This window comes from Misgurnus anguillicaudatus, chromosome 4, assembly GCF_027580225.2.
Source record: "Misgurnus anguillicaudatus chromosome 4, ASM2758022v2, whole genome shotgun sequence".
Lineage (NCBI taxonomy): Eukaryota > Metazoa > Chordata > Actinopteri > Cypriniformes > Cobitidae > Misgurnus > Misgurnus anguillicaudatus.
Genome location: NC_073340.2, coordinates 4,873,877 through 4,945,965, shown reverse-complemented (window position 1 = coordinate 4,945,965; position 72,089 = coordinate 4,873,877). Strand labels below are relative to the sequence as shown.

Below are 72,089 nucleotides of genomic sequence, written 5' to 3'. Positions count from 1 at the left end.
TTGTTTCAATTACAATGATGACAGTGATGTGTGATTTGAACGTCTGAGCATGCGAAATGTCTCATTCGTGGCATTTGCTGCGCAAGAGCATCCCGTCAGCGTTCGCAAGTATAAGCGTGTTTCGGATCAGCCGAATGCGTATGAATATTAAACCCAAAATCCGTCATGAACCCAAAATTATTGGTAAAGCGGGAGCAATTACGGCTCAAGTTCAGAAACGCACCACACGTTGGCCTGGTCTTTGTAAAATGGAAAATAAGTCACCATCAAGGTTTTGGCAAGTCGTTTGTGGTCTGGGACTTACGGCACACAACTTTCGTTTGCGAGTGCGACGGACCACAAAGCTGTCAGGTACATTTTCGTTGTTTATTGTGCATACGTTGGACTGTCGCCATGGTAAATAAGACTTGTATATGTCAATCATGTGCATGCATCTCAAATTATAAAAGCAGAGAGATTGAATGGGTATGATCTAATATATCTGTTCTAATCAAGGCGAGCAGATGTCAGTAAAACTTGATATTTCTGTGGTAAGACTAACAAGACCTTTAAAGAATTAATAATGATTTCCAGCGCACCACGATGAAAACTGTGTGTGTTCAAACAAAATCCACCTCATTCAACAAGACTGCACGATGACCCGTTGAATGAACAAGAATTCGAGATAGCCTTAAATAACCTTAATTAGCAATGTATGGCAGACTGACTCTGGAGAAGACCTGTGTTGCTTGGCCTGCTAACAGGATGTTAAGCTCCTGTGAAAAATTATACGCTAATGATTTATTATGTGCATTCCAGTATATTGGGCAATTTGTAGCGCAGAACAAATGGCAGACAGTAACATTCAATCTACCATTTCAGTGTTGTGTTTCCTACCTCATCTTTTCGCTTCATTTTTCTTCTCCGCTTTCCCTCCTAAACTCGACGCTCTCCGCAGAGGGCCGCTGGCAGACGTGCGTCGTTCTTGCCCAAACAGTTTGGTTAATGTTAATGTTGGCATATTTGGATCCTCGCTTCCTGGGTCGGCCCCATCTTCCTGGAAACCTTTACCACAATCCATCACATCGTGTTTGTTTAGGACAAATCAGATCTTTAAAATTAAGTTAGTGCGAGTCAATGTGCTGTCAAAGCGAATGTGCAAATGTAAGTCTACGCAAGGTTTGGAATATAAGTCGCACTTAAAATATCTAAGTGCTATTGTGTTAGAGACAAAAAGGTTAAAACAAATGAGCATCTGTAAACAAATTAAGCTAAACATTTTCTAACGTCACCATTCTAGGATTTTTTATCAGTCACTTTTCAACTCAGTTGCCCTCAAGTTCTTTTACATTAACTTTGGATATGTTCCACATATGTCATTAACGTTTTTTAAGAAATATATGAAGAGTTTGGTTCCAAAACGCAATAAATCAATTTTGACAAATTTCGGTAAAAACTTGTTTTCTATATAAGTAAGAAAAGATGAAAACCACTATTTTCTGTTACAAACCATCACAGGTTTATCAATGCCATTAAAGTATTATTTTGTTTTTGTTTGTTTGTTTGTTTGTTGATCACGAAGTACAAAGTAGATGAGGAAAACTAGGATTCTATGTACTCAACGGGCCGCCATTGTTTACAATGCGTGGAATGATGCGCTGTGATTTGTGGAGAGGATTTATTGCATTTTATAGAAAAGGAAGAGTGCTATTTATTGCGTTTTGGGAAGAAGGGAGAAAAGATGACAGAATAACACGGTGGATATTGGATTTTGCGTAAAATTAAGAATTTACTTTTCAATACTGACCTGATATGATACCGATTTTGGCAGTAACTCATTTTTTTAAAATGCCGCTTATCGCGTTTTGGAACCAAACTCCTTATATAGCTTGAAAAGTGTGTCTGGGCTATATCTCTTTAAAATAAATGTCAAAATCAACATATCCTTTGGAAGAAAAGATACTGGGCAACAGGGCGAAGTGGTTTTCTCAAAGTCTATGTCAAACTAGACTTTGAGCATGCAAATATTTTTTGGACATTACTGCAAATATTAATGCAATTCAATTCAATTTTATTTATGTAGCGCTTTCACAATAGTTAATTGTTTCAAAGCAGCTTTACATTAATAGGAGCAGTGAAAAGCACAGAAAATCGACAGATAGCATAACATAATACACGATAGCATAAGCAGCTACATTTGCTGCGGCTATGAATCAACATTTTAAGCGAGCGTATTACTAATGTAACGTATAGAAGAGGGTGCTAAGTTAAGCCCAAGAAGGCTGCCTCCCCAGGTTGAAAACCCCCTAGGAGAAAAAAACCCCGGACTTTTTAGCCGGGGAAATAAAAAAAGTCCTACGAGGGAAAACCCTTGGGATATATATATCCAAGGGTTTTTCCCTCCTAGGACTTTTTTTATTTTTTTATATATACACATGTAAACGGATAAGGAGATTAAGCGAAGATTAAGCGGAGATTAAGCTGGTTCTGCCGGTGGTCGTTTGGTCTGCCGGTGGTCGTTGGTCAGGCATCAGCTGGGCATCACGTTGAAGGACGGCAAGTAGATAAGAGGTGTGCCAACTTTCACATTAACCAGATCTGGGTCTGTTTGTCTCATTGTCCTCGGGGTCGAGGACAAGACAGGGAGAGAGAAAAAAATCCTATTAGCGTAGGGGCCATTCACATGTAATGCAAGTGTCACACAGTGATGTGGTTTAAAACAGCTTGGTTCCAGACAGGCTAACTATTGTGGCTTAAGTATGTTACCTACATTATGTTAAATATTAGTGGGGAGCGCCCCATTTAGGATTACAGTATGATGCCATGAATACTAATACACATGCATTTGGTTATCTTGCAGACAATTTAAATGTACTGTACAGGAATTATATAACAATTCCACTGGCATACAGAATCAGGATTCCACAAAATTGTCATTTTTATTTTATATAGAAGTCACTTTAAATAAACCATGTGTTTACACAAATGCAATGTTGATTGTTTTCATGTGCACAACATATTAAACGCTTTTTGGTGTAACCTGCTGTGATTCTTCAAAGCAACGTTTCTTACTGTGAATCTAATCTGAACTCCCTTCTTGAACTTTTGCTGTGAAATCCCTCCTTTACATCATGGTTAAGTGTTTGCTTAATTTAAATGAAATGTACATAAATGGCTACAGATGTGGCCTTTAAAAACGCGCGTTTTCTCCCGCGGCATTCGCCAATTCGTCTCGCAGAGTCCTGCAGCATTCTGCAAGTGCTTTCGGGGGGGGCTACTTTTCCCTTTCCCTTAATGTGTTTCATTTCAAAGAATATCCACCAGGTGGCGCATAAAAACATTGTCATTGCCGTTGTTTCCAGAAGTTAATAAGGGCATTGCTGAATATTTTACATTGAATTGCTGTTTTTGAAGTGATATGTCAACCCCTTTTTGCCAGCATAACAGCGCATACAAATATTAAGATGACTGTACGTGCAATGCGCATTTATAGTAAGTGCAACAGATAATTTAGTGTGAGCCTAATAAACGCGACTCGTGATATAGGGTTGCTATTTACAATGAATATCTTAATTATTTGTGTTGTCGAATTTTGACACCGTTTCATTGTTTGTTCATAATATTTATAATTGTCAGTTTTTCAAAAAAGTATCAATATTTTAAAGAGATTAATGTGGTATAAAAAAGACATGTTTTAAAGTTTAAAACGTTGTAAAAATATAGTAGTATTCTTATATTTTAAGAATAACAATATGATACATTTATACTCCGCTAAAATGCTTTACATATGGAAAGAGGAATTCTTCTCATAACAGATATTTTTATGTTATTATTAAGACGTAGGCTACATCTAATAAAATAGCGAACAGAGAAACTGTGCCTTTTGCGGACGAAAAACACCTCAGAAATATTGAGTTTATGAATATTTACACTTACAATATGTACTTTGTCAAATGTGTGTGTAATAATTTTATAACATGTGGCTGTAGAGACAAACACCCTGCGTCGCCTTTCAGATATCTTACACGTTCGCATTCAACACTTTTCAAAACGTATTTATATTAAATCTAATGAATAATTATAAATTATGACATGAGAAAATTAGAAGTGTGCAAAAGAGCACAGTTCAGATATTGTTAATTAAAGCGGTTTTATACACCTTTCTGCCTTGTTTAAATTAACAAGAATTTTATTTGCCACTGTCAACACGTTTTGTGATTGATTTAATGATTTATTACAGAAACTTCTATGAAGCAAAGCTATTGTACTAAGCATCTATATATATATGTGTTATAAATGTTGTAAAAAAATATATTAGTATTCTTATATATTAAGAATAACAATATGATACATTTACATTGCGCTAAAATGCGTTACATATGGAAAGAGGAATTATTCTCAACCACCACCAATAAAGTTTAAACATTATTTTTTAGAAAAACGCCTCGGAAGGGTTGAGTTTATGAATATTTACACTTACAATATATACTTTGTGAAATGTGTGTTTAAAATAATAAATTTCATAACATGTGTATAAAGACAAACACGCCGCGTTGCATGATTTTATAAATACCGAGGTCCATATAAGTATTTTCTAGGGCATGCACCCCAGGAAAAAAACTTCTTATTTCCCTGCTCTACATATATGAATTTTAATAAATCAGAAAACCAAAGAATCAAATACCTATAGATTTCAAACCATATTAGTATGCAGAAAACTTTTGTTGGTCATTAGGAATACATTGTAATAATTATTTTACCATCCTGGGCACACTGCTGCACACTTTCTCTTCTTTTGTTATTTAATTAACTTTAATGACTTTAACAGGTAGGCCTTAGGACTAAATGCAATAAAATGTTCAAGCCAAAATATGAACATTTAAACTCCGTGCACGCGCACTACGGGTGGATGAAGCGTTGTACCGCGCACGTGATGCATCGTTTTCAAGTTCAAGCTTAGCAGCACAACACAGTGAATCTAATCATTATACAGTAAAAAAAACATATCTTCAAGAATTAAAGGGTGGCGTTGAATTTTGTTAATAAACACGCTGAATAACGGAAAGTGAATTACTGAAGGGAGTAAGAGCAGCGCATTAAATCTGGACACCCATATGTGCTCAACTGCAGTAATGTTTCTTGTCCTGTCACCTTGACAGTCACTGCGGTTTCACATTTCTCGTCATTAAACTGCTGTATATAATAGTCAGCGTTTGATTACTTAGGCTACATCTTTCTTGCACAACCACTAACTGCGCATCTGACCTGTGTTGCACCTCTGTCTGACTGGTTTGATTTTATTGGTCATCTCGGTTTCATTTTGACTTCATCTTAAAACTTAATAGACCATTTAACTGTTTGTAAACAATGATGACATGGCACCGTATGCGTGCGCATTTGGGCAACGGAGCTATGGCAAGAATCAGCAGCAACTGACCCATTTCACAAAAAATTCACACGGCCGCGCCGCTCCATTAGCATGCTACACTTGCTACTTTAGCGGGTTGAAATGCATATACATATTAGGCTATATATTTGGTGTGTTTGACTTTCTGCCGAACTGCGCGATCCAATCGGCATATGAAATTACTATAGCGGCGCGAAAGTGACTGGGGAGCAGACTGGTGTAGCGCTACAAAAACCCACAGCCGAGTGACAGCAAAGTACCGCGAGAGCGATTCCAGTTATCACGTGGAGAAATCCGCTTTGAATCGCTCTCGCGGTACTTTGACATCACCAAGAGGTCTGCTTAAAGCAAACTTGTGACTTGCATAACAATGACTTTGTCCCACCTCTGCTAAGACGTCACATGCCGATCGGTCTGCGCGGTGCAGGAAGAAGCCACACGAGCGCTGAGCGTTGAGTCAAATTATAAGACGAGCGTAAGAAAATGATCGAGGTCTGGTCAGGGAATTAACCCAACACAAAGTGAAAATGATAGCAATGACTCTAAGATCTATGGACATGCACATCAGTGTTTTATTTGTGTGGAGAAAAGGACAATTTGAAATAGTGTCCAACACAATACTCTACCATTATACTCAAATAGGGCCTACATGCACTGCTCCCAAACGTGATGTGTTTTGGTGTTGCTTGTAATCTGGAACTTGGTGTATTTCAAATGTGTTTGTTAAGTGTCTCCACATGAAAACGGAATGCCCTCCCCCCGCACAGTCCTGCAATGAGAACCAGAAAAACCGGTTTCTAACCATTTTATGTACATGTGAATAGTGAGAGAGCACCCCCTCAGGAGCTGTAGGACGGTTTTTTATAAGCGTAAACCAGGACTAAGCCTTAGTTTAAATAGAATATAAAATTAGTTTTAACAAACATGCCTTACTAAAAACATTATTTGTCTGCATTTTGAGGCAAAACAAAGGGCATGGCCGTCCGGACCTCGGTAATTTTCTGACGCTTGTCTTATTTGACTCAATGCTCAGCGCTCGTTTGACGATCTTGCGGCGCCACGCAGACCGATCGGACGGCATGTGACATCTTAGCACCGCGAGACAGTAGGCCTACAGCATGCTTTTGAATAGATCTCACGGTAGTGTGATGTCACAGACCAACGGGTTTGCGCTGCGCCCCATTAGGTAAAATAAAGTGAAAATTATTCCTAGATGACCAATAAAATCATACCAGGCAGACAGCAAAGGAGGACGGATACCTCAGTTAGTGGAAGTACCAGAAAGATAAATTGGGCCGGAGCACAGCTCCGCCTCCTCGGGTCCACAACACACCTTGCCGGAGCTCCGGTCCGTCTCCTTCAGCAACAGGGTTTGGTAAAATATAAAGTGTATAAAGTGTGCAGTATACAAAAAAATGCCAACAAATTATTTCTAAAAGTAGCAATATTTTAAAGAGATAAATGTGGTATAAAGAAAGACATGAGAAAAGTAGAGGTATGCAAAAGAGCACAGTTCAGATATTGTTAATTCAAGCGGTTTTATACACCTTTCAGCTTTGTTTGAATTGACAAGCATTTTATTAGGCACTGTCAAAACATTTTATGATTGATTTACTGATTTATTACAGAAACTTGTTGTCAGAAGCAAAGCTATTGTACTAAGCATCTTTATATGTATGTTTTAAATTTAAAAGTGTTGTAAAAATATATGAGTATTCTCTTATATTAAGAATAACAATATGATACATTTATATTGCGCTAAAATTATTTTGCCATATAAATTATTCTCAACCACCACCAATAAAGTTTTAACATTATTCTTTAGGAAAAAAACGGCTTTTAAACCCGTGGAGCGAACAAGAAAACATATGTTTATATGCTCATTCGGCATATGATATGATATTTTTTATTTAGTTTTACAGTTTTAAAAGTGGCAAAAAAAGTTCTTAAAATCTAACTGGTCTCTGTAAATATAACTGCAGATGACAGCAGATTAGATTCAGTTCACCTACTAAGAAATAGGAGAAGCGATGATTTGTGATTGATTGGGGCTAATAGAATGACACTCAAAATACACCAAACCAAATGAGCACTTTATATTACACTAAAGCAACACACAATGTGCAAGTCATGACCATGGCCGGGTTTCCCAAAAGCATCGTAAGGCTAAGTAGATCGTAAAAACGATCGTACGAATCATCTTAGAATTACGGGCTGTTTCCCAAAAGCTTCGTAACGTAAGTTGCACTTGAAAATCATCGTAGATCTACGAATGCTCTGGAGTAATCGTTCATTCATAAGTGCTTTTGGGAAACCGGGCCCAGGCCTTGACGCTTTGTGTGTTCGACTTTAAATGGTGGGGCGCTGACTGGTCGGCGTTTGACATCAGAGTACCGCGAGAGCAAAGGTAAAGTCGGACCATTTTGTAACATTTCGACTTGCTCTCGCGGTACTTTGATGTCTTCGGTGCCGAACTGTCTGCGCAGCGCCACAAAGAAACGCCCTTTGACTCTTTACAGCAGAGTACCAGCAACATGAGAAGTGGTGGCACGCAAAAGGAAGTGAAGGTACGCAGTACGCTAAAATATAAAGTGTCTGTACTGCGAGCACTGGTCTAGTTATTTACATCGTGTGTTGCTCTTTCACCATTGTGCACCCGCGCACTCGCTCTGTAGTTTGTAGTTTTTTTTACAAAACAATCCTATCCTATCAAAGTAAAATTTATACATACCAGGTGGTTATGTCAAAGTAGATTTATTCAGGTCTAAATATACCATAAATATTGGTGATAGGCGAATGATTTAGCTAAAGATTAGCCTGAATTACTAAGCTAGGCAGTTTTCCCAAAATGGTGGCTGTGGGGCAAAGTGAACCACCATAAGGCACTGTCTGAAACCACTGAATATGTTTCATTAAAAAAAATATCTGTGTAGTTTCGCACAACTGATTTGTTCATTTTTAAACATTTTAGAAAACATATCATGCCAAGACATTACAATATTACTACATTTTTATTTTATGCATTTGGCGTTTTGGTCCATACTGAAAAACAAACTTACCACTAAGAAACGTCCATTGACAATCTCCAAACAATAAGTTGTTCCTCAAAATCTGTATTTTCATCTATACAGACTCAAACATGAGTGGATGACATCAGAGTACCGCGAGAGCGATTGAAACCAACCTCCTCCGCCTTATTTCTCGCGGTACTCTGATGTCATCTGGTTGTCTGCTCTTGCGGCGCTGCGTAAAGTTGACCACACCTAAAAAACCGTACTGCTAAACTCGACAGGAATTCTCTGTGTATACCAGCACCTCCTTTATTAATTGTATAGCAGGAAAACTTATTTTTTACTTCTCAGCGTGAAAAATAGCTTGGTTTGGCGTGTGAACTGATTATGTCAAATTAAGTTACCCGATATCCACTTAATTTTAGTTATAGAAATTCATTTAAAATAACTTACAGCGTAGTAGGCCTAGATTTGCGTTTAAACAAAGCAACTGCAAGGTTTTCTTTTGATTCGCTCGCTGAGAGGAGATTAGAATTGGGGGTTGGCAAAGAATTGGCAGACCTGGGGGTGGGTGGTTTTTAATTTCTTGACTTTCTGTGTCAGTGGTAGCTGCTACTATACGCATTACATTTTGGAATGAAGTTCATTCATGTCGTTTTATGTATACACTGTAAAAAATATTTTATGAATTTGTAAGTAAAGTTAGCATTAAATATGTATTACAATTTTAAATGAATTTTTGCTTTTATTATAATTATAACTTAAATAACTGTAAAAATATTATGTGTAATTTTTAATGTGTAATATTAAAAATAATTATTACACATTTTTTTATCAAAAAGACAAATAACTTGATTCTCATTAATAATAGGCATGGAAAACAAACTTCTAATTTTCAAACCCTCATACAGCTTGTGCCTATCTGCGTTGAACTTGAGAGCGCTGTAAGCGTTTATTGTGTCTTTCAGCACATTACATATATGACCCATTCTGTCTAAATGAGTGGGATGTTTTCAAATACCTTATTAATTAAACATCTAATACGTTTTCTGAGAGTGAAATGATTAATACTAAGATGCATGTCATGTCTGACATCTTGGTTTCGGTTTAAAAACATGCAGGAATTTGAAAATAAAATCCGGAACTTGCTTGATGTTTAAAAAGTTATTAAGAGAGATAAAGTTCGGGACTGATTTATGTTAAAAAGTTATTAAGATCAACAAGACTCGCGCTGACTGACAGATCCGAAACGCAACGCACAGACACGCAAGTACCTGCAGACAGATAGTAAAAAAATCTGTTTTGGCAAGAATTTACGAAAGCATATTAAGCATTACAAAAAACTTGTTAAGCTCATTATTAAATATGTCCATAGCCTACAGCGTTTGCGCGAACAGAACGAATTGTTTAAAAAAAACTCTCTCATTAATCTTCATCTAAATTAATAAATAATCAGATATTCGTTTATAATTTTAAATAACAGTATTCTCTATTATTTAAAGTCAGTTTTAGTTCAAAACAAGCAAAATTATTTTAAACAAGGTAATTAGAAAGTTGTAATTCAAATGTTTCAGCTGTTATTTACTAACTTTTTTATGTTAATTGCAATTCATGTCATAATAATCTTCAGTATACATTTTGCTTTTAAAATGTTACATTTTCATATTTTTATCTATTTACTTGTTTATTTTATATTCACCTAGATTGACAATGAAGCTGGCTTTAACTTGAAGTAATTTAAAGATCATCTGTGACCGAAGTCACGGAGACACGGAGTTATTAACGAATATTTTATTATCAGAGTGCAGCATTTTATCAAGGTTTTCTGGTCTTGTGTAATTAAATAAAACAAAAAAACTAAAATGGTAATTTTTTACAGTTGGATTAAAAGAAGCTTGATATTAGGAGCGTTTTAAAACTAATTCCAAAACATCTCGAGTTTCTAAATAAGGGACGCGCAGAAAATGTCATTCATTCATGTAATTTTATAGATTACACTCATTCACTTAACACACATATTATGCGTGCTTTAAGGGCTTTATAATTTAGCTGTAAACACTTGATTATGTCTGGCCGAATATTTTTTCTGCTATTCGGATGAATTCGTTATTCGTTTTAAAGCCATTATCCGTGCCCTTGCGAATAACGTATTCGGCTTCGGGCACATCCCTAATATATATATTTATTTATTTATGTTTGACGAATGCTTATCATTACATACTTTTTGGTTTCTTCAACTTTAAAGATGAATATTCACCTTTAGAGATGGGCAATTTTTTGCAATCACGAAAAAACAAAGAACGGCACACTGCTACTATAGCTCTCAATATTTATTATTTAAAAGACAACGTTTCGACCAAAACGTTGTCTTTTAAATAATAAATATTGAGAGCTATAGTAGCAGTGTGCCGTTCTTTGTTTTTTCGTGATTTAGTGTTTTTGTGATCGAGCACCTGTCTCATAATATTTTTGGATGTGCACACTTCTTATTCAATTTTTTGCAATAGCACATTATATTCAAAATTTTGAGCTCATAAAAAAGATTTTTCGCTTATTTAAATGACATGTTCATGTTTTTATGCACGTTTAGATTTGGTGCAATTTCCCAAAGGCTTATAATTAGGAAATACACACAACACGCTTAACTTATATTTTCTTATATTTCTACTTATATTCCTACTGTTCAGTAATGCAGAAAAGCGCAACACAACCATGTTAAAGCTATTAAACGTTCAGATGCAAAAATGAACTAAATGTAAAATTAGATAAATTAGTTAATGATATTGCGTAAATGCGCTCGGTCTCTTCAAATGTCTTCGCGAGTTATTTTGTTATAAGACTCAGTTATCATACATCACGTCTCTTCTACTGTAAGTACACGGAAAAAAATAAGACAAATGATGCGCGTTTGAGTCGAAATTTTATGAAGAATATGTCACTGTTTATGTAACTGGCAAAGAAAACTTCGCCAACGAAAGGTTTGCCAAAAAAGCCTGCATTTGTATGGCATCAAAGAGTATCTCCTAAACACAGAAAATCCGTGTCATGTTACTTCAATATCATAGAGTATACGCTCAGCATGAAGTTAAGCACACAAATTGTCGTCAGTATGGCCTACATGAAACACGACTGCCATCTACAGGTTTTTGTATTTCCTGCATCCCCCACCGAACCCCCCTTCTGCGGGATCTCGCAGAATTTCGGAAGTCCTCGCGGCATTCTGCTCTCAGAGACGCGCATTTTTAAGGGCCACATCTGTACAACAAAAATATCAAATAGAGAGAAAAGCATTAAAAAGAGAGGTACAGGCATACCTGTACATTGTCAAAATAACATTACTATCTTTTTTCATCAGTGATACTATTTCACCTTGATAAAATCGCTTATATGATGTATGTATGATGTCACAATTTGCGGGCGGGGCCCCGTCTCACGGTTCACAGGGCGGGAGAGCAACATTTGTGTTACGCCACTGTACATTATGCATGTATGTGTATCTGTTTACATAATCAGTTGTATTTGGCATACTTCCAGACAACCTCTTCATGCTAAATCACAGATTATAGCATAATCAAACTCTCCTTAGAGTCATCAGATTGCTCAAAAGGATGCTGTCAAGAGCCAGGGTTTAAGGAAATGACTCAATCAGTAATCAGTGCACAAGGGGCTGTTTTCAAATCCAGACCTCCTTTGTTTGTGCAACAATTCGAATTTGTATTGTTTGTGTTTACTCGGTGCTATTAAACATCCGTTATTGCTACTTTATCATTCTGCAAATTGTTTACAAAAGCAAAATAATATGGTTTCTCGTGAGCGTAAAATGTTTTTAGATATTCACCAAAGTGATTGCCTCTCTATTGCACTGCAGAAGGCGTGGACGATGTAGTCACCGACCTGTAAATTACTGTTGTAAACGTTGGTAAAGACTGACTCACAGCACACAGGCCTCGTATGACTACTGACACAGCCATACTGTTGGATTAGAGTCAACTGAACATGTGCAAGATAAGAATCAAACAGGCAGCTGGCTTTCATGAAAATCCCCATTTGCACAAACAACTTTAGGTAAATTTGTAATTAATGTGCCTTGCAGTGCTCTCTTTACAAAAAAAAGGGAATGAAAAATTGCTGTGTTTTTCATATATTGTATAATATCAAGCAACATTTTTAAATCACAAAAAGTACACATGATTGAACTTCTAGTATGGTGACATCCCCCAATATAGCTATTTTTATCTGGCACAGAAATGGTGAAAAAGTCGCAATTTTAGGGCTGTCAAAAATAACGCGTCAATAACCCACTAATGTCAATTCATTTTAATGCCAATAGTTTTATGTGCAATTTCTGCCTAGGTCTAGTCTAGGTCTAGCAGGTCTTGTTAGTTAAATTGAGACGCAGTCTTAGATAGTAACTAGTCATCAAATCTCAAAAATGATCTTTATTTGTACATTTTCTGACAGGTGTACTGTGCTAAATGCTTAATCTAATACAAAGAAGTGTATCTATCCACTCGCGCGTCTGACATTTTGGTTTTGGTTTTAAAACATGCAGGATTTAGAAAAAAAGTGCAGGACTGAAAGTTCGAGACCTGATGTTTATTAAGAGCGTCAAAATTTGAAAACAATCTTCCTCGTGCTGACTGACACACATGGAGCATGCACACAGGCATGCGACCCCTATATATACACATATAAACAGAAATACAGTTTTTAAACAACATCTAGTCTTGTTATAGTCACGCAAAATTTGATCAAACTATTTGTGTCCATGGTGTGACACCGTCACACAAGAAACATGCTGTACCGCTCATTTATACATTATATTGTGGTTTTATGTATATTTGAGTTTTAAATAGGTTTTACATGTTTTCTTAGCCATTTTATTCCATTTTATTCCTTTTGCTATTTTATGCGTTTATGTCTTTTATTTTGTTTGGGTTGCCTGTCATGTGAGTAATCACATGACAGGAAACAATGCCAGTATAAAAGGAAGCAGCAGAAGCACATTGTTAGGATATGCTAAAGCGAAACCTCTGTTGGATTGTGGAGTTACCTTTCATTGTGGACTTACCCTTCCAAACACGTTTTGTGGATTACACTTTTATTGTATATACACTGGAGGACACTTTGAACACTTGGACTTTTAGCACACTTGGACTTTTAGATTGTTTTAGGTTTGGTTTTTTATATTCCTTTCTTTTAACAGTCTTGAGTTTTTAGTGTGTTGTTTTAAGTCTTGTGTTTGTTAATACACTTATTTAAGTTGATTACACTTGTTTGTCTCATCATTTTAACTCTTTTAATCTCACACAGTAAAATCTGACCCCTTATATATATTTTGTGACACAACCGATAGGGCTGATTGTTACAATGGCACGAAATGTTGCTTTTTTTCGTGCCTTGAGCACAAATGTCTTTTTCATGACCCACACACAAATTTCTATAAATAGTTTCTTGTGCCAGTGGCACGACTTTCTTTTTCGTGTCATTTTATGTATTGTTTCTCATTTGTTGTCCTATTTTTAAATCATTGTGGCTTTGGGTTGGGGTTAGATTTGGGGTGTGGGTTAAGATGTACTTTTATGTATTGGTTTCTACATGTTTTTTTGCGGGGGTTTGGGTTAAGATGTCTAAAAATGTAACAGAAAGTGATTCTAAACCCAACCTAAAACGACAATGGTAGGAAAATAGGAAAAAACAAAGAGAAAACAATACATCAAATAAAACGAAAAAGAAAGTTGTGCAACGCACACAAATAACTTTTTATAGAAATTAGTTCGAGTGTCACGAAAAAGACAATTGTGCTCAAGGCACGAAAAAAGCTCAATTTCATGCCATGGAGATTAATAAATTGAAAATTTTTGCGTGACTATAACAAATTTTGTGGTGAGATCAGTCTGTTTTAAAAATATCTGTTTTTACAAGAATTCATGCAGATAAAATCTGTTGGGGAAAATATCTGATATGTTACATAATATGAGATCCTTGCAATGCATTACAGTAGATTTTAAAGCTATCTGGCTCCATACTAATGAAATAATAAAGAAAACAGTTGAACATAAATAAATATTGTTTTTGACTTTGTGTGTGCAAAATCTATTTTAAGGTATAGATGCGGTAATTTTGTTTTTGAACCTTAAAAAATCTTTAACTGGATTTTTTTTTGTGCAATTTATCATGTGATTAATCAAAATTAAATATTTTAATCGATCAACAGTTCTAATTATTTTGCAATCAGCTAAAACAGATATAGCTACTTGCAGGTAAGGTTAATGTTATTCAAGGCAGGTTGCATGGAAAAAAATGTGCATTTTGTCTAGACTCCCTTTCACAATCAATTAAATGTTCATAAATAATACCTCTAGACTTCTTTATAGACTTCTTATATTGGTATTGATGAGTCACTACGCCCACTGGAAAATACTTTAAACCCAAATCAAACATATCCAGTAAGTTGGTATTTGCTTACGAGAATCTGACTTGCTCTCAAGTTAAGGCTGAACACAACAGAAAGTCATACGGCACACAATAAATATATGTGAAGTTACAGAAAAAGAAAAGATGCATTACGTGCAAGTTTGTGTTCATCGTGCACAGCACATTCAGTAAAACATATTAAACTACCTTGACACTGGTGGTATAGGCTATACACTGTAAATATAATTTATTTTGTGTGCCAGTGAATGCATTCATATGTGTTCACATCTAAAATGTAATATTGCACATTTGCTATGAATGTAGGCCTGAATATTGGCGGTAGACCTACACAAACAGACTGTTATGAAAGAGGTGTAAAACTGGACTATTAATTCCTATGAACGGTTAAGTTTCGCACACAGACATACACTTATTGGACGGTTGGCATAACATATCACAGCAGTGTTCTGCTAATCTTTTTAGGCATTGTGGATGCCGTCCTATGGCTTCATATAAATTAACAAGTATTTAAATAATAACAAACAAGTAAAATCCAGTTCTAGCATTTATAAAAGCACTCTCGTAAATCTTGTTTAAGAAGGACTGTCTTGTTTCTCTGGTTGCCATAAAAAACATCGCTCCTCTGGCAGGAGAAGTTAGGATGATGATACATGCGAAATAAAGCAAATTGTAATCCAGTTTTAAACAGCACACATGCATTTCTTTTACGACTTTGGCTTTTCAACAAAACCCATGAAACCTTTGCAGATGTGGACTGATAAATTCAGCGTCTTGAATAAACACCCACTAGTTTCACTGGTTTGATCCTGTAGAAGAACACAGACTAGTAAACGGCTCCTCATACATCTTCTAAATATCTATTGTCATCCATATACTTTCATGTGCGTTCCAAACTGCAGCACTTGGGAATAGCAAAAGAAATGCGTCTTCCTACAACTTTAGCATCCTTTTATGCTGATAAACTAATGCACTCTCACTTTTTTCTCCGTGTGAGCTGATTTAAGTCTCTGTCGTAGGCCTGTGTGTTTTGGGGTGGTTGTGCACCACAGCTGCCTCTTGCTTTCTGCCAAAGAGATACTAATTGGCTGTCTGTTGTCTCTGTGACCCCTCCTGTTCCCGCTCATAGGGGCTTTGGGAGATCTTGGCTGGACTGTTGCTTCTGTGGCACCGAGCCAGAAGGGTTAGCGGGTGAAGAGTCGTTTCTTCAGCTGTCATCCACAGACCGTGTGTACAGCACGACAGGTAAAAGGGAATTTTCCTTCTTTAAAGACACATTAAAAAAAGTTAGTCGAGGTGTACTGAATCCCCCCTACCTCTATGATGATGAGTGCTTTGGCAGATTTCTGCCCCAATCCAAGAAAAATAAGACACGGTCTGAACTTAGGAAATTTAGGAGTATTGGAACCCTCCCTGCAGCAGAACCCTGATCCAGTTCATCTTATAAACAACACAAAACCAATCCCAACATGTGATAATAAGAGTTCCCGTCTTCTTCTTGTATTGTTTTTGCCGTTTCCAAGCCTCTCTCGCTTTAAAATCTGTCTGTGAACACCTGTGTCGAAAATCCCACCTGTACATATGTAAGCCGTGTGCCAGCTGTGTGTAAGGAGGATCAGAGGGTGGTGATGACAGGGTATGCACGCCTGGTGAGCGCTAATTGAAAGGGCTTATCTGAAAGCACAGCGCTGATGTCACAAATTCAGCATTCACTGACATACAGCTGCACAGGTCAGCAAAACCAACCCTATCAGTCAAAGCTTTGAACTGTATTTACTGTCGGAGCAGAGAGCATTAGCAGGTCTGGCAGGTTGGAGGTCACAATGTTCACGAAATCCCCTACTGCATCTGCCGGTGACACCTGGAAGAGTCCGGGGTGGTGCGAGAGCTTTTAACCGTGTGGGAGATTACATGCTGTCAAGACAGTCATTACACTACTGTGAGGTTATGCCCTTTTTAAGGGGACTAAAACATAGTTTTTATGACAGCTGCCTGGATAGTGTACTTTGTTAACCCCTACTGTACAAAACCAAATAAAATGACATAGTGTGAGGGCAAGTAACTTAACTTAAAGTGTGAAAAGCATGTTAAGTGATAAATTAAAGCATTTGTTTTTTAAAGGCGGAATTAAGGGGTTAAAAAGTTTTTTTTGCAGAAATATATGGTACTACACTGCAAATAATGGATTTCTTAGTATTTTTATTGGCATATGTCCAAAAAAAGACACAAATATTAAGAAATGTTAATTACACGGCTCATTAGAATGCTTGATTCTGATTGGTCAGTCGCTACATTTGCAGGTTTGTTATTCCCAGATAACAATCGCTCAAAACTAATAACACAAGGTAACCCTGATGCTGCAGATAATTTCGACAGGTACTGTTTAATATACACAAAAAATAAATATAAACATTTAAAGGAATACACCACCGTTTTTCAATATTTTACTATGTTTTTACCTCAATTTAGACAAATTAATACATACCTATCTTTTTACAATGCGTGTACTTAATCTTTGTACAGCGCATTGTGAATGTGTTAGCATTTAGCCTAGCCCCATTCATTCCTATGGCTCCAAACAGGGATGAATTTAGAAGCCACCAAACACTTCCATGTTTTCCCTAACATGAGTAGTTACACAAGAAAGTATGAAGGCACAAAAATAAACCTGGTGATTTTTTAAGCCGATAAAACTTCCATCAATATAACTGCTCCCAAGGTCGAAGTCCCTTTTACATTCATCCCTGTTTGGATCCTAAGGAATCAATGGGGCTAGGCTAAATGCTAACACATTCATGACGCGCTGTACAAAAAAAGATATGTATGTATTAATTCGTCTAATTTAAGGTAACAACATAGTAAAATATTTAAAAACTTTTTCCTTTAATAACATATATGACATTATAATGATTAAACCAAATAGCATGTTTCTGACATTTGAAAGTCTTATCTTAAAACCAAAAATAAATGTGTTTTCCTCGAGGATGAACATTTGTAAAAAAGCCGTTCATGACACAATTCACTTTGTTAGTAGGAAAAAATAATACTATGGAAGTAAATGATGCTCACAAACAGTTTGGTTAAAAAATATTAAAGATGCAATTTGTATTATCTGCGCCGCTAGATGGCGCCAGATCAAATCAATAACAATGACGTAGATTAATGATGCTCTGAAGCAGCATGGACTGATGGGATTTGTTGTCTTTAACTTAAACGCTGATGCCCATCAATCAGACGGGAACGAGAAATCATGTTACACATGAGGTAAAGTAATCAAGTTTTATAAATGTTGACATCGTTTTTTTTTCATTATGTAAGGTTTCAGGTAATTTTCAAAACGCAATTGTTAGTCATAGATGTTACAGTATTAGTCCAATACGATGTTTTGTTAACACAGCACAGAATTAAGTGTTCAGATGAACAAACTTACCATAAACAAGCAAGTAACCCGACAGACGCTACGCTTTTGTCCACGACACTGTTGTCATGAGGTTTTTACGTCAATAAAGGCGGTAACAAAGGGTAACGAAGATATAAACATCATTTTCGGGTGACTACATTGCCCTGTGTCACTGTTTAGGGCAGCAATTTTCTCATAATTTACAAGTAGTTTAAAACATTTCAGATATTGTTAGTAACCAGCTGGACAAAATATATATATAAAATAAATAATATTTGGATATTTTACTGCAAATATCTTACAAATTGTACCTTTAAATATGGCATCAAACAAAAATGCAACAATAGGCTATGATCCTTTAAGGGGTCATTGGCCTAAAAATGTAAAATTAAAGCATCCCATATCAAATGGTCAGTCAATGGTCTGTGGAAATTAAGACAATAACCTAAACTGTTTATGTAATATATACAATAAGTTTGATATTCATGTATTATCACATTAAGACAGTATTGCCACATAAACTTGAATGCAATGCAGATTGAAACATTAAAGCTCAGGTAGCTTTTATTTTTAGAGCACAGATATTTATTTTTGCTTGGCTGCATGATTTATTCCAGCGAGGCTAGCAATATCTGCATCAGCATTACGCCAAATCTCAACAGCTTTTGTATTTGGTAACTGGCTGTTTAACACATTTTTTTTTTTTTGCATTTCTCCACACTTCCTCATGGGTCTGGTAAAGGATTATGGGATACGGTGAGTTTGAGCCATCTGGGGCTCCTCCAGCGAACGAGTCCACCCACACCGAGCCAGACTCGCAGCCTGAGAGATTGCACTCCTCCGCTTATTTTGCCTGACTTTCATAAACAAGTCCAGGGGTCAAATAATCTCTCTGTATATCTGTCTGCGACTCGAGCCGACTGCTTTTAATATTTAGACAGGCAGTAATGTTCCCTTTTCTGATCTGCCTACACCATTAGCCTTTAAAATCCCTTGTGGAACCGCCAAGTTAGCGTGTGGGCCAAAGTTTTGGCTACCCTCAAAACAGTTTAATCATGTTTGCCTACAGATTTGGGCTGTGTTGGATGACCTAAGTGTTTATTTTAAATCTTATATCAGGCGCTAACAACCCATTTGTTTATTTCATTGTCCCAGTGGGTGTGTGATGACATCATAATGCAGTGTCTCTGTGTTTTGATAACCTCTGCACTAACGTCAATATTAGAAAACCGTACCCGTAAGGATATGGCGTAAAATGAGAAAAGTTGTTCATTAACACCCGATGCGTGATATTAAAGTTTATAGCTGTATATTTTTGCAACATTCCCACAAATACAGTTTGTTCATGAGACGTCGGTGCCCAATAAATTTTAACTGACAAGGCTTGTTATTAATCCTTAATTATGAAATGCAGTTTACTTAGTCTCTATCAAAATGAAACTGTGTCCGAATAAAAAAAACATTTTTTCAGCATACCTATGCAACATCTGCAAACTGAACACCGCAAGTGAAGAACTGCTAAATATTTGGACAATAAATATACACTGGACCATCCATAGTACTGTACGCAGAAACAACAGATGTCATCAAATGCAAGGTCAGCTTTTAAGCTTAAAGGGCATGTGCATGAAGATACAGTACAATTTTATTATAAGCAAGTGTTTTCATAACTGATCTTATAGATCATACAGACACCTGCCCGCAGTGCAAGCTACACACTGTCTGACACTTACATTCTATAATGCTTGTGTGCCTGTGTTAAACGAGTGTGTGTGCGTGTGTGTACGTGTGTGTATGTGGTTATATAAATCAGTCTGGAGGCGGTCTGTCTGTAATTACAGGTTAAACGCCTTCACACTACCCAAATGTTAAGAGAGGCAGCGCACATATGGTGTCAATACGTTTTAATTACGCTTTCTAATTCACCCTTTCCTGCTCTGGACGTGCTAAGACACACTTCCCCTAAAAGACACATCACTCATTAGAGCTAAAGTTGGCTGTACTATGGAGCTACAGTGCCCTCTATAGGTTAGATCAAATGCGGCATGATATTGACCAGAAGACTGGAAAGAGGTGCTTGCACGTCCGTCCCCCAAAACAGTGGTTCTCAAACTCGCAATCCCTTTCAACCCCCAAAAGAAAATTTATGACAAAAACAATCTCAAACTTAGAATATGAATTAAACAAAACATATGAAATCACAAAATGCAGTGCTGATGATTAGTAGCCTTATTTTTCTGAGGTTTAATTACACAGAATTTACAACACAGTCTCACTGTAAGTCGTGTTATTGTAACGAAAATTTTGATTAATTGATTCATGTTTGATGACACAAATTTCCGCTGTTTTTCGTGTCACTGGAGACAAATGTCTTTTTCGTCATTCCCATCACGAATTTCTATCAATGGCTGTTCGTGTCTGTGGCACGACTTTCTTTATCGTGTCATTTTATATTTTGTTTTCTTGTTGTTCTTTCCTATTTTTAAATCATTGTCGCTTGAGGTTTGCGTTAGGATGTAATTTTATGCTTTGGTTTCTACATGTTTTTCGTCCGCTTTCAAAACTATTCTCGCCTGGAGTTGGGGTTAAAGTTGGGGTTTGGGTTAGGAAGTCCCAGAAAGTGATTCTAACCCAAAGCCCAATCGACAATGGTCAAAAAATAGAAAACAACGATGAGAAAACAAAATATAAAATGACACGATAAAGAAAGTCGCGCCACAGACACGATCAGCCATAGATAGAAATTCGTGCTGGGAAGGACGAAAAAGACATTAGTCTTCAGAGACACGAAAAAAGTGGAAATTCGTGTCATCAAACACAAATAAATTAATCAAAATTTTCGTTACTATAACACGACTTACCGTGAGACTGGGTTGGAATTTATGATACATTAATGTATTTTATAAAATGTCATAAAACTTGGGCTCCCCTGGCACCATCTCGCCCCCAATTTAAGTACCACTGCCTGAACATCACAGAGTTAGAAGTTAAAAAATTTGTGTTGAGCTTTGTTATTGAAACTTTTTTGCACAATGACAGAACACTTTTTATGGTTTAAAACAAGCATAATATTTGTTAGTCTAATGAAACTTTTTTTGTTTAAAGTGCAATGGGATTCAATCTTGACCTGTTGATTATTATTTATTTATTTATTATTATTATTATTATTTATAAAAAGAACCAAATTGCAAATAAACTGGACGGACAGTGATCACCAAAAACTGTTATCACCGTTAATATTTTGATCATTCTATTTAACCACAATGACATGAATATAAATTACAATATTTGCATAAGATGCAACATTATTAAATCAGCTAATTTTTAACAACAAAATGAATTATTTCGGCAGACACTACTTGAGTATTTTAAGTACATTTTCCAAGCAACTTTACCAAAAAATATTTTACTACCTTCTAAAGCATAGAATCATACTGTGTATTAATTTTATATTGCATATTAAAATTGATTTAATACCTAATTACATAAAAATTGTTTTTTTACTTTTCTTGAGTAAAAGTACGAAAGTGCTTTTTACTTAAGTAAAAGTAAAAAAAATACTAGATGTTTAATGTACTTAAATATTAAATATAAACCAAAAACACTGCAAATTATGAAATGCAGTGGAGTAAAAATTCTGATAATATGTATGAAATGTATGTTTTCCAAAGAAAAACACTGATAAAATACGAATACTTAAATATTTACTTTTATGTAGAAAGTAAAAATACTTAAGTAGTGTCTGCCTCTGCATTTCAAACAGACCTGTTCCCAAAATCCTGACTCCCATGACACTTTTATGTGTAAATACCTCAGATGATATTGTCTTTATTCCAGAAAACCACTACTAAGTGAATGAGACATCAGCTGACACGGGAGATTCACAAGAGCATGTGCAAGGCCATAATCACTGACCTGGCAAACCCATCATTTTCCGAACTTTTACAGACTCCCGAGTTTCCAGCTTTCTGACCCTTAAAGTCCATCATGTCACATCTGTGTGACTCTGAATCTATAACCGAGTATTATGTGTCTATTAAAGTCTGAGAAGGACGTTACTTCCATCAGTGTGTGATAATTAGCAATAGCGTGTTTTCCTCATTGTCCTTAGCTTGTGCTGTCGATCCTGAGAAACGTCACTGTTTAAGCAAGTTTATATGATCTGGTATCATTTATTTCTCCCTTAAACAGGCTAGGCGGCATCATCCGCAATCATGCTTGTCAGAGCTATGTAAAAAGAAAAGGAAAGACTGGTGATTAAAAAATAAAGTGGAATTCTGTACCTTCATTTTTGTAAAATCTAAATCACTTAAGGCTATGCTTCAGGGGTTTCACATCATTTATAATGTAGAGAGCTGGATGTCTCTGACAGCCAAGTTTTACAGCAGCCTCACAAAATGAAGTTATCTCATGTTTTCAGAGTAATCGAGATATGAAGGCAGACCCCACCAATAAGCCTGAAGCAAGCATGGAAGACACCCATCCATTACTTTAAATTTGGGATCATTATGGATGAAGTTAGAATGAAAATCTTATAACAAAAGACATCACATGAAGACCTAAGTGTGGAGTTTTTGTCATGGGGACTGATGTATCGTATCATGAACCCCGTTATGTTCGGTTTCAAGTAAAGTAAAAATGGAAAAATCACAACAGTCTAGGCATACAGTAATGTTACGTCTCATTAGAAGTGAATTTTTACAGGTTGCAGTCTGGGAACTTTTGTGGGCAGCTATAGTTGTTCATGCCAAAGTAATGAGTCCTGTGTTGGTTAATGTGATGGAGCACTGCTACAGAGGGACAACTAAAAGTCTACATGTACTTTATTAGTGTTGTCTTCCATGCTGAGGTGTCTTATTCTCAAAGGTATTTTCCTGAATTAATCCCTAGATTTTTGTGAATAACTGTGTGAGTAACATTTAAGGGGCACGTTTGTTTTCTAAGAGGCTCCTTGAAAGGTTTGAATGGAACTGACGAAACGATGTATTTACTCTGTTCTACTTTCATTATTTCAACTTGAGTCTGAGGCAATTTGGAACGTCTGAGATGTTATGCTAGGAAAGGATGAGACAAAATAAACAAAAAATGAATGAAACAAATAAATGTGTTACAACACCAACCGAAAGGAGAAAACAACATTAGGCGTATATCATGTCTCATTCGTTTCTTTTGCTAGGTCTTCTGTTTCTCAGATGTTTTGCCTGAATAACAGACCTTGTGTGCCTGTTTTGGGAGAAATATAAAACTGCGGTCACATTTGCCAAGATGCCAAGTCTGCAATCAAAAGTCACTTCAATATGAACTGAAATATTTCTCATCAAGTATAAGACCACATTGTCTGGGGTTTATATTATTCACAGCTATTTTATTGCTTTGTACTTTTACTCCAGAAACAGTTTGTGATGAAATCATTGATGGCTGGTGACTTCTCTTCTGATGGGTGCGAATTCAAAATATGTGTTTGGAGTGTCGTGTGTTGCTCCTCATGTCAAAATACGTGTTCATGTGAAGCATGTGCATCATGTGTCATGTCAAAATATGTGCCTGCTGCACACGCGTTGAAAGGATTTATGATAAAATCCTTCACAAAATACTCTTAATGCTGCGTTTACACCAGCTGCAGTAGAGGCGTGAAGCACGATTGGTTTCAATGTTAAGTAAATGTGAAGGTGCGTTGACGCGCATCTGCAGGTGTTGTGGCGCGGATAAGGCGTTTGGCGCGGCGCTGAAGATGCAATTCCGCCTCATTTGCGTGTCTAGTGCTTTTTGTGCATTTTTTGTTTGACGCGAATTTGCGGCTGACGCTCGAGTTACAATTTTTTTAACTTTGGCGGAATTTCGCACTGCGTTAACCAATCAGGAGCCTGTTTGCTGCTGTGGTAAGTCTCTCGATAAATGCACAATCAACATCAGCCATCTTGCAAACAGACAACGGCATAGCACTTGCCCCTCCCACAAGAAGCGGATTTTGTCTCTGACGCGTGCCAAATGCTTGTTTTTCCGCGCGTCTACTTCTCTCTAGACGCAAATGCATTCAAGTAGGCGCAATTTTGACGCCTGAAACGCGGTTTGTGTAAATGCAGCATAACACTTAACTCTGATTACACATGACATTTTGACATGATGTGCCACACACATGCTAAACACGTGCACCCTCGAAAAAGAAGTCACCGGCCACTGGACAACATTAATGCTTCACTGACCCAAATGAGAATGCACAACAGAGCTCTTCCATAGCTTTAGGAAACTCTACACAATGGGTTATCATTAATTCAATTTAGTAATTTATTCACAGTTAATTAATTCAAGGTTATTAGTGCACAAGTTTTCATAATCTTGAGTCTACATTTGAAGACACAACTAAGCCATATGTGCGCCTGGACCACAAAACCAGTCATAAGTGTCACAGGTGACGTTTCGTGAGGGCGGAATCAAAAGTGTGGAAGACGGGTTCAACCCGACGATGGTTTCGCACGGACATTTTACTCTGAACACCGGAATTTCCGGGGTTTTCCCGATTACGAAATCAAGCCTGATTTCGCCCAGGTGAGGGTAATCTACACAGCGGTTGCTGATAGGCTGATGAAGAGAAGAGGTAGAGGATATAAAGACCTTTGAAGACATCAAACGGGGTGCTTGTCATGTACTTTGTGTGCGCTGTGTTGCTGCTTTGCAGACGCTTTGTGCTGGCCTGATCGTTCCCTTGGGGAAGTAAAGAAAGGAAAGACAGCTAGCGAAGGAATATTGGAAGAGTTTCACTCGTGAGTGAGCAAGATACAGAGCCAACGGGATTACAGATACAGGAGGCTATTGACAACAAAGAGTGAGTAACAGCCATTGTGTTTACCGTGTAATACTTCGAAGAGGAGTTGCTTGGTGTGTGTCCTTCTTGTGTTTGAGGTCCCTGGCCCCACCGGAGAGGGAAGAGTGGGCGAGCCGTGGGTTGACCGGAAACACGGACGAGACATTCGGATAGGAAGCGCCGTCTACTAGTCGATCAGTGGCCCTGCGGGACAAGAAAGCGTGGGTGAGCCAGAGAAGTAGCAAACAACACATCGGGGCTGTGAGTAATATAAAGCCTATTCTCAACGGTGACCAAAACATCGCCCAACTATCCTCCCGAGGGAATCGAAGCCTGGTGGCTAAGTCCATATTTAATATCACGTGAAGTGTGTACCAGAGTGCTGTGGGTGAGTTTCACTTATTACTTGGTGTTGCGCTGTGCTTGCTGTGTGTATGCTGTGCTTGTAGCGACCAAACTGCCGGCCTCGGACGAATCGTGAGATGATTATCTCTGTTGTGGCCTGAGTCCTACGGAGAGAGTGAAACTAAGCCTTGGCCCCGGGTGTGTTGGAAAGAGCTTCACTCCTCGATAGAGCGGACAGTGGTGAAGCCCAGTGGTGGATAGGAGTGAGTATTTTGTGAAGTGCACTGTGCGGATTGAGGGTCATAGTTGTGTGTGTGTTCGACCTATCCAACAGAAACTCGTGGTGGCGGAGCCTCAACGAAAGTTCGCCCCAACTCGGGACCCCGGTCGTGGAAACAGGAGGGGGAGTTCGGGAAGCGTTCGGCTCCGTGCCACTGGACCCATCAGTCCCCACGACGCCCGAGAAGCGTGAGTGGACGGGGGAAGGAATACGGTGCACCAACGCTGTAGCGAAAGTCCACTGTCTGTGAGTGAGTGTAAAGACCCCCAGTGCTGTGAGTAACTTACCCTGTGCAGCGATATTTGATCGGTGCTTATAGCAATCACTTACCTGTGTCTCAATGAATGCTCTGTGTGAACGAAGATCCCCAGTGTTGTGAGTAACTTACTCTGTGCAGCGATATTTGATCTGTGCTTACAGCAACCACTTACCTGTGTCTCAACGAAGGCTCTGTGTGAACGAAGATCCCCAGTGTTGTGAGTAACTTACCTCTGTGTAGTGTTATTGACCTGTGCTTACAGCAACCACTTACCTGTGTCTCAACGAAGGCTCTGTGTGAAACGAAGATCCCCAGTGTTGTGAGTAACTTACCTCCTGTGCAGTGATATCGACCGGTGCTTATAGCAATCACTTACCGTGTCTAAACGGAAGCTCTGTGTGAACGAAGATCTCCAGTGTGGTGAGTACCTTACCTCCTGTGCAGTAATATTGACCTGTGCCTATAACAATCACCTACCTGTGTCTCAACGAATGCCCTGTGTGAACGAAGATCCCCAGTGTCGTGAGTAACTTACCTCTGTGTAGTGTTATTGATCTGTGCCTACAGCGACCACTTACCTGTGCCCCAGCGAAGGCTCTGTTGGGTGCAAGGATCTCCAGCGCTGGTACGCTCTGTGCGAACGAAGGCCACCAGTGCTGTGAGTAACCTACCCTTGTGTGGTGACACCTACCTGTGTGATAGCAACCATCTACCTGGTGCCAGCGAGTGCCCTGCGGTGTACAAGGAACTCCAGTGTCGTGAGTTGGTTCCCTGTATGGTCCACTAACGATCTCTGCTTCCAGTAGCGGCTGTAGAGCAACGAACCTAAGGCATAGGAGAGAGAGAGAAGGCGGAGAATCAGAGCAGCAGTAAAACCGCATCAAAGCACATTGTGATAACTCTTTTCTTGATTATGCCTCCAGGAAGAAGCGGAGCGCGCCACGGACTCTAGGACCAGAGCCCCAAAAGAGCCCCTGTCCCCAGTCCTTGTCCCAAGTGGCGATGGAGGCGAAAAGAAGACACATTAGTTTTAAATTGCCCTTTCCCCTTTCCCCCTTTCCTTTTAAATATTTAATAAAGTTTGTTTTAACTGTAGATTACTCGTCTGTCTGGTCATTGGGGTGGTCTTGGGAAACTCCTCGAGGTGGAAGAGTTGAGAGGGGCGTGACCTTTAGTATAGTCGGGTCCGCCCCCGTGGTGTGACATAAGGGTAAATTTTAATTAATTCATCATCTGAATGCAGAATAAATAAGCTTTTCATTGATGAATGAATGACGTATTTGTAAAGATATAACAATATTTGACTGAGATACACTTATTTGAAAATCTGGAACCTGAGGGTGCCTTTAAATTAAGTCCCTAGCAACACATATTACTATTGATAAATACATTCGTATATATTCACAGAAGAGAATTTACAAAATATTTTATACACCATGATCTTTGGTTAATATCCTCATGATTTTTGGCATAAAAATGTATAATTTTAACCCAATGTATGGCTAAACCCGTGCAACTTATGACGGGTTTTGTGGTAGGGTCACGTATGAGGACCTCTGCAAGACTCATGTACTTCAATGTACTAAAGACTACATACAGATTGGCAGTTGAGCAGGGGATAACCCAGCCGCTCTTGGATAAAATCAAGTCAACAATGTCATTCAAGTGAGGCGTTAAATCGTAGTCTCGCCTTCGCTATGAAAAACTGTGATTGCAAGTCAATTATTTTAACAGTTTGGCTTGCATAGAAATAACACTGGATAGGAGGGACATTTGTTTTACCAACAGCAGGAGAAAGGAGAGACTTCTTTTCAAAAGCACATTTTTAGATGTTTAGCCAGTTAGGTCCCAAAATGTCTGTAAGCTTGTTTTCTTGAATGTTAGCAAGCCAGGGGATGTGGGGATAATTTTACCCTGACATGTGAATATCAATAGAGAGCCATCTTGCATAACCAGTTGATTATGTTGGTTAAACCAAAAGATGTTTTAATACACTGTATTTTATTCAGACAGGAATCGGCACATTGTTATTAGCCCGTTGCTTGGGTAGAGTGTGTCTGTAATATCTTTATTTTCTCTCTGAAGAGCTGAACAAAGAAATAACAATAATGGAATGTCTAGCCAGACCTGATTGCCAAGGATAACTGTAGCAGATGTTGGAGGAGGAATCTCACTTATTCTGCCAGGCTCTTGGGAATTTCACCAAGTCGAGGAGCCATCGGATCTGAGAGTAAAAGCACAGCGGAGGAGCGGACCAGGTGGTGAAAGCTTTTGTCTGAAACTAGCTGGATTTTACAGGCCATGCTTTAGGATAGTTGTTGTCTCCAACAGTTGTAGGTAGCTTGAACGGCAGAGCAGCTGCTAGTTTGGAAGCTGCACGAGTAGCGATAGGTGCACATGGATCAAACTTGCAATGCCTGGTTATTGAGTCAGCATGAATACCAGACAAAATAGGATACATTTCTTCAGCAAACCTGCGACAGATCCAACAGTGAGAAACCAAAAATGTCCCTTTATAAATATTCTCATTGTTATTTCACTGCTTATATGGAACATTGCATGACAATCCGATCCTACCGGTTATATTAAGATTACTCGCATACCCCATCCCAAAATAATCTTACTTGCAGTGGCAGCCGGTGACTTCTCTTCAAAGGGGCGCAAATTCAAAATATCTGTTCATAGTGTCGTGTGTGTTCTTCGTCATGTCAAAATATGTGTTTGTTGCATCACGTAAACCATGTGCATCGTGTGTCTTGTCAAAATACGTGCCTGCTGCACACCTGCTACCTGATAAACTATTACTACTAAATTACAAAATACTCACAACACACTTGCTTAACAGTAGCTCTGATTCTTCTTCTTCTTCCTTTATTTCTTAACACCATTCCAGCATCTACGGCTATATTCATGGTGAGAACCAGGAAATCTGTCAAATGCAAGCATCACTTTTATCATAAACCCCTTTGAAGCGTCTGCAGCAGGCTGGTATTTTGACTAGGGTGACCACCCTACTGAAAAATCCAGCTAAAACCAGCATAAGCTGGTAGCTGGTTTTAGCCGGTTTTAGCTGGTTTAAGGTGGTTTATGCTGGTCCTCCCAGCCTGACAAAGCTGGTCATGCTGGTGGGCCAGCTGGTATTCCAGCATGACCAGCTAAGTCCAGCTAGACCAGCTTAAAATGCGACCAAAACACACCTAGACCAGCTTGCTACACCAGCAGAACCAGCTTCCTACACCAGCAAAACCAGCTAAAACCAAGCTGGGGACCAGCTAAAACCAGCTCACCAGCTTATGCTGGTCTTAGCTGGATTTTTCAGTAGGGCATACGTGCCATTCTTCCCGGACGCGTCCTGGCCAGGATTTCGGTGCGTCTTCCGGAAGTTGTATTTATGGACCGCATATGCCATTCAGTTAAAAACATAAGACATACAATCGTAGTTTCATTCTTACCTTAAAATGTAACGGTTGCTTTTCTGTAATAATAATAATAATCCTCTATGAGGTATGCAGTCGTCAAATATGACTTCTGGAAGACGAACCCGAAATCCTGGCCAGGACGCGTCCGGGAAGAATGGCGCATATGGTCACCCTAATTTTGACATGACGCGTGATGCACTTAAGTTTACATGACATGCCAAACACATATTTTGACATGACGATCCACACACATTGTGGCTAAATACATGTTGTGACGACCTTTGCATCGTGCGCCCTCGAAAAATAAGTCACCAGGCGTCACTGCTTACTTGCGCTGTTGTTTTGTAGGACAGCTAGTGAGAAGACTTCAGTGAGAAGACATTGGAGTTGGCCTGAGTTTGTTGTATTTCATATCTATCATAAAATGGTACTTTAGGTCTTTAAAAGCTCAATGAACCAAAGCTCTGAACAAACAAAATCTTTGTATACAATGAGGTAGCTAACGTTATGCCTTACTAATTTTTACAATCTGGTTTATAAGAGTACAATCTGGGGTAAAAGAGGCCAAAGGGTACATGCATGGTAAGGTATCAGAACATATATCTCACAAGTACGTCTCTCATAAGATTCGGATGGTGGCTGCTGAAGTAATGGCGCCATTTAACAGGCGTGAAATTTTACATTTGAGACAATTTCGGGAGACTGCGAGGCTTTCGGATGTGCTACAATAACATAATTCCCTTTACTCAACATCCTAAGGCTCATATAAGTCCCCTCTTGTGGCTCATTACCACCTGCGGCTGAAAAAGTATGTTTATAAGATGCGGCCCCTAAAGAGAACCTGTCATTTGCCGAGCTTTACAACCCGGAAAAACTTGGGCAGGAGACAAAGAATAAATAGAATATATCATGTCATGTATTTACTGTCCTTGTGCAGTCGGTTGCAAATATGATCTCCTTTGCTACTCCTCGGGGTGGTCTTGAGGACTTTGCATATCCGCGGGACTATCGCTTTCGTAGTGTCTCAGTACCCCTCCACCCCCATTACATAAGTCATTCATGTTGAGGCGATTTATCATTGTGAGTAATGCTCTGGATGAAGCGAAAGGCTACAGTGAATTTAAGAAAGGAGGGGTAAGAAAGTTGTGGGTGTGGGACACAGCAAAACTGCCTAGATTCGGGACCAGTTGGGTTTAAATCATATCCCATCAAGGGGCCATGATTTGGTTTGTGGGCGGGGGGTGATTTGGCATGGTTTCCAGGTGTGACATCTCTTGCAGTGAAAGCACAGAATTACAAAAACAGCTTGGCTGGACATGGAGTAGTTGAGTAAATGCTAGATTAAATCAGATTTATGCTTTTCAGCATACAAGCAGTACATCTGTCTTTCGCAAGCACACTAACCCTCCTTTCTTGATGCTTTCGGTAGGTAAGATTCTCTCATGTCCGTTGAGTGACAGTAATGGGCCAGAGAGGAGTGTGCTCACGGGACATTTCTCCTGCTTCTTTAACATCTTTTCATCTTGGTTCCTTTGTTTACTCAGCTCATTTCGTAGTAAATGAATTAAAAGAAAGCCAAGTTGTTAATGGGTTTTATGAAGCATCCTTGTGTGCCCTTAATGTGAAACTTGGTGACTTTCTTACCAAGGTTATGAACTGTTAATCGGCTATTCCACTTAGCATCCCATATGGCACAAAAATAAATTAATTAATTAATTTCTCTGGCCAAAAATATTTTAAAATACATTTAGTAGAAAGTAATGCTTAAATGAATATATTTTGAATATTGAATTTGGAAATATAATTAGTTTTCACTTTCATATATTAACATATACTGTTTTTTAATGTGTTGAAGGGCAAGCAAAAACATTTCTAATTTTACATCCCATATTAAAAAATGTATTCTTTGCCAAAATATGTTTGAAATATATGCTAAATAAGTAAATTTTATTTTATTTATTAAAGTTAAAAATTGTATTTTAACCTTTTAAAAACTTTTAAAAACATGTTCGTAAAATAAAAGTTTTTTTCTTCCATTGCAACGTGAATATATTTCCTTGGATTGAAATATATGGAGGGCTAAATACAGTATGTTTTTTAAAGCTTTAAAATGTAGGGTTTTTTAAATATATTTCAAAATATAAAAAAAAGAACTAACTATATATTTTTTGTATATTTTGAAATAATTTTAATATTTAAAAATATATTTAAAATATTTTATTTTGCCGCATGGGATACTGGCATTTCCACCTGCACTAAATTACAAAGATGAGCTCAGCCAATTGTTTTAGTGACTAGGGTTTATAAGGTACGATGTCAGACAAGGTCAGACACAAATTAAGGTGTTGAGAGTGCTATAACAGGGCCCACCTGTGGATTTTACCACTCTTAAAGAGAAAACACAGAATAAAAGAGTCAGCATGGACAAAGATCTCTGTGAACACTCTGGCGACTATTAAACAGAAACAAGTGCATGGCCGGTATTAAACTGACAGCTGCTATAGGACAAAAAAGTAATTTTGACATTAGTCTAACAGCATAATAAGTCTACAGTATATGCATTTAAAAATACTAAATTGATGAAAAACTAGACATCCTTTCAGAACAATTGGACGCAAATATACTAAATGAACTACATTAGTCATCTGGAGTGATTTGACTTTTTGGGAGTGTCACATATATCTTATACGGGAGTGATGGATGGCTTATTCTCTGCAGGCACTTCAGAAGAGTTTCTCTGATTACATAATTGGCTCACAACACCACAGGGAGAAGGTCCTGTTTGATATTTCACGTCTTTGGTGGGTCTTTTGGCCTGGAGCAATCCGCAAGTCTACGAGGGAAAGCGCCACTGTCCATTCTGAGGGTTTTATGTTTAGTTTGTTTTGGCCACAGGATGCATATCGTTCTGATGACATTCTGCAGACGCTTCCAGCTTTTTGTTTTAGCTCCATCCATCTCTCTGTCCGTCTCGTTCTTAACCCTCAAAGAAGAAAAGAAGAGAGAGTTATGTCTCCCCCTGTGTTCTCACTCACTCAAATTTGGCTCAAGAGTCTTGTGGGGTGGTAGTAGGGGGTTTGCATCTCCCAGCATTCCACTTTTTGGCAGTCTTTTGGACCTCCTGACCTCCCGTTCGCTCCCTGGCCCCATCTACTGATGAGTGATTGGTAATAAAAAGGCCCTCTCTTGCCCTGGAGTGTGTTAAACATCTCTCTGGCAACACAGAAGTGATCTCTCACTTTCTGATTATCTGCAATCGGTTTTGTCCAAGGCACCCTGCAGGCAAATTAAGTCAAAGTAGGGATGCAAGTTTTTTTTAAACTATAAGGGTGTGGTTGGATTTTACAATTCAGAAAGACCCAACAAATTTGATAATCAGGTAATCATGTTGAAAGAAGCATTTCATATTTCAGGATATATTTAATATATAACTCCAATCCAAGTGGAAGAAACAAAACTTTGTTACAGCTTAACATTCTGATGGGCAAATATTGTAACAAACACACAGTTCGCCCTTAACCAGCATACTATTGCACCCCCAAAATCTGTTTGTTAAGACCGATAGTCGTGTGTCCCAAGACGAGAATTTCTGTCCACGGATGAGTGCAAACAATCCAATGTGAAGGATACAATGAAAACACAGGACTGATAATTGAACAAATCATACTGTTCTCCAAAACCCAAATCACCACAATTTTTAACTAAGGCTTTACGGTAACAAGCTGTAATTGATGTTGAAGATGTTGGTACATCAATATCAATAGGTGTTGTAGACCAGAGCGTTTCTGCCTCCAGCTTCATGACATAGCCTTGCCCTCAATTACTAATGTATTTTGCTAACATGTGCACATGCGGGCTAGTATTGTGCTAGTTTTGGCTGATGAGGAAGCCAATAATTCAGTGCTTTTAAAGCATGTGCTTCCTTCCCTGAATGAAGTATTACAACTACTGTTTGTTATTGAGCCAAGAAATTACAGGTAACAGGGGCCATTCACAATCTGCCGGAGGGAGGGGCTATGCACTTCACGGAGAATTGACTTTATATTGAGTCTCATAAAACACTGCAACCTTCTCAAAGACGTTACTATGGAAGCAAATAAATAGATGTGTTTTTCTCTTTCTCTGGAGTCAGAACTAAGATGGTCACCATCCAGCCTGCATCTCTTTTGGCAAAGAGTTGCAGGTATGTTTGGAAAAATACTTCACAGAGGGTTTCTGGGTCATTAATAAACCCTAATTGCAGCCAACTTAGCTGTTATCGGCTTCTCCTTAAACAAGCAATTTGGTATGAAATTTGAGATTCTGCACTCATTTATGCTGTGTTGGTCAGTTCTGCATTTGTATAAACACTTTATAAATCCTTCATAAGACGTCGCGCGAGCCTGCGGCCGGCCTCCGTTGCCTGCAGCTCTTTCTTCGTGCTTATTTAAAAATGAGGCCATCTCAGATGTTTCATATAGTTTATTGAGGTACCACAATCCATCGACAAAAAAATCCTGGATCATGATTTCTTGATTTGGCCTTCAGAGTTATTGCCTTTGTCTGCTCTAAGCAAAATATACATGTTTCATTTCTTGGGGGAAAGTTGAACGAGAGTTGGAGACACTGCCAGCCGCAGAGAAAATTAAGGCTTCGTTTAGGAGGAAATTACAAATCCGCCTTTCAGACGACTGCATCCTACCTGTACATCAACCAGCCCTGCGCGAGGGCCCGAAGGGGAATCTGCCATAGCCCTTACCAGTGACCGTCAACTCGGCCCATTTATTTTCAGTCACAACATTTTTTATGTGCTAAATTGGTGCAAGATGTGCCCTTATTAAGAAGGTGGTGTAAGATGTCCATCCACTCAAATGGTGTGTAAAAAAGAGAATTTGCTTAATCTCTTAAAAACGCACCATCATTCACGGCTTACTTCCTCAATCCTTATTTAAGGGTGGGAGTTTGATGAGGATCCAAGAGAATACAACACATGGCATATAAACTACAGGCCAAGCAACTAGGGACCCATCAGAAAATCATCGCTACATCAGGGCCGTAACCGTGAGCGGAGATGAAAAATGAAGTTTTATAGCCTATGTCTTCCATATGAGGGCCGCAACCCCTCTGCCTTTGAGGCATGATAGACGCTTGCAGCTGTGGGACGCAGTGGGAGAGATGATTTGCATAGCCATTGGTCAACAGCTGCTGATGTCATTAGGCAGGGATTAGTGGGTGGGAGAGGTGCGTTTATCTGATTCCCTACTGCTAGAGCGTCGGTCATGACCTTTGTTGATTTGGCTATGCTCGAAGCTCAGTTTGCCTTTTGGCCTAAGGACGTGGTAGTAGCTTTCGTAACCATGTACTCTTTTATCTCTGGATCCACCACACACAAACACAGCCATCATCTTTTGTAAACCTCATAATTTTCCTTCTCCCACCGTACATGCTCCTGACTAACCCCATTTCCCTGTGGGAAAAATCATAATGTATTAAATATCTCGATTACGATAGGCAGGACTCCAGATCTCGGTTAGAAACCGGTCTTGCATCACTGAAACGAGACGAAGGGTAAACTTCTGACCAGATTGTGAAAGCACCATTTACCAACGGGAATGAGATTGAAGATTATTTGCAATTGGTGAACTTTCACTGTACCATTAACAGCCCTGCGAATGACATAAATGCACAAAGAATGCAAGGATAGTTGCACAAATAAGTCAACCTAACAAAAATGACCCCTATTATGAGAAGATTTAGTGTGGGCAAAGCTCATTAGACTCAAGAAACTAGTGGAGACACAATGAATAATGACTTGCCTCGCTATGTTTGTGCAGTCCTCTTTAATCTGTGTCACCGTGCTCACTGTGCTGTGGATGTTGGCACACTCCCCACTGGATAACTGACAGTGCCCACCACACACCCTTCAACTTTCAGAGTACCACCACTCACCCAGCCTGAACCCATTTCTGCCAAAAGTGCTCCACCTGACCTGGCACTGTGGTTAGTCCTCCCCCCGACATTGAGGAGCAACTGCCGCCACTGGTCCACCTCACTAATTATTTACAAATGAGAAACAGGAAAATGCAATAACTCAGACTGGTGATAATAAAATAAAACTGTGAAGAAAAAAATACCACTCTACTTTTCAGCGATTGGGAATATCATCCGAGCTGAAGTAATTTCCCAGATGAAGTAGTGTCTAGCCTCTGAAATGTTAAAAAGGTGAGGCGACTGTTACAAGGCCTGGGAGTGGGAAAAGAATCAGAGACTTTCAGACTTTGGCTCAAGAGCGCTGTTTCACTCTCTCCTACTCTTTCTGTCATTCTTCATCACCTTTTCTCCACCCACTTTTGGAAACGGGGACGGTCGAAAAGAGACCCAAAGAAAATCTATCTGAGTAAAACTAATGGTGGAGCACAGTCTAAAAGCAAAACAAACAGCATTTGTATCATTATTATGATTGATAACATCTTTGAAGTGAGTGCTGGAGGAGAAAAGGTTACATCCAACGTAATCTGTAACCTCCTGGAAGTTTGGGAACCTGTGCTCCAAACTGAACCACTTTGGCTTAATTGACTTCTATTCTCTGCTGACTCCCTCGATGTTTTCACAGGGACATCGCTGCGGGATTCTCATTTCATACCGTGCCTGCCAGCTGACTCATGAAAAAATACACAGCAACACGGTGCAGTGTCTCGTTGCATTTAGCACTTACACTAACCAAACCCCATTGTTATTTTAACTCAACACTGAGGAATACGCTGAATGCCTCTTCTGAGCACCTTGCTTGTTTTTTGAAGGAACAGCCTCCCTGCATTTCTATTTATGTTTCGAAAATGAGCCCTTCCATATATATAATGGATTAGGACTTGGTGAAGGCCGCAAACTTGTGCTTAAAATGTTAAATGGAAAGATGTGGATTCATTCATGCAAATTGGGCGCTTAGACAAAAACAGGGAGGAATCAATCCCTTTCTTCCAAATTCCATTAAAGTAGCCCCGTGACAACGAGATTAAAACAACCCCAAGCCCAAGTGGTTCAATTGAAATATATTTTTAATGAGGCACTTCTTTCTTTATTGTGACTTTATTTGAGAAGAGTTAGATCCATCATCGGATTTATCACTGTGCCCATTTTTCATGAAGCCCCATATAAAACACTTTAAAACTGGCATTGTATATCACGTTGTCTAGGTCCGGTGACACTGATTCAACACTGAACCAGGCCATGTGAAATGTGCCTATTACACTGACAGTTTGAAAATAAATCAGAGAAAGGAATAAATAAAAAGACAGAAATGTAGAGAAAAGAAAGACAGATGGGCCTGGAATGGAGAGAGGAGGTCCAAGTTGGCCAGCTGAAGTGTTGCTTATGTAATACCACACTCATACTCATTTGCCAAAGCTTTTTAGCATGTTTGTGTAAACCTGGCAGGTCTAAGGCTCAGCTTTGAAATCAATATTTGAAGTAAATTTTCATCTCTTCTTTGCCCTTAGAAACAGATCAACTTCAGACAGAACTGAATCTGTGTATGGAGAACACATTGGTATTTTGAGTCAATGACTCAAAAACATATTCAAAAATAACCGAAATGTAATTTTAGTACAGAATTTTTTTACTTTTTGATTTGCAGATATTCAGCGAGCACATCCATTAATGTGCATATACTGTAGCTTCGCCTATCACTATTATGCAGATAATACACAGACCTACCTTTCTGTCCCAGTAGTATACACATAGAATGGCTGGTTTGAAACTCCTGTTAGATATTGCTCTGCAAATGGATATGTTTTATTTGTCCTGGGCTGTATTTATGAACAATCTTAGCGCAAAGAGTTGTTCCTTGTGACAAAATTTTAAGAAAATTCTTAGAAATATGAACGCTTCCCTTTACAATTAAAGAACAGATCCTAGTAAAGAAAGAAGTAATTCAGAAAGCCTCTTAACCCTTAAAAGAGGTCTTAAGGTCCCAAATTGTAAGGAGTATGGACGAGGACTTAAGAGACTTATAAGTTTCTTTAGCAGCAGGGAAAGTGGATAGAGGGAGAAAAAAAATTGCACACAATGCATTAGATCGTGCATCATGTTTGTGACCAATCTTATTAGAGAAATGCTACCATTTTGTAGGGATGGGTGCTGCGAAACTTTCCTTTCGACACTGTGTTGAATTCCCGACGCGTAGATGTTTCGAAACACTGCTCTGAAATGTGATTCGAAACAACCTTGTCACGTGATAAAGTGATTCGAAACACCAAAGTCACGTGACGGCTAAACGAAGCGGGGCATTTCACAAGTGTTTTGAAAGGTGGCGTACGCGTTGAATCTGACAGGGTAGGAAAAAAAATCTGACATTACCTCATAGATGCGTAATTTTTCCTCATTTGTATGTAATTTAGGCTACTTGCATGTAAAAAATGCATGTCAGCAACAAGTGTCCCTTGTGTGAGAATGTTTTTGAAGGCTGGAGAAATTATATGTAAAAAAGAAGCTGGCTGAGTCAATCAACAGCAGAACAATTTATATTTATGAATAAACATCTATATGTAAACAATGTGGCATATTATGGCTTGATATATTTTATGTATTTCTTATTATTTATTTGGTATATCTCTATTTAATGTATTAATTAAATAGACCCGAATAGCCTATTATCGACAATGATGAGATGAGCCTAAAAGCTCATGTAGTTAACAAACAGATGTTAAAACAACAACAAAAAACATTTCATTTTATTATGATGACATAGCGCATGCATTTCCTGGATTCGATCCTAAGATGTTTGCACGAGAGTCGAGAACACTATTCATTCTCCCATTCTATAACTTGTGTGTTATACAATTTGTCAGCGCTCGTCTAAAATCTTGCCAAGGCTGCTTCATATAAAGACATGCAAATGACCGCTAGGTATCACTGTGGAGACGGTTTCGGATTGATGTTTCGAAGCCTCGAAAAATACGGCACAACTGATTCAACTGTTTCAGTGTTTCACAAAGCCTCACTCTGCCCACCACTACCATTTGGTAAGGTAATCCACTGAGAGGCCAAGTGCAGTATTAATTAAATCAAACATAGACAAACCAAACCAAAAACTAGATATGACATGAACGTGAATGTGAACAAAACAAAAGCATGACATGAACTCACCAAACAGATAGACCTACAGTTTAACAAAGCTTGAACACAATGAAGACAATGGGAAGATGAGGGCAATATACAGACAAGGAACCAATCAGAACATGACACATCAGGGAATAGGGAAACAAGAGACAAACATGCCAATGCATACTTAAAAATAAAAGACCTGAACATGAAACAGGAACTTCAAAAAAAAAAAAAGCATGAACATGACAAGACAAAACCCTTAAACCGGGTACACACCACAAGATAATCGGGCTTAATTTGGGCCGATTTTCCCCCTTACGACAATCCTAGGTAAAGTCCTGATCGTCTTCGTAGTAAAACCGATTATCTTATCATATTTTCATGGGTGTCCGGTGTGTTAAGAGTGTGTCTGAATCTGCTCAGAAGCACGTCATGGCTGCTCCGATCACAAAATGTAATTATTCAACATGTTGTGTGGGGTAAACCCCGAGGACAAACATGCACACACGCCGTGGACTGTCACGTGAAACAAAACAATACCCAATCAGAAAACAAGCTGATAAAAGATGAAACCATAACAACTACATGCACTGAAAAAAAAATTATTCATTGAATTTAATCCATTTTTTTAAGGTAAGTGGTTGCAATCAATTTATTTAAGCTACATTTAAACAAAAGTTTTATATTTTATTTTACTTTACTAATCTTAAATGTTTAAATGTAGCTTAAATAAATTGATTGCAACCACTTACCTTAAAAAATGCATTAAATTCAATGAATCATTTTTTTCAGTGTGGCGCAGGAGGCACAGTCCAAAGTGAGATGGACAGATGTAAAAAGCAGTCTACTGTATTAATGCCATTTCTTTATGCCCTTGTTCGCCATGTTTGTTTACTGTGAAGTCACGTTTGGTCACGAGAAACATTGCAAGATCTCTACGAGATTTCCTGTGTTCTCAACTGTTGTTTGTGAAGTTAATCTGATGGTGCGTGGTGTGCTGTCATGACCACATAGCAGCACTCCACATACTATAGGAACAAACTTGTTAAATCATAAAAAATTTTCATCATGTTTGTCGTCTCTCACATTTTGAAAATCTGATAAGATTTAAAATATCTTTTGGTGTGACCCTAGCTTTACACATCTCTGAAACAGTGTAGAAATCCCAGAGCGCGAGAAATAGAAGTAATCACTACATTAACTATAGTAACATACTCTGCAACTGGAAAAAATGCAACTATGCAGCAGAGATGTTTGGGGTTTGTTACAGACAAGCAAAATGATCACAAGATTTTACAGAACCTCATGTAGCTGTTTATTTCCTATCAAATACATTAAGGATGACAATAGGGGAGAGCGGGGTACGTTGTCAAACTGTTCATAACTCCAACACTAAAAATCAAATAGGCACTTTGTGTGACGACGACTTCTATAGTCAAGAAGTCTTCTATGTGGTCAAGATTGCTCTTATCTGACATTAACACATTTTTTGTTTGTTTTAAAATTAAAAAAATGCACTTTTTATTTTATGCACTACAACTTTGTTAGGTATACAAAATTGAGGAGACAATAACGTGTCTTTTGATACTTTAGCTGACGTGCTATGTTGAGCTAACCCTGAGATTTAGCCAACATTAGCACACAGGTAAAGCGCGTTTAACCCCACAGAAGCAGGATTTCATAAATGTGGGTTAATTTCAGAGATAACCCCGCTTCTAAATTACAAGTGTGAAACGATCCTTAACCCAGGGATAAAAGCAGGGTTTAGAACGAAGATAACCCAGGGTTAATATTTAAGTTAATATTTCCAGGTCTGGTTTGAATTTAAAAATTAAAATTAATAATCAACAAATAAGTAGTTGTGTTTTTCTTTTTAGATAATCTAGTGTGACAACTTACCCGCCAATGGGGCAAATTGTCACAAGTGAACATTGTCTATTCAACAGTCTACAAATCCATAATGAGATAAGATATAAAAATGTAATGAATACAACATTTGTGCCAAAGACTTCCTTCTTTAATTTGGTATGAGATTTATGTATGGTTCCCAGTATGCTCAGATTTTGTTCCTTAAAAGAACAATTTCAAAAGTTTTTTTAACCTTAAAGAACATTTTGTATAACAAAAAGGTGCTTTAGATGTTAAATGTGCTTTAAAGCAGTGGTTCTCAACTTCAGTCCTTGGGACCCCCCTCCCAGAATATTTTAGATGTCTCCATCATATATAAAAACACCTGATTCAGTTCATCAGCTTGTTAGTGTGTTAATTAAGGAGCCTGATTAGTGAAATCAGGTGTTTCATATAAAAAGACATCTAAAATATTTTGGAAGGGGGGTCCCGAGGGCTGGAATTGAGAACCTTTGCTTTAAAGAACCATTTAGACCAAGGGTGGGCATTCCTGGTCCTTGAGGGCCAACGTCCCGCAAAGTTTGGCTCCAACCCTAATCAAACACACCTGAAAAATCAAATTAAAGGCTGCAGGATGACTTGAAAATGGCACTTAGGTGTGTTTGATTAGGGTTGGAGCTAAACTTTGCAGGACAGTGGCCCTCCAGGACCAGGAATGCCCACCCCTGATTTAGACAGAAAATGTTCTTCTATGCCAGGTGTGCCCAATCCTGCTACTGGCAATCGACTATCCTGCAGAGTTCAGGTCCAACTCTAATCAAACACACCTGCCTTCAATTTTCAAGTGATCCTGAAGACCTTGACCTTGACCAATTTTTGAGGGGAGATTGTGAGATTTTGGAGAGTTTTTGCAATCTATATGCTGCTTTGATTGTAAAAACTTTGGGTAAGGCAATCATTGGTTCTCGCATGATTGTGACTACACTTTAAAAAAATCAACATCATTGTCAAAGATATAGGTATATGTTTTGTAAACCTTTTACAGGTCATTACTTAAAATAGTAGGTTGAATTGACTTAAAAAACCAGTTGTTAAAAAAATACAGTGTACATGCAACAATGCATAACATAACAAGTCACAAGACACACCTTATAAAAAGTCAGTTTTGGATCACCTATCCGTTTAAGTAATACAAAATGTTTCTCATTAAAATGATTTGTTTTCATGTATTTCCTAATAAAACAAAGCAATACTGCATTTGTATATTATCCAGGATGATACGTTCCATGGTGGCTACCGTAATCACACGTCAGAAAGACGTCAGAGGGGTGCGCATCTTACCACCCACCACGTTTGCATTGGCACCGACCCAATGCCTATCTGTCAGCATTGCCCACTACTGTTTGATTACAGTGTGCCTCTATCTATCAGTCAACACGTGCTGCAACACACATCTGTATATATGTGTTTGGAGGCATCTGGGGAAGAGAGGAAGTATCAGGTGTGGGATTGGTTAACAGAAGGTTTTTGCTCTGTCAGTGTTCACCTAAAGAGATTCCTCTGAGGACTCATGGTCATCAGGTGATGAAAGCTCGGCCGCAGGGTGCTGGGGGGCGGGACTTTCAACCTTACTCTGAACAGATGTGAAGAGGGTTAGGTGAAAACTGCGCTCGGGTTCGAGTTCTTTGCATGGGCACACATGCGAGCGTAAAATGCAACTTAGGCCTGATGACATAAATTCCCTTTGTTTTCTTGTATTGATTTGTGTCATACAGCATTGTAAATCTTATACTTCTTTAGCCATGTAATTCAAATGACTTTGGCTTGTTCGCTCTAAATCAACCCTCATGTTTACATGTAACAAATGTTCACAATTTTTATGTCATGAAGCTGTCAAACATTGAAACATATTGTTATGCTGAAGAGCCAAGCTTATTCTTGTCTCTTAGTCTGCCAATACAGAGAGTAATGTGTTCAGATTCAGTTATGCACATACCCACAATAATCTGCGCCAGCGGACCCTAAAACTGCACATTTTTTGGCAAATAATTTACAAAGTTGAAGTTGTACACATTTCCCAAAGCTTTTTTTTTATTTATTAAATATTTTGTCTAATTTTTAACACTTTGTGTTAAGCTACTAATAAAATCGCAATACTTTCAGTATTGTTTAACACATTTATCATCTTTAAATCCATTTCATAGAATTCCATCAAAATCAGGGTGGAAAACAAGCTTTGATATGGTGAATACTCTAAAAAAAAAAGTTATTTTCATCCCAGCGTTGGGTCAAAAAGGGATGAGCCTAGCCCCTTGGGTTGCAGTTTAACCTACTGTATGCTGATGTTTCAACCCAAAATGCATATAAACATTTTCTGGGTTAACTTAACCCAATAGCTGGGCACATCCCTTTTTGACCCAATGCTGGGTTGAAAATAACCCAGCATTTTTTAAAGTGTACAGTAAAACTATAGTACTTTTATAAATGATAAAAAGTAATGTAAAAAGCTGGCTTGTAAAAAAATCAATCTATAGCAGAGGCTACCGAGGAGAAAGAAATGCACAATTTTGGAAATGTATGAGTTTACATTTGGCAGTCTACATATATACTCAAGTTTAGAGTCTCAAAGGGATACATCATTAAATATTTTCACAAATGCGCCTTGGAGGCAATTAAATTTCCAAGTTAAACACAACACCCTAAATGTGTGGCTGTAATCTGTACCTCACCAGTTTGGTCTTAAAACACTTCGTATATGTTAGATATTCCAAACCTGTTTTGGCAGAGGACTACAATCCCTCAGGCATGTAGTATTGTAATTTAGAGAATGCTTCAGAGTTTCTATGACCATTAAGAGAACATATCATCATACTAAACATGCTGAGTTAATGCATTGCTGTTTATCATGTCAAAAGAGGCATCTAAAGTGTTTGCTTTGGGTTGTGATGAAGAACAGATACAGGAATGTAATTCTGGCAAAAATCAGTCCTGGCTTTATTCAGAGTGTCTACTTACATTGAGTGTAAATAGCATCCCTTGTTGGCAAACACCATTTACACTAGCTCCACACAGCAATGTCTGGTTAGAGCACTAAAGTTTAAAATTACAATAAAATGTATGTAAGTGCAGAAATTCATATTATCCTCATTATTGTCTTATGTAAACACAACTGAAGGGATTATTTTCCTTATTTAGATTACAAAGATATATTAGCATATACACTCACCTAAATAATTTTTGGGAACACCATACTAATACCCTTCAGAACTGCCTTAATTCTACGTGGCATTGATTCAACGAGGTGCTGAAAGCATTCTTTAGAAATGTTGGCCCATATTGATAGGATAGCATCTTGCAGTTGATGGAGATTTGTGGGATGCACATCCAGGCCATGAAGCTCCCGTTCCACCACATCCCAAAGATGCTCTATTGGGTTGAGATCTGGTGACTGTGGGGGTCATTTTAGTACAGTGAACTCATTGTCATGTTCAAGAAATCATTTTAAAATGATTTAAGCTTTGTGACATGGTGGATTATCCTGCTGGAAGCAGCCATCAGAGGATGGGTACATGGTGGTTATAAAGGGATGGACATGGTCAGAAACAATGCTCAGGTAGGCTGTGGCATTTAAACAATGCCCAATTGGCACTAAAGTGCTGCGGCATCGTGAGAGGTAGGGTATCACCAAAGTGTGGGTTGTTTCACAAATCGAGTCCAGGCAGAGATCAAATCACTGAGTTCTTTTTAATCATCAACTTAAACACCAAAACGATGTTTTAACCAAAAACTATTCCAGCTTCTCTGTGTGTGTCCTATCAAACACCAAACAAACAAGACTCTCTGTTCTCAACTCATTAACAGCTTTTCTCCTTCATTGGCAACAGCTGTCTCCACCATTGAGAAACCTGGTTATTGTAGTCCGGGATCCCGTGGCCATCTTGGTTTGTAGTCCCCATGCTGCAACCACCTAAATGGCATATACCTTGCCTCTATAGACCCCTTCAAGGTTTGTAAACATTGAATGACTATCGGGTGCGCGCGCAGCATGGGGTCAAACTGTTCATACCATCCAGGCTTTATAATTTAATCTAACAGGGCTGAAAAATGATGACTTACCTCAAATGAAGTGAGCACTACAAACACAAGCCTCTTTTATATTTGCATTGTTCCAGTCTGCACGTTAATTGCTTGCAGCTGCAGATGTTGTTTTTTTAAGTTTTTGAGATTCTGCAGGAATCGCGAAAACTTAACGGAAGACCTGGTGCGAATTTCACAGCACACGAGGTAAGTAGGCATTTTTGACGATACCGAATAATACCCAACTCAATCTGCTGTAATGGCTTTTCTGACACCGACATGCGCAGTGGAAACCGCCTGTGACGTGAACCGTGAAGGGGTCTATTACATACCCTCTCACGATGCCACAGTGCCTGCAAAATTTATCTCCAACTTGCCTCAGCACACCTGCCTAAAAGTTTCTAGTATGCCTAGTAAGACCTTAATTGGCTGCTTCAGGTGTGTTTAATTGTGGTTGGATCTAAACTGCAGGACACCGGCCCTCCAGGACCGAAGTTGCCCATCCCTGCTCCACACCATTACACCACCTGCCTGCACAGTGGTAACAAGGCATGATGGATCCATGTTCTCATTCTGTTTACACCACATTCTGACTCTACCATCTGATTGTCTCAACAGAAATCGAGACTCATCAGACCAGGCAACATTTTTCCAGTCTTCAACTGTCCAATTTTAATGAGCTCATAATGAGCAAATTGTAGCCTCTTTTTCTTATTTGTAGTGGAGTTGAGTGTACCAGGTGGGGTCTTCTGCTGTTGTAGCCCATCCGCCCCAAGTTTGTGCGTGTTGTGGCTTCACAAATGCTTTGCTGCATACCTCGGTTGTAACGAGTGCTTATTTCAGTCAAAGTTGCTCTTCTATCAGCTTGAATCAGTCGGCTCATTCTCCTCTGACCTCTAGCATCAACATGACTGTATCAACACAGTTACTGAATGTTTTTCCCTTTTCACACTATTCTTTGTAAACCCTAGAAATGGTTGTGCATGAAAATCCCAGTAACTGAGCAGATTTTGAAATACTCAGACCGGCCCGTCTGGCACCAACAACTATGCCACACTTAAAATTGCTTAAATTACATTTCTTTCCCATTCTGACATTCAGTTTGGAGTTCAGGAGATTGTATTGACCAGGACCACACCCCTTAATGCATTGAAGAAACTACCATGTGATTGGTTGATTAGATAATTTCATGAGAAATTGAACAGGTGTTCCTATTAATCCTTTAGGTTAGTGTATATTAGCATAAAATCCAAAATGACTCAACCTAAAGTGAACTTATATTAGCAGCTAAAAAAAATGACACAAATCATCTTTGACAATACTACTGACATCAGATGGAAACTGCAAGTTAAGTAAGCCTAATGCAATACAGCAATGAATTGCAAAGAGGAGTGTGGAGGAAACTGAAGGTTTGCAGTGACAGAAAGACTTTGTGGAACCAAAATTGTGTATATCAATGCATACTATAAACTACATTTTTAAAAACATCAAAATAGCCCGTCATAAACTGTTCATTGAAGAGTGTTTCATCCCATGCCTGTTACAATGTAGGGACACCGTGATGTTTTCTACTATGTATCAGTGGCGGCTCGTGACTGCTTCTCAGAGGGGCGTAAATTCAAAATATGTGTTCGGAGTGTCATGTGTGTTGCTCGTGTTTTCAAAATATGTGTTTGTTGCATCATGTGAAGTTACGCATGAGATTATGTGAGTATCTGGCAAACGCAAGCGTCTCTTTTATTATAAACCCTTTAGACGCGTCTGCAGCAGGCACTTATTTTGACAAGACACGTGATGCACATAGGATCACACGAAGCGCCGAACACATTTTGAAATTATGAACCACACACGACGGGTTACATACATGTTGTGACGAACTTCGCATTGGGCGCCCTCGAAAAAAGAAGTCACCGGCCGCCACTGCTATGTATTTAGGCGCATGTGCAGAACTGATAGTGCAGGTGGAACAGATCCCGTTTCACTCGGATATACGTCACCACGGGGAGAATAAGACATTCGCCGTTTCATTGTAACTTTAAAAAAGACACACTAAAATCATCGCCTTAAGTGGCACAGGCAGTAAAGCCTATGGCTTTGACACAATGTCACTGGTTCTCTTTTTTATTACATACAGTATGTCATCGAAAAAGTTTTTATTTGTAATAAAAATTAAGAAAAGTTTGAAAAGTAAAAAAAGTGCAAAACGAGTGCTAATTATAAATAAAAGTATTTATTTGGTAGGGTTAGGGTTTGGCTTTTATTCTCCCAATAATGCGGCATCCACTTAAAAATTTTAATAAATACAATCATTTACATGTTATTATTGCATCATGTTAATCTATAAAAATACTGAGGTGCAAATAGTATTATGGATAGCATCTACTTACTTTTAAAACTTATTGCACATTTGATAATTTTATTTATAAAAAAATGTATTATCAATTACTGTAAATAAGAAAATGCTGTTATTGTCACTTAGTGTAAATAATTGCAAATATCTCTGTATTTTTGTTGAGTCTAAAAAGCATCTATCGCCGCTGTCAGCACTAAAGTATTTTATTAACTTACTATGACTTTATAGTCTTTGAAATACTCTCGCTGTAATGATCTCGTTCTGTGTTTCCCTTGCCATGGCTCTTATTTTGAAGGTCTGTTCTGTCTGCCATGTTTTGTAGACGTTTGTAGTTCTTTTGTTCCATTGGTCCATGTTCTTGATTGCTTTCCATGTGTGTCTTGTTATCTTAGTAGCCCTAGTGAATCAGTTATCCTTGGTCAGTCTTTGTTCATTATAACCTGTTTTGTGTAATGGTCTTGTTTTGTGTAATGGCCTTGTTTTGTGTAATGGTTTGTTTTGTTTTGTTTTTGTTGTTGTTGTTTTTTGTTTTTTTGTGTAATGGTTTTGTTTTGTGGTTTTGTTTTGTGTGTTCTGTTCAACATGGATTACCTTGTTTTTGTGTTATTAATAAATATCTGGATTTGGATCTCTCTCACCAATGTTACACTCACCTTTTGAAACCTCCATCTCCACACCTAAACATAGTCTGCAATACAGATAGCCCCCCCCCCCAAAAAAAAAAGGTTGCACTACAATAAACTCTAATTAAACCAAAAATAACTGCTAAAATGTATAATAAGTTCTCACATTAGGAAATGAAAAAAGTCGCAAAGATGAAAAATGAAATGACAGCTCCTGTAAACTACCAGGTCTCCATTCTCATCTTTAACCTAGACACCCCCCTAAACACTTCACCCCCAGGTCAGAGAAAATTCAATCATTCTGAAAACATAAAACACCAGGCCTTCCATAATCCCCCAGTGGTATGTTTCCACTTTAGCAATAATTGTATTTTCTCTTCAGATATCTAATAGAACAGCAGCAATGGCTTGGTGCTTGTTTAATTTCTTCCATCTGTTCTCTTTTTGGACCCAAAGTGATGTTAAACAAAAGGGGGAGGCCATTAATAGGAGTACAGTTTACAGAAGTGGCAACAGAGCCTGTAGGTTTAAGATGGACAAAGCCAAGATTTTCACCTCATACTTTTAGTCAGAAAATCTTTCTGCAAATCCTCTAAAGGCCTGAAACATCCATCTTTACATTTAATGTATCTCTGTATTTAAACTACATGTCTGTGTCAAAACTATCAATTATACAGTATGTAATTCTATCTATAATACCAGGATTAGAAAATCCAAATATTGCACTACATATTTTGTGGGAAATAATTGCAGGGTGCTGTGTAGTTTATAAACTGAAAAATCTTTAAAAGGAAATTGTCTTTTTACCCCTTAATGCATCCAAACCATGCCCTCAGCAACTACTGAATTTTGAGGCATATATATATATATATATATATATATATATATATATATATAAGTCATGCTTAAAGCAACATCTAAGTACGTTTTTGTAAATGTTGTGAAATTAAAGTTGATTCCTTAGTGAGTGTTGCCATCTAGTGGAGAAAGAGAAGGAGTCAACCTTTCAAAATTTAAATCTACGAAACAATGAAAGTCATCAGTATATTCACATTTGGATGATAAGGATTGTGCTCACGTATACCTCAATGCTAAACCATTAGATTATAGGTTCAAAACCAGAGAAAACACTTGCTGATAAAAATGTATATATTGTAATGCACTATTAGTCGCTTTGGATAAAAGTGTCTCCCAAATGCGTATAAATGTACATTTTGTGATGGTGTCACTGCAACCTTAAAAAACCACATTGACCTTAAAGGTGAAACCTACAGACCACCTACAAGTTCATAACTTCTTTAAATCTGTGAATAATATTAATCAGAGAAAATAAAATAAAACGTACTCATACATTTTCAGCTGGTTGAATGTGGTCAACTTTTCTAGCTTCTCAAAAACTGTACTGCACATCATATTCTAATAAAATAATAAAATGTAAATTAAAGGAGATATATATATAATTAGATCATGCACTGTGGAAAAATTCAGCATTTTTGTCAAATTAACATATATTTTTGTTACTTTAATTTTAATTTCAACTTGTTTTTTTAAGTTATGTCAACTTTTCACAGGTCAAAATTGTTTCAGCTTCATGCTGAATTTTTTGTGTGCACTCTCAGAAATAAATGTACAAGATTTGCCACTGGGGCGGTACACTTTGAAAAAGTACACATTTAAAGGATGCATATTAGTGCCTCAAAGATATTGGTACTTTTAAAATACATATTGGTACATCAAATGTGTATATCTGTACCTAAATGGTACATATTAGGGTATTATAGAGCTTTTGTACCTTTATTTCTGACAATGTGGGTTTCCATCTCAAAGCCTTCCAAAGTAATGCTGATAATTTAATGTAAATTCAGAAAACATGTTTTAAGGACACAAAAATGCCTCACAAAAATTAAAGGCATATGTGCTCTCAGGGAAGGCGCAGAAGTTAATCCTCATTTCCATTTGCGTCATAGTGATGTCACTGCGTTTACCTCTGTCACCATGATGGGACCTGGCTATGCACAGATAACAGACAACAATCTGCTAAAACAACACGGACTTGCAGCAATTTCTTACATTTATCTAATTGTGATCCATTGACGTCCTTGCTTAATGACCTCCGTTGATTTATATCTTTTTACTCATTTTTTTTTATTTTTTATAAAAAGCCAGTGTGAGCAAAAAGCATCAGGCTATTAATTTGCACAAGCAGTGTTATTTATTAAAAAAAGCATTTAGGATCATGAAACAAAGAAAAGTGGGGGCCTATATGATGCAGGACTAATTAATTCATATGAGGCAGACAGTTTATTTAACTTTAGTCATGGTGTTTGGCCTGTTCACTGTTATCTATGCAGGGTGAGCATACAAACCCTTGTGTAAACTGTGATGCAAATTTATAGTTCGTTTGAATGCACTGTTACACCAGTCCATCTCAGGTGCATCCCAGCAGTAGGTGCAAATTCATTTCGGAAATATTCAATTTGACTGACAATTTTTCGTGACAGCAATGCAATTATTAATCAGTTCTCTTTTTGCTTTTTTTGTTTCAACCGATGTCATTTACACCTCAGCAGATCCTAATCCGATTAACACGCGAAAATTGAACGAAATATTCCAGTTAAGGGATTTGAAACGCAATTATCCGTCTTATAGGAAAGCGCCGCAGTTTATGATGGAATTATACGATGCGGTTGCGGAATCTAACGGTACGGAAAAAAACACAAAAGCGGTTGAGGGAAATATTGTTAGAAGTTTTCAAGGTGAGTAAATTGTTCATTAATGTATAACGGATAAGAGTAACGAGAGTTTATCACTGTTGTTTTGTTTTCCTACGCTAGGACAATCTAGTGGGTCACATCACTTCTTTAATCTAACATCATTCGGACAGGACGAGCGGGTGATTAAAGCAGAATTCCGATGGTTTAGACACATGCAACCATTTGTGGGACGTCATCATTTTTACAAAGTAAGTTAAGCAACCATGTTGAAAGTATCTCTTATTTTAACTATACCTAATACTTCTTTTAATTATTATAGGCACTTAATTGTATTTTAATAGGCTATACATTATTTATATTATATTTTTTTATAATATATGAAGAGTTTGGTTCCAAAACGCAATAAACGCCATTTTTGAAAAAAATGAGTTACTGCCAAAATCAGTATTATATCAGGTCAGTAGTTAAAAGTAAATAATTAATTTTACGCAAAATCCAATACCCGCCGTGATATTCTGTCATCTTTTCTCCCTTTTTTCCCAAAATGCGACAAACGCCACTGCTCCTTTTTTACAGAATGCAATAAATCCATTTCTGATATTACAGCCCACCAGTCACGCAATGTAAACAAACAATGGCGGCGCGCTGAGTACACGGAGTCCTAGTTTTCCTCATCTACTTTGTACTTCGTGATCAACAAACAAAACAAAATAATACTTTAATAGCATTGATAAACCTGTGATGGTTTTCTGTGACGGGAAAGAAACGTAAGCCATCAACAGCTAATAATTTCCGCGAGAGGCACTCGGTTGCTTGTTCTCCAGACAGCATCAAGCTTCTCATGCTAAAACATTGTGTTCTTAATATAACAAAGTAAGTGTTTTGGTTAATGCCATTAATGTTTATTTTTTAATCATTGTATACCACTAGTCGACTAAATAAATATAAAATGGTAAAGATGAATGCACATTTATACATTGATTTAATAGATTTATAGCATTTTGAAATAAAAAACTGTCATGGATTTATTGCATTTTGTGGAAAAAAGAATTCGTTTTTATAATAAATCTTTGAAAATCAAGTTATGGATTTGAATTTTTTATGTTTTTATAACCTAAAGATGATATGTGAAAGTTTGTAACAGAAAATACTGGTTTTCATCTTGTCACTTTCTTGGTATAGAAAACACGTTTTTACCGAAATTTGTCAAAATGGATTTATTGCGTTTTGGAACCAAACTCTTCATATATTAATTATAGTAGTAATTATTATAAAAATATTACATTATTATTATTATTATTCGTTTTAATTGTTACAACATTTGGTAACATTTTATAAAAATTTTAGGTTGACCTATATGAAGTGCTGGACAGCAGAGCGAAACCTTGGAGAGGGAATTTTTTATGCTCAAGGCTGGTGCCAGTCTACACCAATGGATGGGAAGTATTCAACATCACACAAATGGTAAAACGCATACATTTGCAAATCGGTGTGAAATGTTTGTTTGTGCTACGGTCAACAACTGATTGATCATTATGCAGGTGACTAAATGGATTCTTGACAGCGGCACAAATAACGGCATCCTTATTGTTACTGCTTTACCATCCGGTAACTGGTTGGAGTCCAGCACTCAGGTGGACGGACCGTCAGACGAAAAAAACGCATATTTGGTGATACATTCAGATGACGGACGAAAACAATTCCAAAATCCACCATACAAAGGTAATACTTATTTCAATTCACCTGTCATACTGTAGTGTAGCCTACTATAATTTTAAATATACAGTATAAATGTAAACATTTTTGTTTGTAAAAAAAAAATGCTATCTATGTAAATTCTTTTTAAGGGCTAAATAGCGAACCATTCCACGAATCTATAGAAAGTTTTACGTCAACAGCGCGCAGGCGCAGAAGTGTGCGCACCTTAACATCTACGTGCCAGAGGACAAACCTCTTCGTGGACTTCACTAAAATTGGCTGGTCGGGATGGATAATATCTCCAAGAGGTTATAACGCATACAGTTGCGTGGGCTCATGTCCCTTTCCTCTGGGCGAAGGTCTACGGGCTACAAACCACGCTACAGTAAGGTCAATTATGAACGCATTGAAACTGTCGCAGGAGGCGGGTAAACCGTGCTGTGTACCTGATGTGCTTTACCCCATCAGCCTCCTGTACTTTGATGACGAGGAAAATGTCGTCCTGAAACAATATGACGACATGGTTGCGGGCAGTTGTGGATGTCATTAAGATACAAATTTCCATGTTAAGTTATTTGTTTAATAAAAAACAATGTTATTGTGTAGCCTATACATGTATACATTATGGTATGTGCAAATTTTCATGTTATAAAAATTATGTATTTAGATATTAATTTATGGGCGTAAAAAGCAAATTAAAGGTGGTTGCCAAACTGCTTTGAAATGCGCCAAAGCGCGATATGACGTCAGGACTGGAAACGTCAAAAGTTAAACACTGCAGCAAGTGCTATCCCACCGAAGATATAGAGGGTATGTATATGACGTCACCGTCGGCTAGAGGGACTGCGATTACGCCCACTGAGTGGCAAAAGACAGAGCGGCAGCATTTGAGTAGGCTACAGTGTGAAATCAGCGAAAACACGGTGAAAACCTGTCGAAAAGGGGAAAAGCTGTTCTGCGATAGACGGTACTAACAGATTAACAAGTTTAATGTGCAATATTAAAGAATACACAGATTCGATGCTTTAGACTGTAGTGAAGTAATGTTTTCTAATGTTTGTCTAAATGGGAAAGAGCTGTTGTGTGATAGACTGTACTAACAGATTTAACAAGAATTCGGAGCTTTCGTTTTACAGACTGCGAAAAACCACAGAAAGGAGAAATAAATAGGCAGTCCATGCCAACATCCACCGAGCACAGGTGGGTTGATAAGTTGCTATAGGGTCATTATCAAGCAGAGGTTTTACTTTCTACTTAAAAGTATTTTTCGAGTATTTGTATTTTATCCGTGTTTTTCCAAAGCATATTAGGCCTATCATAATTTTTATTCTATTACATTTCATAAATACACGTGTTTGTTTTACATTTAATATTTAAGTACATTAACGTACTTTTACTCAAGTAAATGTACACAATTTAAATGTAATTAGGTATTAAATCAACTTTAACAGGCAATATTAAAGAATACACAGTATGATTATATGCTTTACAATGTAGTGAAGTAACATTTTTCCCAATACAAACATCCTAGATGCTTTGAAAATGTAACTAATGTAACTAAGTATTGTCCACCTCTGCTATCAAGTCCAACTAAATCCAATTTAAGGTGATAATAGTCAGTTTTACTAGCATTTGCGCCGCAGCCCCTATGAAAGCCAGCCATTTTGTTGAAGGTTTTTCGGGGGTGAGTTCCGGCGTGGTGGAAAAGTGACGTCAATGCATACCCTCTATAAAGGCTAGTGGTGCTTCTCAAGTTTGTGCATCCTCGTTTCCTTTCCTTGATTCCTTTCCTCGCGTCTTAGCTCTACCTTCCTAGGATGCAAGCGAGGAAAGACGCGAGGATGGAGAAGACGAAGTATTAAAGGCGGAGTCCACAATGTTTGAAAGCCAATGTTGATATTTGAAATCACCTAAACAAACACGCCCCTACCCCAATAGAATCTGTACCTTCTGTTGATAGACCCGCCCCACACATACGCAACCCGGCAAGGATGTCGGTTAGTAGACACGCCCCTTAGTGCTGATTGGCTATAAGTGTGTTTTGGTAGTCGGCCCGTCTCCTTTTCCAAAGCGTTTTTCAAACATCGTGGACTCTGCCTTTAAGTGAAATTATATCCTCCTTCCTTACTCTCTTTATAACGTTTATTCTCTGTTATCAAATTATCAAGTGCATTAAAAAACCCAAATATTTAATAAAATAAAGTTAAATACATACTTCAGTTATAGTTCATACTACATTAAAAAAGACATTCTTAAAGTGCCCATATTATGACTGCTTTTCCACAAGTTAAATAGGTGTATGAGTTCCATAAAGCATGTTTCAGAAGTTGTTTGCTCAAAATAGCTTGTAGGAAAAGATTGTTACCCATCTTTAGGAGCCTCTGTTTCAGGGCAGTTCAGATTCTGCCGTTTTGTGCTAGTCATTACATATTTATGAGCTGCTGCTCCTTTGATCACGCCCACTACTAACGTCATGTGTCCGTGCGCGTGCTCAGTGGTATCGTGAGCAGTACAGACCATACTGTGTTATTATTTTATATATTATTATTATTAACGGTTTATGTTGCCAACAGACAAATCATGCAGAAAAGTATCACTAATAAGTACACTACAGGAGAAGAAACTCATGACACACAATGATTCCAGAGTCAATTGTGATGTTACGTTAGCAGTCACAACAATAAACTCGTTTCCCCTGGACAATGCTAACATATTCCCGTTATAAAACATTTTCAAACGCATTATTTTCGCAAATTACAGAAATTAAGACCCGGTGGGGGATGTATACTGCTTGTGGACCGCGTGCTAATTGCTAGAAGCTAGCGGGAGCTCCTGACCGTACAGTTATTAGAGGCTCGGGGGTCAGCCTCGTCAGAAAAGGGGTGTAAAAAAATTAAATAAATAAAAAAGACGCAGATATTCTTAGGTACCTGCGCTGTCGGCAGAAACGCTTTATCGACTGGAAGGGGGAACAGATATTCCGAGGGGAACGGGATCGGCTGCTACACCGGTCTCGGTTAGTTTGGCAAAAAACTTTTAGCTCTAGCATCATAAATGTAGTATTTTGTGACAGAAGATGACAACATGCAAAATATAACGTGACTTCTTACCTTTTGTGTTTGAAACAACGATCGCGAATCGAATCCAGTCTGTTTCAGATGTGTGAATGATCCATGAAAGTCCAATAAAATACAATACAAATAAAAAATACATCCAATGACCATTTTTGTCCACAAATGCGTATAATCCGTGGGAGCTACATAGTCTGTTGTTTACATCAGATTTCGCAAGAAGGTCTTATCGCCAACAATCTGATGACTATATGCGTCGTAACACACTGTATATAAGAATACTCCAGGTTCCAATAACCACGCGTTAAAACTTTGTTTTTAAAAGTAGGCGGGAGTATAATCCATAATATCCAAATAGCGATGTTATTTCAGTGAGACATGGTAACAGCAAAGTGACTGACCGCTCTGTGCTCTCTTGCTCCCTGGTGGGTGGAGACCTGCGAGTGGGGTGGTGGGCGGGAAAATTCAAACTGAATGTGACGAAACGTTTTGTGACGTCACAACGGAGCTGAGTTTGAACTCGCGCGATCTGAGACTCAAGGCAGAGGACATTCAGAAACGTGTATCTCACTCAAAACAGCATGGATGGATTTTTTTCCAAGTTTGTATGCGTGTGGGAGCATCAGAGACACAAAATAACACCCCAAAACCCAGAATAATATGGGCACTTTAAAAGTGCTGTAAAATTAATATATATGTCTATACCACTGATCATTTATATAGATCGGTGGTTTATACATAAATATTAAATAAACTGTCTGAAATGAGTTTACATTTACAATAATTTAATGATAAATAGCAAGATTTATGTGTGTTTAATGACGTTACAATGTGAAGGGGGAGGAGATTTATACGTGTGTCAGGTTTAGATGATAAAACACTTCCGCATAGGATACACTTGTGTATCCTCGCTCATTAAAAAAAGCCTCCTAAAAAGCCTCCTAACTCCTCGTTCCTCACCTCCTCGCGGTGCAATTAAAGAATTGAGATGTCCTACATGATGGCGGAGCTCGATCAGTTTCCGGGTCATAGGATGTAGGACATAGGAGCGAGGAGACGAGGAAGCATATTAGCTGTGTCCCAATTTAAAGGCTGCGACCTTCTAAGGACGTATTTTAAGACCGATTGCGTCACAGCAGCGCGACTTGAGGCTGGTAAGGACGTCCCAATTCAAAGGATGCTTAGAAATGAAGCCTCAAAATGCGTCCTCATTTCTCCGCGATTTTAAGGATAGAACGAATGGATCCTTAACAGCCGAGGATATCCCAAGATTCATTGCGCGCCTGCAACGGCTGCATATAACGGCTGGATATTCTAAAATAAACAATTAAAACCTTCATTAAATAAAAGTGTGTGTGTATTTATCAAAAAAAGTTTGTCACTGTTATAGTATTATAAGTTATGTTTTGTGTTAATATTATTATTTTTATGATGCATATATTTCTAAGGTTGATTAATTTAATATACTGTTGAATAGTTTAATCTACATCAACGTGTCATATTTTCTAAACTAAATTATTATTTTTCTGATTTCATATTTATTTTAATAAGTCAGAAACGTTTCCGCTATGTCCTGCTGACAGGCGCGTGCAGCAGGTGACCCCAATTATGGCTCGTCCGAAGGTTAGACCGTCTCATTTCAGTTCTCTTCGCGAACTTCTGAGGCTGCCACCTTAAAGACCGAGTGCTTATCTTTAAGGTCCCATGCTTATAAGGTCGCAGCCCTTGAATTGGGACAAAGCTATTGAGAAGCACCCAAGATGTGTTACAGCGGAGTCTCTAACATCATCACCTGGCGGCCATCTTACCACAGGCAGCTCGCTCACTCGTAGCACTGAGTTTTAATGGTGCAGGTACTTTTAAATTACCATAACTTGCTTATTTTTCTACCGATTTTCAAACGGTTTGGTTTCTTAGAAACATTATTAACGTGGCTATAATTATGGAAGATTTAAGATGTTTCATTATTATTATTTTTTTTGTATAAGTATGCAGTGACATATGTACATCTTTGACGTTTATAACAAACCAAACCGTTTGAAAATCGGTACAAAATTAAGCAAGTTATGGTCATTTAAAAGTACCTGCACCATTAAAACTCAATGCTACGAGTGAGCGAGCTGCCTGTGGTAAGATGGCCGCCAAATACGGACATTCCACTCAATTGTTTATACATTATACAACTCCCAACTTAATAAAATAATGTTGTTGTGAAATGATTTATTAATAGCCTATAAAAATGATTAAATAAAGAAAGTAGGCTGTTATTTGTATTTGTTTTACTATCTTTTGTTATAGTTAAAATGTTTCACTGGATTTTTTTATTGTCTTCGGTGACAATGCGACATACATTTTTGTAGCTTTAGGGTTTGTGATGCCACAAATAGAATTTGCTATGTTATCAGGTCAGGCACAAAAACAGTCAACTTTACTTCTAAACAGTATTGCATGTCATGACAATTACCATATTATTTTTTATAAATTTATTTTTTATTTTAAAGATAAAAATAAGACAAACTGACCTACAGTAACTGACTTGTCAGTTGTTGAATTACTTTTCAACCAAACTGGTCTAATTCTAGTACCAGACTGTCCACCAGTTTTGGGAGAAAGAAACATACGCAGAGCCCCTAATTGCCATTTGGCGCCGCTATAATAACCTTGTAACATCCTTAGCTGGAAGTGATTCTTAGGATAAAATAATCGAGGTAGCATTACGAATAAACTAACAAAAACAAACACTAGCTTGTTTATTGTTTTTTTTTATTGGAATGGTTCTTTCATATTAAATCATTCCAAAAATGCATCTTTTAAAGTGATGCAAACAACATCTGCCAAATATACTATAAACACCTACTATAGGTCTTAATTTCCCAGTACTTGCTCAGCTGTGAAAAATACTATAGACATGGATGTCCAAATCCTCAAATACAAGATCAAAATAATCTGTTAAGTTATGACTTGCCAAACAAAAAGAAATCTCCCATTTCAACAAATTAATCTAGTGCTTAAACTGTAAGAAAGCTAAGCTATTGCCTTACTTCAATAGAAATAAAACATTTACAATCTGCATTTCTTTCTTAAATAAACAGTAAACAGCATTCATACAAAACAATCCATGTTGCATTAGACTGCAAATATTAATAATAGTGAAAAGATTATTCTGAATTTAATGCAAATCCCTGAATCCAGTCACATTTCATCTCTGGACCATCTGGTCCATAATGTTTTATCTCACACTATCAATTTCATCCTCAGGTGTATGTTCTTGTGATACATAAACCGGCTCATTGTAAGAATTCATCTCTTTTTTCTGATAAAAGTCATCTTGCATTTGTTTCTTGCCAGTTTCAAAGTCATCCAGGTCATCTGGAGTAAACATAGATCCTGAAGTCCTGATGATGGATTTTTGTGATGGTAAGGATGAGACAGGCACAGGAACAAAGCCATGATATAGCACAAGTGGTGGTGTATTTATAACCTCTAATGACGGGGCTTGTTGAACAGCACCCTCTGGAGACTGTACTGGCAGTTGCACATAACTTTTAGTTTCCGGGTCAAAGAAAGTTTTAGTTTTGACCTGTACAGGCATTTCCACCAAAAAGTACTGTCCTGAGTCAGGGTCCTGTAAAAGCTTCCGCTGGGTGATTGGGAAGGACTGTGTTACAACATTGCTAGCTGATGGATAAGTATGTTCATTGCTGTGTTGTCGCAAAGGCAATGCCTTTGAAGTAGAGCAATGCATTTCTTCTACTGTTAACTGTCCACTTTTTTCAACATTGGTAGACTTGCTTTCAGGCTTATCCCTTAAAAATCTATCCAAACTTTGAGTCCTGCGTTCCAGTTTTCTAGGTCCAGATTTCTCATTGGTTCGACTCAGTCGGTCTGTGTTGTTATTTTTAATACTGTTCTCTAAATTATCTATGTGGTTTGATTTTTGGTGTTGTCGCTTCTCAGTGCTGTGACTCTTTGAATCAACCTCTTTGTTGGTTTGTCTGTCTTGGCTTTTGGCACGTTGTAATTGTTTACGATGATCACTTTCCTCTACGTTTTGGCTCTTGTGACTACTGTGGCTTCTAGAATGTTTCTCACTTCTTTGCGTTCTGGCCTCAGGTGTGTCACTGAGATGTTCACTGCTGTGTCTGTCACTGCTAAGCGCCCCTTGTTCTGATCTGTCACTTTGTATTTTATCAGTGCTATGATGTCTTCTCTCAGGTTTGTGAGAGACACTTTTGTCATTGCTCCTACCTTTACGCTCAGGTTTGCTTTTGGCTTCAGCTTTTTGTATCCTTCTGTTGTTAAGCTTCATGGCACGGCGCAGAGCCTTCTCGGTTTTTGGAGGAACAGCAGGTGGCTTGTTCTGACTGTGACCGTCAATGCCGCTGCAGACTGAACCAGATCTTTCACTGGGTGCCTTGGACCCCTCTGCATCTGTCAGTGCAGTGCTAGAAATGTTCTCCTCAAATGTATCTCCTCTGCTTGCTTCATAACTGTCCACCTCCTCAGATAAAGTGCTCACTGCAGAACGTTGCTCATCCTCTTCAGACATAGAGATACTTCCAACCGACAGCTTTCCCTCCTTGACTGCGGTAAGTTTAGGGGATAGAGGAGACAAGAGATGCATCGCCTGTTGGTTTGACTGTGGGGTCTTGTCTGGTATAGCAGACATGGTATCTGTTGTGCACTCCTTGAAGAGGTCCAGATCTTCTTGGCCATTTTCAGATCTATTTAAACTCTCCCTCTGAAGCAGTGGTTGAGTCGTCTCAAGTAGATCCTTGGAGGAGATGTGATTCTGTGATATTTGTGTTAGATTTCGAGCGGACTCAATTAGGCAGTGCACCCATCCTTTTTTCTCCACATTATCAGGTGGTGAAACCACCCAATCACGGTGGCTGCAGGTGTAGGAATCTATTTTTGATTTTAAGAAATCCTCCTTACCCTCTCCTTTTCCTTTTGAGTTTGCTTCATTTGACAGATGTTCTAGAAGCGTCCCCTGTTGTGATTCTTGCAAGAGTTCATTTGTGTTTGAAGACTGACCGCTGTCAGATGTTTGTTTACTATTTAATAAGGATAATGAGTGAGATTGTCCAAGAATGTCATGTATTGTAATGCTGTCTTTACTGCTTTGGTCTGCTTTGATAGATTCAAAGGAATTCAAAGCCACTTCAGTAAGTTCTTTCCCATGTTCATCCACAGCTTTGGCTTTTTCTGTACTTGAAAGTCCAAAAAGTCCATTTAAAAACTCTTTTACATGGCTTTTGCAAGGACCATTGGATTTGCTATGGCTCTCTCCTGACTTCAATTTTACAGAACCTTCTTCCCTGTTCTCTGTCCCATTTACTTTACAGTCTTGCATTTCATGTCTGTTGTTTGTGAGATCCTTGATAGTCTTTTGGAAGTCTTGTGTGTCGTTGTGTTCTCTCTGGGATCCACATTCATCCCAAGCTTTTTCATAGGCTTTGGAAGGGCTATCACGAGTTATTTTATTCCCAGAATCAATCTCCTTGTGGATAATAGAATAAGTGTCAATTTCAGGAGGACTGACTGTGAGTTCTGGTATAGTGGGTTGTTCTGGTTTCATTTTGCATTGTGGAGGCTGCTCATTGGGTCTCTCTTTAGATTTTTTCGAATTTGTACCTTCAGCAGACTGATATTTCTGCACCCCACTTTCTTTGTCATATTTCTCTTTTAAAGCAGATACATTGCCTCTTACTGGGCCCCGATTTTTTGATTGGCTTCGCCTAGCTTTGCTGACTTCCCTACTTTCCCTTTTCTCAGCTTTGACTGATGTGTCATCTTCTTTTCTTAACTCTTTATTTCTTATTGGCTTATCGACTACTTCAGCATTATTTTCAAAATCACTTCTACCTCTTCTCGGGGGTATCTCAGGTTTATATGTACTACCCTTTTTCTCAATGCCTAATTCTTCAGACACATGACTTTCACCATGTTTGCGCACCACATCCTCTGACTTTATTTGAACAGTTTGCCTGATTGTTTTTAATGCAGATACATTATTCTGACCTTCCCCATCTTTTGTCTTACTCGGCATGAACATACTAATCTGTTGGTCCTCTCCATTGGTAAGTAACTTGTTACCACATTGTGGTTTTTCACAACCAGGTTTGATTCTATCTATGAGTAAACCTTCTGCACTTAAGACCACATTACTGTTAAATTTTCTTTGCTCTCTTTCAGCAATTACTTCCTCTAAAGCAATTTTAGCCAAGTCATACTTATCCATAACAGTAGTGCTAACTTTCTTCTGGGGTAAGGTTGTCTTATTTGGCACCTGTTCCTTTGATGCAAATACTGCTCTTTTTGCAGAAGTGTTTCCTTTCATGAAGAAGGCCTCATTTACTCCTTGCTCTCCTGATAGGATACTGCTCTGTTTCTTTGCTGTTGTAGTCTCTTCTTTTACATCAACACTTTCATTCAGTAGTTGTGCACCAACCACTTTATCTTGATGAAACCCTGTGTTATGTTCCTCCTGCCTTATCTTTTTTGTTTTTGTATTTTTGGAATGCCAAGGCAATTCATCATTGCAAGTTTTGTCATTTATAGACAGCAGGACCTTGTCTGCATTTGAACCATCATCATGGTCATTATCATCATCCTCAGTATTTACAAATCTCTGACTTTTAATGTAGTTGTGCTGTCTTGCAGAAAATAAGTGCTTTGAGCCTTCTTCCTTTTTAGTGGATTCTTTTACTTTGACAGGGCTTTTCTGTGTGCTGACTGTTTCTTTGGTTTTTAACCTATTTTGATCTGTACCATTACTAATTTGTTCTGGTGCACTGGTGGTTTGTTCATCAGATTTTGTTGAACTTGCATATGGGCTTTTTACAGAGTTGTTTTCAGGAGTCCTTTCTGTATTTAAATAGGATGTTTTCCCTTGCAGCTCTTTAAATAATTTACTGTGAGTGTCCTGATCCTTGATGTGCTCTGGATTGCTGGCTTTATCTTTCAAAACTTGTGAGCTGATGTCCACCACAGTTTGACTATTTGCTCTGAAAAGAGTTTCCTCAGGAGTAGCCTTTCGATACAGCTGTAATGAAGGATAAGCAACTTTGTTCGCCAAAGGGCTTCTGTGTGATTTTAAAGGCCTATTTGACTGCAGAAGACCTAATGCCAAAAAGTCATCAGGCATACCTTCATTTGTGAATCCCTGTGGAGAAGAATTTTGAGGGTCTTCAGTTTCCAAGAGGGGACTCATTGTAGAGATTGTGGCCTTTTGAAAAGCTGGTGAAATTGTTTTAGCTCCTGAAATCTCTGGAATGCCAAGTGCATCTTTTGAACCTGACATTTCTGGTAGGGGAGATTCTTTGCTTTGACCTGCCACATCCGAACCTTTAAATTTGGGTGGACTATACATGGCCTTAACTCGCTTTCTGTTGTCCTTGAGATTAAACAACAAGCCCGATGCTATAGACTTGTACCCCTCTCGCTTAATCTCAGGCGATGGATGCATATTTCTTTCTGTAAGGGGTGGAACTTCCAGAGCAGAGGGGGAGAGCACAGCTTGCAGTATCTCTGAGGTTCCTGTACCATGTCTGGAAGGTATCACTGGCGTCAACAGCTGAGAAATACTGAAAGGGGTTGAACTAGTGGAGGTCTTGTCCTCTATTGTCTTCACCTCTTTTTTAATTTGCTGTGCACCCCATTCTCCAGCTTTTGTCCTCTCACAGACTGGTAAGGTAATGAAAGAATGTCCCACAGGATTGGCACTCCTTGCTCTGCTGTTGTTGGTGCGCCAGGGAGCGCAAGGTTCCACTTTTTCTAAGTTAGATCTTTGTTCATCGGCAAGCAAAGGAGCCTTAGTGATTATATCATGTTGAATGCACTCTACCTCTTTCTTTGGTTTTGGAGCTACATTGGGTGATGTGGATTGTATAGATTCAGTTTGCACTTTAACCTGATGAGTCTCTGTTTGTATTGGGCACTTTTCAACTTCTTTTTCCTCTGACGGATGAGCTTGTGATTTATAGCGTTCATGTGCTGCTGTTAATTCCTTGTAAAGAGGTGAATCATACCATTCGGACTGTCTGTTGCTCAACATAATCTCTGAAATGTGATCTTGCCCAATGGAAAATGTATGTAGATCCCTCCATGACAGGAATGGGCTGAATTCACTGTGAAGGAAAAAGTTTATGCAATTTAGTTTTTTCAGTTTGTTGTTTTTGTTATGTTTACACTTAGGAGATTTTCCTGAGGGAATGAATGAGTCTTTGCTTGATTTCTTGGCAGATTCTTTGTCATCTGAATAAAAATTATTCTTGACTGAGGAAAGCTGTTCCATCGATAAATTGTGATAATCTGAGGAAAACTCGGAGAGCTCCCTTTGGATACTGAGGAGAGCAGACTTATCCCATGAATCACCATTTGTCATTTTGGCTCCGTCATTACTCTTGTTGGCAGGATGTGATGTTTCTTTTAATGAGTTCTTATTTGATCTTCCCAGTGCATTATTTACTCCATTGAGGGGGTAAGAATCAAGTTTTTTGACAGCAGAAAATAAGCTCTCCTTTTTTGAGATTTCCTCAACCCGTGGTTTGTGGCAGCTGACATGGCAAGGGGAGAACTCTGAGTCATTGTAGATTGCTTCATCTCCAATGCACAGACTCTTGAAAGCTCGATCCGTCAGGCTCACTACCTCCCGATCTATTTCATCCATAAAACTGGCAAGATAGCGGAGGTGCAGTGTGCTTGTTTTGGTGCTTGTTTTGGTGCTTGTTTTGGAGCTTGTATGGCGCTTCTCCTGGTTGCTCATAATGAATGTGTATGCCCAGTTTCTTCAGTCTAAGGCAGAGTTACCTTTGTTTGACACTTCGTGCACAGTCATCAGATAATGACTGTTACATTGTGCAATTCCTATAAAAAGAAAAAGATACTGTGTCAGCATTGCCCAACAACATCCCATTTTGCCCTAAAACATTAGTAAGCATGCAACACCTAATATTTCAGTGAATTAAGTTTTATATTCACCTGTATGCTATCGGTCAGGGGAGGAGATAAACCTCTACAAACTCAAGCCATTGGTTGAATTAGTGTTGTTGTATTAGGCTGGTCAGGATACACAGACAAAGCAATGCATTGTCATCATTGCAGAGCCACAGTGTTAATACTGTTTAAATACTTTTCAAGTTAAGACTTAAAGTTAGTACTTAGAGTTTTGTCTGCACATTAAGATGAGAATAAAGTATTTAAAATATACAGTACTGTGCAAAAGTCTTAGGCCACCACCACCAGACTTCTTGTTTTCAAAGTTTTAATGTCCATCCATATTTATTTTTCAATCTATTTTATTATAGTGACACTCTTTTTTTTAAAATAGGCACATTTTCCAGCCCCCTAGAATAAAAAAAATGATTTTTCCCATTTTGGAATGCATTCAGCCAATCTCGGGTTCTGGTGGTACCACTTTTAGCATAGCTTAGCAAAATCCATTGAATCTGATTAGACCATTAGTATCGCACTCAAAAATGACCAAAGAGTTTGGAAATTTTTCCTAATACTTGACTCTTCTGTAATTACATTGTGTACTAAGACTGATGGAAAATTAAAAGTGGCTATTTTCTAAGCAGATATGGCGAGGAACTATACTCGCATTCTGCCGTAATAATCAAGGACTTTGCTACCGTAACATGGCTGTAGGAGGCGCAATAATATTACGCAGTGCCCGATAATAGTCCCCTGCTATTGAAAGTTACCAAGGGGACTATTTCCGTCTGATATCACTATGCCTGCTATGGTACGGCAGCAAAGTCCTTGATTATTTGAGAGTATAGTTCCTAGCCATATTGGCCTAGAAAATCGCCACTTTTAATTTTCCATCCGTCTTAGTATACGATGTAACTACAGAACAGTCAAGTTTTAAATAGGAAAAATATCAAAACTATTTGGTCATTTTTGAGTGCAATGCTAATGGTCTAATCAGATTCAATGGATTGTGCTAAGCTATGCTAAAAGTGGTACCGCCAGACCCAGATATCAGCTGAATGGATTTCAAAATGGTAAAAATCAATTGTTTAACTTTAGGGGAGCTGGAAGATGAGCCTATTTTCAAAAAAGTGAATTCTTCCTTTAAGATACAAACAGAAAATACAGGAAATATGTACAAAAAAAGGCATTGTCTCTTGACACTAAACACATCTTTAGCATTTTTGAGCCGAATGAAGTAAAAAGACAAATTTCTTTAAAATTAGAAATTGGGAATTAGTTTTATTTGGGGATGCAACAGTTTCCTGTTATTGCTCAAACTGAAAGGGGAGTTTACCCTAAAAACTTGACGCAGCAGTTTAAATTTTTACACAGTTTTTACACATTTCCTGTATTTTCTGGATGTATTCTATTAAAGAGACTGAGAAACAATTATATTTGATCACTATAACATTGCAAAAACACTAATCTAATTGTGGCATGGTGGCTTTTGCACAATACTCTATGTATACAAAAAAAAAAAAAAACATTGTTTTGATTTCAAATTGTGGGAGGTATGTCAGCATGTGACTATGTACAGTAAAAGAGATCTACACCATGCCAAACACAAACTATTTTTAGAGGAAGACACATGTCCCTCTGCCCTTTCACATACACAGGCCACATATATAACTCTTAGCAAGTTTGTGGCAAGATAACTGCATATTTAAAATATAAAGAGGATCAGTTAAGCCGATATGCATCTTACATCAGTAGGATCAAAGGGACATTTTCATCACTTGTGTTTTTTCTGCATTAATTTACACTACTTAAATAGGCTCAATGGAGATATACATTTATAGATATGCATTTGTGCAACTGTGCATTTATACTGTTAACAGTGCATTCAGTAAGTACAATTAGGCATTGAACCCATACCATCATAATGCATAACCAGTTGGGCTACCGGTACATCTAACATGATTACAAGTGTTATTTGGAGAACACAATAATTGTTTATGAGTCATGTCATATCAACTGCTGCGTTGCATGGGTGAATCAGGAATAACTCATTTCCCATAATATCCTCTACATCCATTAACCACCACCCATTACAGCTCATAACTGTAATAGAATCAAGAGATGTCCTAAAGTGCAGGTTCAAGACTACGTGTTAGGAATGTGTCTATATTAGACATTTTTGTGTAATTTGTCATCCCAATTAAAAATAGCTAAAATGCTGACCAAGGACAACATTGATGAGCATTTAGATGCATGAGTTTCCAGGAATATTTGTATAGCACAACATGTTTCCACTGCACATTATTCAATATCAACTTGCAGTCAGGGTAATTTCCCCCCATCTGATACTAGGTGTACAGTATGGGATAAAGCACTGACTGACCTCAAGGAACATTTTCAAAATATTATAAAAGGATGTAAATGTGAAATAGAAGCTGTGCCTAAAAAAAGTTTTTTTTTGTTATATTATTATTATTATTATTGCTATTATTTTTATTATTATTATTATTATTATTATTATTATTATTATTATTATTATTATTGCTATTGTTTTTATTATTATTATTATTGCTATTGTTTTTATTGTTATTATTATTATTATTTTTTAAATTATTATTATTATTATTATTATTATTATTATTATTATTATTATTATTATTAAAAACAAAATCTCAAACACAGTTTCTCTTTCAAAAAACAAGCGCATTTGTTAAAACGTTTAATTGAAGCAGATTGTATTCCTTACCTTTTTAAGTTCTGTATTTAATCCTAAAACAAATCCATTATAAAGAGTATCCGTCAAAATTGAAACCAAAGTTGCTGTGCATCACAGTACATTTCTCACAGGCCTTTTAGTGAAGACCTCCATACAAAAACACCAAATACAATACTTGACTTGAAAAACGGCAGTAGTCCACGGTACAAATCCATGTTCAAAAAAGCGCTTACAGAACTAAGCACACCCGACCAAAATAGTTGCCGGTAAGGCCAGAGTTGTAACACAGGAAGGAGTTAGCGAGGGCAAGCAACTCTTTGGTGTCAACGGATGAAATATAAATGGTCATCTGCTATTTTGGTATCAGTAGCATAAATACCATAGCTCTCTATAGCTCCTGGATCCTACAGAGACTACAACATTTCACATCAACACTGCAGGGGTTTCACTCCGCCGGACACGCGGGACGTTGTTGTATGGGAGCTGGGAAGAGAAAACAAGTCATTCGCCTCTCACAAACATTGAGGCAAAAATAGCGCTTGCATCACCCCACAAGAGTGTCACCAAACCTAAAGCGCAGTATGAGTGGTTAATGGAATCTGATTACCATGAGAGACTCGACCAACTTATCACTCACGCTGCCACAGTTGTGAAGCAGATTCTCTTTCTAGTACATCTGTGCCTGCAGCTGCTCAACTCAATGAGGAAAGCAGATTTGTTTAGACTTTTCAACAGATTGACAGAGAAGGTAGAGGTGGGACAGGAAGTTATTAGTGCTAGTGAGAGGGATGCAAAGCCGGACACATTTAAGTTGGTATCTCACCATGGCTTAACCTTTGATGGGAATCAAGTAAATGATAAACCAATTCACCTATGAACTTAATGTATGGTGCTCCTCCTGGTTGCTCATATTTAATGGTTTGACCTAGGTCTGTCTATTATTTTCCTTTATTATATGTTGTCTTCCTGTACTGTAGCTCGAATGGTAGCGTGCAGTGCTTGTAACATCAAGGTTGTGGGTTCAGTTTCCAGGAAACACACAAACCGATGTACTGTGAGTGTACTGAACGTTGTTTTGAATAAAGTGAAAAATATGTTTGTTTGTTTGTTTTTTTCTTGTTTTTTAACACGTAGACTCAAAAAAAATGGGTTATTTTCAATTCAGTCATAAAGAGATGAACTCAACTCGCTGGATTAAATTAATCTAAAAAAGTTTGAATTTGACCCAACAATATGTTAATACAACCCTACATTTTGGCTTGAAACAACCCAGCACAGGTTAAATTACAACCTAACTAGATGGATTCATCCCTTTTTTAACCAGTGCTGGGTTGAAAATAACCAGAGTCTACAATCTAAAAACATGTTGGGTTATTTTCAACTCAGCTGGGTGAAAAATGGACAAACTCAGCTGTTGGGTTAATATAACCCAGAAAACAATGAGTTGCATTTGTCCCTTCCTTTCTGACCCAACACTGTGCTGAAAATAACCCTGCATTTTATACACTGTAAAAAATGTTGGATTGTTTTTAACCCAGGGCTGGGTAACTATAGGACAGAACACATTTTTGGGTTAAAATGACCCACATAATGGGTTGTTTTAACTCAACTGCTGTGTTATTGTTAATCAACAATGTTAAAACAACCCAGCAGTTGGGTTAAAACAACCCATTATTTGGGCATTTTTAACCCAGAAATGGGTTCTGTCTTATAGTTACCAAGCCCTAGGTTGTGTAGTGTGTACCGAACTTCGGGTTACAAAAGTCGCTCTATTTAAAGCAACTTGTATTTCATAAAGTAATAGCCTGCCTTTCTTCCTGTCACACCTTTTATATCTCAGCTTATCTTTCACATGTCACCTGTTTAACCACTGTACTAGGCCAGACTCTCGAGAAGACTTGATAGTGTTTTCAAAACAATAGCTTATAATTATAACAGAAGCACATCAAAGACAAAACAACATGCATGTTCAGTAACAGCTAAACTGTCATAAGCTTTAAGATCAACTGTAAAATGTATTGTCCTCTTGTTTGCTGTTGAAATTACATGAATTTCACCATTTTAGTTTGCAGAACTTCTATGCAAAAAACAAAAAATGTCAAGAGTGGGCACTTCCAGTACTCCCAAAGGCCAGAAAATGATGTGCATGAATTAGGTTATGTGCTGTTTGCCATTTGGGTCAGTTAAAAGCACACATCAGGTTTATTTAAATGCACATAGTGTATTTATGTAAATTTTATGCAAAATTTTTATGAAAGTTATGACTGAATGGACCTGAAAATGTCAAATGGTGTAACCATTTCATTTTATTAATTATTTTTAAATGTAAATTTGTATGCGTTCAAATGAATGAATGAAATAAAACCAGAAATTTTCGACTTAAAAAAGAGAAAGTATATATATATATATATATATATATATATATATATATATATATATATATATATATATATATATATACATATATATATATATATATATATAAAACATATATATATACACACACACACACACACACACACACACACACACACACACACACACACACACACACACACACAGAGTATATATTCACTCACCATTCCTCATGATACAACAGGAGGCGAACACGTATTGTAGGGATGGGCGATATGGCCTAAAATCCATATTGCATTATACATTGCAGCCTCTTGCGATATCGATATGTATTGCGATATAATGATTTGATTAGGCTCATTTCAGAACAGGTTATATAGACCCTTAGAAAAGCCAAACTGCTAAAAAGTAAGTAAAAGTAAACCGTAATGGCCAGATTAGTCTTGTTACCTCTCTTAGCTGGAACTTTTGCCTGACACACTCTACAGCAGGGGTGTCCTGACTTTTTTGTGTGGTGATCTACTTTTAAAATGATAAAGCCGACAAGATCTATCTGCTAAAAAAACACAGTTAATTTAATTTTATAACACTAAACAATTTAAATGCTTGTGAGGACTATACTGCATGTTTCACAATTACTATACCATAATGCAAATTTCGTGCGTGGAGCAGCAGTTAACTTATGTGCGATCTACCAGCATTGCCGTATTGGACACCTTGCTCTACAGAGTATATTTTCCTGCTGCTTGTTGGACGCCTTAAATCCAAATAATAGATGTTGCATCAGTCTTTTTCACGAGCTCCTCTGTTTCGCTGACGCTTTCATCCATGTTTATGCGGCTGCAGCATGTGGTTCTAAAGTTCGCGGGTAGATTGAGTCATCAACACGCATTATTGCAATTTAAAATCTCTATTGTATGCCAATTTTCTATCGTTTATATTGCATATCATTTATATTGCCCATCCCTAACGTATTGTACCTGAAGGGAAAGGATACTGACGGTAAACACCACAAATTTACGTTTATAGTCAGCAGTAACAACATAAACAATCGGCTTTCATGGAACAAACCTAACTTTCGGTAAACTTCTACAAAGAATCAATAACAATAAAGTACTTTAAGAGTAGTTTATTTCTGATAACGAGCAAGATTCTGATAACTAAGATTACCTTACTTCATATCATAGCAAAGCGTATCAAACCCTGTCAAATTAATGTATACAATGTTAACTACAGATCGGCTGCCAAACCTCTCTTCACATAGCGTTGATCCGTGATCGCCATCTTCACTCGTCTTTCGGAAACCAAAACATTTGTTATTTTGATTTTTGAGGTATTTGTTCCAGAGTTCAGTTTAGCCATTATTAAACAAACAGAGATCGGAAGTTAAGTTCCGTTAACTTCTTCACTTTGTAGTGGACTCAAATGTCATTCTCTATATAGGGAGTAGTGAACAGTTTCAGACACAATCCATGTGTTGTCTCTGTATGTTATTTCTGTATCTTGATCCATGAGATCATATGGGAAAGTCCCTCTCTAAATATGTATTTTTAGGTGTAAGACTCTCTGACTGGAAGAACTAGACTGCATTTACCTTTCAATATCTGCTAATGGTAACCTCAAAAGTAGGAAGGTCACAAGGAACGAGCAGAAAGGTCCCTATCCTTAGCAACGCAGTCTCACTCTTTCCAAAAGGCTCTCATGTCCACTCAACCTCTTATTTCAACTGAGCAGCCAAGGCTATAATAGGACAACTGGAGCGCCAGAGTCTTTACCTCTCAGGGGGAGGTCAGGGTGGTGGTGGAGAGGAGCGTGGTCTATTTGAGATGATGGACATCCACACATGGACTGGCAGTAAAGCAGCCACGCTCCCTGTCGTTTATTGCTGTGGAATGAAGAATGCATGACCGTCATGGCAGCCAAAAAAATATTAGTATGTCTGATTCACTGGCCCCGACATGCACCCGATGCCCACAGAATGCCCTGACTGCCATGGGTGAGGGCTCAGCTGGTGCATCAGAAGTTCAGGTTACTGTTATGTATTGACCACCATATTGGATATAAGGGGGTGAAAGAAAACTAATGATGCTGCAATCACAATAGACTTTTTTCCATTAAATGTTGCACATTCCAGACCTGCGAATTTGTATCACCTAAAGACAAATAAATGACCTGCATGCCATGAAAGACTGAAAATCTCAATATTGTGCAATCCTGTTTTGTATAATAATAGTGAATAATAATAAAAGCCAGAATAACAGTGCAAACATGTTGTTGATGAAATGGACGTGTGAATAAAGCAACACTTTAGCGCGTGATATCATATCCAGTGACTGCTCATATACGTAGGGGTCTACTTAAAAATTTCCTGAAAAGCCATGCTGAAAGTCTAGTGTAACCGTGATATAAGGCTGATATGTCACTGATTTGAAGTGAGGATCAGTTGTTAGATTACATCTGTCATCTGTTATAAGGAATACTTTGCTATATTCGAAATTGGATGTATGCCGTATATCAAATTATATCTATTTCTTAACATGTCATAGCAATTGCAACACTGACTCTAGCTATAATAACTGGGTCTATTGCAATGCCAGTGGTCAAAGCCCATAATGCTGGTATGTTGGCAACACAGACACAAATACATGCCACCAAAGTGGTATCAACAGGTATCAAGGAAAACAAACCATCATGTGATCTCTATAAACACAGTTCTGTGATGTAACTCTTACGTTTCGTAATACTGGGATGTCAGAAGACCTGTTAGACATGTGATGATGCTGATTTGTCCAAACATAAGCCATGTTATTTTTAGGCTCTATTTGCCTGTTTTGTGCTATATGTATGTTAAACTAAAATAAAACATACAGTCTGAAAAATGCTGGGTTATTTTCAACCCAAAAGTTGGGCCAAAAATGGACTATAACCTATGCTAACTCAAAATGCTGGGTTATTTAACTCAACAGTTGAGTTTGATATTTTTTTGACCAAATGCTGAAAGGTTGAAAATAACCCAGCATTTTTATAATGTAGATGAGTGTTTCTCAACCTGTTTCACTTCAAGGCCCCCCTATAGCTATTGCACACAACATTTGAAGGCTCACACATTTTTTTTACCAGATAATTTATATTAGAGCTTGGCATGACTAGGCAAATGTATTTTACATCAAATAGCCAAGTAATAAGAAAATATCTTGATTTTGCATGCTTTAGCTTATCGTTAAAGCTTGTTTTGTCTTATTTTGAAAAATTTTAAGTCATCTTGAGCCTTCTTGG

The 72,089-nt window shown here is 37.9% G+C and overlaps 2 protein-coding genes across 3 annotated transcripts; one reads left to right on the top strand and one right to left on the bottom strand.

Annotated features, from left to right (window-relative positions):
- Positions 1-49,663: 49,663 nt before the first annotated feature.
- On the top strand, positions 49,664-56,775 carry LOC129421127 (bone morphogenetic protein 2-B-like). The gene is made up of 5 exons (XM_055176443.2): positions 49,664-50,075; positions 50,154-50,281; positions 51,381-51,497; positions 51,575-51,755; positions 51,881-56,775. Exons 1-5 carry the CDS (start codon positions 49,823-49,825, stop codon positions 52,279-52,281), a joined length of 1,080 nt encoding a protein of 359 aa, XP_055032418.2. The 5' UTR covers positions 49,664-49,822; the 3' UTR covers positions 52,282-56,775.
- Positions 56,776-57,073: 298 nt separating this feature from the next.
- LOC129421284 (uncharacterized) lies at positions 57,074-67,467 on the bottom strand. Of its 2 annotated transcripts, none has more exons than XM_055176704.2 (2): positions 66,489-67,467; positions 57,074-63,673 (listed from the first exon to the last, which is right to left on the bottom strand). In XM_055176704.2, exon 2 carries the CDS (start codon positions 63,570-63,572, stop codon positions 58,032-58,034), a length of 5,541 nt encoding a protein of 1,846 aa, XP_055032679.2. In that variant the 5' UTR covers positions 63,573-63,673; positions 66,489-67,467; the 3' UTR covers positions 57,074-58,031. The 2 variants fall into 2 exon arrangements, with proteins under 2 accessions (XP_055032679.2, XP_073722678.1); XM_073866577.1 differs by lacking the exon at positions 66,489-67,467 and adding an exon at positions 63,788-64,051.
- Between the last annotated feature and the right edge of the window lie 4,622 nt (positions 67,468-72,089).

What these genes read in the sequence shown, in the direction of transcription:
- LOC129421127 (XM_055176443.2), top strand. Translation starts at nt 49,823, where the DNA reads ATGCAATTATTAATCAGTTCTCTTTTTGCTTTTTTTGTTTCAACCGAT. An exon ending in TATTGTTAGAAGTTTTCAAG is followed by an intron (nt 50,076 to 50,153) that starts GTGAGTAAATTG and finishes TTCCTACGCTAG; the next exon opens with GACAATCTAGTGGGTCACAT. An exon ending in GACGTCATCATTTTTACAAA is followed by an intron (nt 50,282 to 51,380) that starts GTAAGTTAAGCA and finishes TAAAAATTTTAG; the next exon opens with GTTGACCTATATGAAGTGCT.
- LOC129421284 (XM_055176704.2), bottom strand. Translation starts at nt 63,572, where the DNA reads ATGAGCAACCAGGAGAAGCGCCATACAAGCTCCAAAACAAGCACCAAA.